The sequence below is a fragment of the Daucus carota genome, chromosome 4 (assembly GCF_001625215.2).
Source record: "Daucus carota subsp. sativus chromosome 4, DH1 v3.0, whole genome shotgun sequence".
In the NCBI taxonomy this organism is placed as follows: domain Eukaryota; kingdom Viridiplantae; phylum Streptophyta; class Magnoliopsida; order Apiales; family Apiaceae; genus Daucus; species Daucus carota.
Window position 1 is genome coordinate 26,962,933 of NC_030384.2, and position 72,089 is coordinate 27,035,021.

The following is a 72,089-nucleotide window of genomic DNA, read 5'->3' on the forward strand; positions in this document are numbered from 1 at the left end:
TGCTAGACCCGACAATTTCGGGTAACAGGTCGTGTTCGTGTCAGTAATCGGGTCGATTTCGGGTTAAGCTAAAATCACTTAAAATTAGATAAAACTAAAAATTGAAATTTTTAGAAATTAAATTCTAATTTCGGGTCATTTCGGGTCCATTTCGTGTCAATTGGGTGATTTTCGGGTCAGTTTCGGGTTTTATCTCAGTAAATCGAGTTGCGGGTTCGGGTCGGGTTCGGTCGGGTTCGGTAGGGTTCGGGTTGTGTCTGATATTGCCATCCATGTGGCTATGCATTTGTATTACCCATGATGTCCCTGTGAGAGTTAACGTTAACGGTAGTTTTTAACGAAAATGTAAGTAAGGGTAGTCTTTAACGAAAATGTAAGTAAGGGTTACAATCTGCAAGCGAATGTTAAGTGTAGAGTGCATATTGTCACGTTTCAAAGTCCAGATATTAAATTGTGTTTGGAGCAAACCCACGCTGACAAAGTGTAATTAACTCTTATTTAGAAGATCTAACTTTAGTCAAACCCCTAAAATTTGGCAAACACAAAATCCCAAACACTACTGCATACATAGAGACTAGAGTAGTAGTCTCTCTGTTTTCAACGCTGCTTCTCCTTATCCAAACCCAAAGCAGCAACCATTATACCCTCTTCACATTTCATTCTAAAATGGCTTCTTCTAATGCCATTTCCACTGCTTCTATTCTCTCCTCTCCTACCCAAGTATGTTTATATCTGTGTGTGTGTTTATATGTTTGTGTTTGTGTTTATGTGTGTGTGTAAAGATTGTGTTTTGATTGGTTGTTTTGTTTCAGGGTAATTTGAGGAGAAGTGAAGTGAGTCAACTGCAAGGGCAGAAGGTGAATTTTAGGCCATCAAATGGTGGGAAAAGAATTGGGAGAAGACTAAGTGTTAAAGCTGCTGCTAAAGATATTGAGTTTGATCAGAAATCAAGAGCTGCTCTTCAGAGAGGGATTGATAAGCTTGCTGATGCTGTTGGGCTTACTCTTGGTCCTAGAGGTAGTTTAAAGTTTTGACCTTTTTTTGATTATGAGATTGACTTGATTGATTTTGTCGATTTTCTGGGTTTTTTTGGTGTTGTGTTGTTGAATTTTGGTGATTGTTGTGAGAAGTGATTGTTATACGGTGGGTCTGGAGGATTATTTACATTTTGCTTGTGTGATACTTATGAGATGAGGTAATATAATTGGGTGATGTGAATTTTGAAATGTATAAAAATGGAGATTGAGGTTGTATGAACTTTAATCTTGCTTTGATTTTAATATATAACTTGTTTGATTTCGTTGTCTATTTTGGAATATTTGATGATTGGGTAATACAATTGGATGATATGAAATTTGAATTGTAAGAAATTGTATATGTGATTTCTATTACTACCCAGGTTTTTGAGAGATGGTTAACTTGTTTGTTTTTAAATGGACTAAAATTGTTATTATTGAGTTGTCAAGTCATTTTTATAACATTTGTGATTTTAACACATAAATAAATATCTTATATGGTTATGGTCTATGTATACATCTACGAAACATACATATCTTACTTTTTATAGGTTGAAATGGATATGAATTGGTAACAACTACTTAAGTTAAGCTTGTTTCTTATTATTATGTATTACTAGTTATGAGGTGGCAGTATGGTATATATTCAGAGTTTGTTTTTTCAACTACCAGCATGTTAAATCTTTCCTATCAATTTTTCAGTACAATGTAATGGCTATGATTGTATAATGACTTGCAATATAATAACTTTGAGCTGTCCAAACTAAAATTGCTTTATGTTGCTCCCTACTTAGCTTTGTGAATAGGAGGTTATAGTACTCCATATTCACTGTCAACTAGTTATGATGTAGAAATGAATCAACTGATGAATTATTTTATGTCCTCAAGGACGGAATGTTGTTTTGGATGAATTTGGGACTCCTAAAGTGGTTAATGATGGTGTTACAATTGCTCGAGCTATAGAACTTCCCGATGCCATGGAAAACGCTGGTGCTGCTCTTATTCGAGAGGTTAGACAACCTAAATTTTATCTTACAAATTTTCGTTTAATTTCTCTATTCAAGTGCTAGTAATTACTGATTCTCACCTCTTTCTGATTTTCCCTTCACAATGGCTTTCAATTTTATTTGTCAATTATGTGAAGGTTGCTAGTAAAACCAATGATTCAGCTGGTGATGGAACAACTACTGCGTCTATTCTTGCACGTGAAATAATCAAACTTGGTCTCTTGAGTGTAACCTCTGGTGCCAATCCAGTATCAGTTAAGAAAGGGATTGATAAAACAATTCTTGCTCTGATCGAAGAGCTAGAGAATAAGTCTAGGCCCGTTAAAGGTCGAGAAGAAATTAAAGGTAGGAAGTGGCATGTGTTGCTACTAGTCAAGTATCTTTCTAGTTGAAATCTCAGTGTTAGCTTGTTATGTATAATCCTACTTTGACTAATATATTTTTGATTTTGTTTTTAGCTATTGCATCTATTTCTGCTGGAAATGATGAGACTATTGGTACAATGGTTGCTGATGCCATTGACAAAGTTGGTCCTGACGGAGTTCTTTCCATTGAGTCTTCGTCTTCTTTTGAAACAACTGTTGAAGTGGAGGAGGGGATGGAGGTTTGTATATATCTTGGAATTTAAAGTGAATTTGAATACAGATTTTAGTTCTAATGTAAATACTAATTTGTCTCTTTAGTATGAATGGAGCTGGTAATTTTTTTTCTTTTTTACATACTGCTGATTTGTTCAGTTTTAACTTTCTTTTGACTTTGCAGATTGATAGAGGATACATCTCCCCACAATTTGTTACCAACCCTGAGAAAATGGTTGTTGAATTTGAGAATGCTAGAGTATTAGTCACTGACCAAAAGATCTCTGCAATAAAAGACATAATTCCGCTGCTAGAGAAGACAACCCAATTGCGAGTTCCCTTGGTTATTGTCGCTGAAGATATTACAGGAGAAGCTTTGGCTACTCTTGTCGTGAACAAACTGAGGGGAATTATCAGTGTTGCTGCTATCAAAGCACCTGGTTTTGGAGAGAGGAGAAAAGCTCTCCTTCAAGACATTGCAATTATGACAGGTGAGCAGTCTGTGAGTTAATTATAATCTTTAACAATTGAAGGTATTAAATTATCAGCAAGAATTAGAGTCTGAGATATTTTCTTGTTTAATGTAACTTAATGGTAAGCTGTTATTTTAAGTATGTGCTAAGTTAGGTATTTTTACTTTACAGGAGCTGAATTCCAAGCCAGTGATTTGAGCTTACTCATTGAGAACACGTCTGTTGAACAGCTGGGTGTAGCAAGAAAGGTCACCATCACCAAGGATTCTACAACCATTATCGCTGATGCCGCATCGAAGGATGAAATCCAAGCTAGAATTGCACAGATAAAGAAGGAGTTGTCTGAAACCGACTCTGTTTATGACTCTGAGAAACTTGCTGAGAGAATTGCCAAATTATCTGGTGGGGTTGCTGTTATAAAGGTAGGAGCTGCGACTGAGACCGAGCTTGAGGATCGTAAGCTTCGTATTGAGGATGCAAAGAACGCAACTTTTGCTGCCATTGAGGAAGGTATTGTGCCTGGTGGTGGTGCCGCCTTGGTTCATTTGTCAGAATATGTTCCTGCCATCAAAGCCAAGCTGGAGGACCCGGAGGAGCGTCTAGGAGCTGACATTGTGCAGAAGGTAATGAATGTGCTTTCTGCTAACAATTCTGTCACTATGCCTAACAGTAATGGATCCCTTTTTTGGGTTGTTAAAAGAACCTTTGGTTCTTTTGATGTCAAGAATCATTAAGTTGCTTTTTGGGTGTGTAAATCTTTTTGTTTGTGAAATCATGAAAGCATAGATGTCTATTCTAGATGGCTAAGGGTAGTGAGCATCTCGAGACAACTCGTCCTTGAAAACCTATCAGTATCACTCTTGACTATATTCTCGAGAGTCGAGACTAAAACTTATGCTGTTTATCTCTGTGCTCATTAATTATGTAATGTTATTTTATTGTGGATAGTAGATATTTTGTATTGACATTTTCCATTTGTAGGCATTGGTTGCACCTGCGTCTCTAATAGCTCAAAATGCTGGGGTTGAGGGGGAGGTAGTTGTGGAGAAGGTCAAGGCCAGTGAATGGGAGGTTGGTTATAATGCAATGGCCGACAAGTACGAGAACCTAGTTGATGCTGGTGTCATTGATCCTGCCAAGGTAACAAGGTGTGCGTTGCAAAATGCAGCATCAGTTGCAGGTATGGTCCTTACTACACAAGCTATTGTCGTTGAAAAGGCAAAGCCTAAGACACCTGCACCAGGGGCGCCACAAGGCATGTCTATATGATGACCAGAATATGGTAGTCTGTTAGTATCCTAACGTGAGAGAGTCTGAGGTTGTGTATGAAGCCCAAGATTGTGTGAGTTGCCAGATTTTGCACCTGGGGAGGTCACTAGTGTTTGGGTTATTTCATCGTTAAATTTTGACGGATAATTTCTGAATTCTTATTTTTTATGATCTGTAAAATAATTAAAGGATATCTGCATCAGTGTTTTTCACTTGACGCAAATTAGCTTAATGTGGTTTTTAAATTAAAATAAGTATTTGGTGAGGCATATTTTATTATATCATATTCGGAAGCTGTATCAGCCTATCAGGGTGCTACTGCTTAAACCGTGATGATGTTGTATTCTAGTCCTTAGAAATAAAAGTATACATCTAAGTTAGGCCGTAAATATGGATCGGATATCCGATCCGATCCATGGTTAATAAATAGATATGGATCCTTATTAAAAAAATCCGACCCGATAACAATCCGGTCTGGTAAAAAATGGATATGGATATCGTCACATCCGATCTGTTTATGATCCGATCCATGCTTATATTATATATTTTATATTAATATATAATACATACAAAATAAAAATTTCTAAAAATACAAGATAGGACCCTAAATCATATTTTCTTATAACCGAGCATTCGCTCCTAAGTCTTGACCCGGTTCTCACTCTTATTATTCTTTTTCTGTGTAGAGTGAGTATAAACATAGGGGAGCTAAACTCTTTCACTTAACACCTCCTCAATCACCTAATGGTGCTGTATTTAAGACATATTTATTGATTTTAATCCTTATTAATAATAGAGGAGCACACTACAATTTGCTTCCTCCAAAAGTATTAAGCAACTTATTTATTATTTTTTTATTTACTTGAATCTTGATACATTCTTTGTTGAAGGTTTTATAGTAACAACCAACAAAAAAATTTAGTTGCAGTTTTATTAATAACATGAAGCTGAAGACTTTACTTTACTGCTTTATTAGTTTTTTTGTGCTTATTATGTTAAAATTCATAAATTAATATAGCTAGAAAAAAATCACTTTTTTCTGTAGAAGGTTAAAACATTGTCTACGGTGAAAAAATATATTTCGTAATTTCTAGTGGATCAGGTCTCCGATCCAATTATCCACGATCCGAATGGACCGGATATAGATTGACTTATAAAATATCTGACTCCTGATCCGATCTGAATCCGATAAAATTAAATGGATTAGGATATGAATTTAGTTAGATCCGATTCAAATCCAATCCGTTTACAGACCTACATCAAGTGAACATACCAGTAATGTTCATTTCAAAATAAGTAAGGAAAATTGTGTCATTGGCTTCGAGCATAATTTAATTGCATACAGTTTTTATCAAGTGAACATACCCAGTAATGTTCATTTCAAAATAAATAAGAAAAATTATGTCATTGGCTTCGAGCATAAATAAGTTGCATACAGTTTTTACCTTTAATAAAGGCAGGTGGCTGAGATATATCATAATAATAATCAGATTTGTATCCAAAATCCTTCCTCTTACGTGCCTAAAAACAGGATGGATTACTGGGTAAAAGTTATCAAATGAGAATATCGAATAAGCACAAAAATTAAAATTAAATTAAGAGCTGAAACAATTCTCATTTTCAAAAAAAAAAAAATGAAACAATCTTGATTATTCTATTAACCAAATTCAACATTTCAATTGAAACTGAATAAATTAATAAATAATCGAATTTATAAAATAATAGAGACAATTATTTCAAATAAAAAAATTATGGAAAAGATTGATCAGTTTTTGCCAAATTGATCGGTCTCATCTACAATCATAAAGGAACCAATATGACTTGATAATAAACTCGGTATAGCTCAACTCAGACTTGTTTTGCTAACAAACTCAAATTCGAATATCACAAATTGTTTCACCAATTTATTGAGCCGAACTGAATTTTATAGTTGTTCGACTCGATTATCAACTCAAACTCATTTCGGCTCCCTAAAATCGCACTCGGCTCGATAAGTTTTATATGTGTGTATCAATATTTATAGTACTTTTAAAAAAAGAAGAAGCAACCTTACAAAAATGATCTCTTATAATATATATCACATAGCACAACAACCCATTGTTTGTATCTAAAATTACACTCTTGAACATATATAAGCAACAAAAAAATGCACAGTCGCACATTCAAAATATATGAATAATACATATATAAATTAGTGATAGATGTAGTTAAAATGATTTTGCGATAGTCAAAGTGGATTGACCAAAGATTATACATATAATATAAATAAGGAGTTCTCTATCATTAAGTTGCAAATCATAGATTTATATATCTAATTGTTTTTAATTCACAGTTTTATTGTATATTAAAAATATTTAGGTTGAGTTTTGAAATCCAATATATAATATTCTGTCAAATATATTTTGAACTTTTGATTTGGACCCAATCTATTCCATCAAAAAGAAGTTGAAGATGAAAAAAAAAAAATTTAATCGGCTCAACTTGACTCAAACTCAATATTAACTTGATTCGGTTTAGTAACAACTTGAACTCAACTCGACTCGGTGGTTAATGAATCAAGTTTGAATAGAAAAAATTGATCAACAAGCTAATCGAGTTTGATTCGATTCGATAAGAAAAAACTCAACTTGTACTCAAACTCTATAAAACTCGACTCGATTTGATTCGTTTACAACCCTAGTCGCACCAAGTTACTAACACTTAGTTTAAACCACGAACCATGTTATTGAAAAGGCACCACATGACAAATCATTGACGCATTCGGTCCAGAAAGATAAATACTTAATTGATTAGTCATGGGTTATTAAATAAACTGAATTAGAATTTTTACAATTATATGATTTACATATTCATTTTAATATATGTATATGTGTGTGTGTATAATATATATATATATATATATATATATATATATATATATATATATATATGCCAACATTCCAAAGAGTGACTCCTTATATGGAGTTACATAGTGCGCCACTATAAATCATCAATTTTATTATAAATTTTGTTATAGAATACATATAAAACGTGATTCTAATATAGAATACTATAAAATAAATCTATTTTAAGTAATTTAACACTTAAAATTTGATTAAAAAAATATATTTTCGAAACTGAATCTACAACAGAATAATTCTGGATGATTATTATTCTGTTATAGAATCATGTTGAGATATTGCATAATTTTAGATGATCTTTGAAATAAAAATATTGTATAACTTCGTTTTCGGTTTATTAATCAAAATTTGCAATTATATTTTATAAAAAATATAATAGAATATATATTACGTATATATTTATAATGGTGTGCTACGTAACTCCATATAAGGAGGTATGTTATGGAGTGCTACCCTATATATATATATATATATATATATATATATATATATATATATATATATATATATAAACACACACACACACACACACACAAGTATATACGATGGGCTTCTCGATTAATTTGCTAAAGAATCGAAAAATTGAAATACATTTAAAATCATAACCGAATTAAAATTGAATGATCAAATGAATATTATTTTTTATTATTTCGATACGATATTCGGTTAATCGATCTGAAAGATCAGCCTTACCTAAAATCCTAAGCTCCACCATTGTCAATAATCTCATCCATCTATAATGGCAATTCAATGGTTAACCGTACCACCACCGAGACCATCTTGTCCTGTATCCTTCCCAGAATGTGAAGACATGAATTATTTCACCTGCAAAAGATTCAGATTACACAAAATGGTACACCTATCATTGAGAGGATTATCACTATGCACTGGTTTTAAATTTCCAAAAAAAATAAAAAAACCCTAACATTTACTTCTTGGCAAAGAGTGAATATCAAATTTTCTCTGGTGAAACCCAATACAAGTGTGAGGAAACTTATTTTTCTACTAATAAATCAAATAAATAATTTATTTTTACATTTGCTACTTAACTATGGTTTTATTATACACGACTCAAAGCAGCTGAAGTCTTACATGTATTCGTATGATGAGGGAGCGCTGAAAAAAAACACGAGTGGTAACAATAAAATGTAAAGTGTACATTTTATTTGAACAAGTCATGATTTTAAAATCATTAAATTTTTTAATGTCTATGAAATCGAATTGAGTTATGTTTTGAATGATAAATTGTATTTATTACTCCAACTGAGCTTTCTGGAAACATGTGTCATTTATAAATTGTGTTAGTTGCATAGATAAAAGGCTAATGACATGGCTTTAATGATGTTCTTTTCTCAAAACTCGTGTAATGTATATTTGATGATATTGAAGCTAATGAGAGAAATGAACTCCTTCATTCTTTATGTGTAGACATCATGAGGTGTAATAGTGACAGGTTCCTAATCAAATTCTTTGGTTCGAATTAGGGTGCTTGATTCCTTAACCAACATTTAATCCTTAAGAAAAATAATAATAATTACGGACTTGAAAGATTGTATCAACGTATTTGATTCCATTTTAAATTTGGTGTTTGGTTCAACTTTAAATAAGTGTTTGATGAACAATTTTTAATCTATAAATTGTTTGATTCATTGGGGTCAAATCGTTTTCAAATATATATTAAAATTTTATATTGTGTGAAATATTGGAAATACAACTCATAAAGATATTTCGCAAATAAAGTCATGTAAGAGATGTTAGTAGACTTTTAATTTACCAAATGAAAAGAAAAGAAAATAACTGATGTTTATAAGTTATAAATATATATAAAGAGTTTTAGAGTAACATAACATGTGATTTTTTTGACTGGATAACATGTTTTCATTGCGATCAATATCATTAAGCAATATTGATAAGAATTCAATGAAAAACACTTCGTGAATATATGATTTCTATAAAAATAAACAGTTTCTCCAAGTTGTGAGTAAAACTGCTACAGAGCTATATACACAAATAAAAGAATAACATCTATAAGACTAGATATCAAAATTTTAGACTCATTTAAACCGTAATGGCACTCATTATCATGAGAGTAGTTCAAAAACCATAATAAACCGTAATGGCACTCATTATCATGAGAGTAGTTCAAAAACCATAATGAATCTGCTTTCGGATTATTTTGTCAAAGTATTCATATTAATTTTGGTTGAGACTAAACCCATCACCATAATTATTTTTACAAAATTGTAAATAATCACAACTTATAAATATAATTTAATTGCAAACCTCGAAGTCACAAATTCCGCTCCCTTTGGGAGTCGAACCTGTAACCAAGAGGATACAAGTCTCTGCTTAACCAGCTGAACTAACCCTTGTGGGCTAACTTATAACATATTTCGAGGATAATTAGGTTTAGAGATGAGTTCAAATTAGATTATATATAATTTTAGTTATATTATTTTGTTAATATAACTAATCATTACATATTTTTTGAATTAAGACAAAGATAGAAATATTTAATTAAATAGCAAGTCAGAATCACAAGTCACTGATTTTTGAAATTCTGAATTTAATATTATAAATATACATATATTATCATAGAAAATATGATAAGAGAATGAATATTATTTATCAATAATTATGATAGGTAACAAAAAGATATTTTAAATTATTTGATCTATTAACATATATTTAATTTTTACAGGATGTGAGAGTTCGAACTTTGTCAAAAATAAATATGCCTTGAATGTTAAAATATATTATGAATAAATATTTAGATTTTTTCCTCCAAATATAAATTTTTAGCTTTTAAGTATGTTAATAATTAATTATTGAAGCACTTATTCACCTTGAGCTTACTATTAAAAAACCCATTAACCTTTTCACTATTTTGCCAATCAACCAACAACGTTTTTACTAACAAGTTTAACCAACAATCTTTTCAAAATCATAAAAAAGCGGTTAATGGACTAATCATGATTAATGACAACTGATGTGGCAAACCAAGATAGTCCATACGGCACGGAAGATTAATTAGACTAGTTAGTTTGCCAAAATAATCGACAAACAACCTGATATTGCCAAAAAAAATTCTATTCAATTTTTTTCATTCAAAGTAATTGAGTACGAGCATAATTACAGTACAACAAATTCTATTGCATGCTATAAATTCATAAAATAAAATTAATAACAAAATTCATAAATTTTTCGAATCATCCGGACATAAAAAATCATAAATTCCTTTCAATCATTTGAACATAAAATTCACAAATTCCTTCAAATCATTCAGATTTGAACCAAGAACTTATCATTAGGGTAAAATTTTACATTCAGATAAAAAGATAAAAATGTGATGTTTCCGCTGATAATCAACAAATCAAAAATTCTACTAATCTTCCGATGGAATAACAATGGCAGGGTTCGAAATTTGAGCTTGAGCTTCTCCGACATTAGTTTATCCACTTAGTATCAAATAGCCATGTTAGAATAACATGTGAAAGAATACATTACATATCTAAAAACTATGCAAGACACATATACACAAATAAAGGCAGATTGTAGACAAAAAAAAAAAGCATATAATACACATATGAAAACACTGGGTATTTGTAATTAAACACAGCGCCAGACTTCTTACCTTCATGTTCGAAGTCGATCACCAAATCTAGCATATTACATTTATCTAGGTTTACTTAAATAATGACCGTATATTGCCTCCAGTTAAACCTTAAACACTTGCAATACTCCTCCATACTTGATATCTATGACCATATAATACAAACCCAAATTCACCCAAATCATAAGAACACTAATCGAATTCAGAATCCCTAATTACAAGATGAGTATATAAATCAAATGAAAGGAAGAATCGAAGATGTTACTGCATCAATCGAAGAGCAACGATTAAAATGAGTACAACAAGGTGGTCGTTGGATAGGGTTTCAACAGTGGAATAAGAGAGTAGCTGTAGAATGAGAGGGCAACAGAGGTTTTGGATTTTCTTTTTATATTTTAGATTTTGGTTTTAATGAATTATTGATTTTATTATTATTTTTTAAAATTTACATGTGGCAAGTAGGTGGAGTAGTGATGTGGCAAACATCATCTATGCGAGATTTTAAATTAATCATGGTTAAAATTTACTTAATTTTGAAAGGATTATTGGTTAAACTAGTTAGTAAAAAACATTGTTGGTTAATTAGCAAAATAGTGAAAAGATTAATGGATTTTTTTGACAGTAAATTATTATAAATATCTACTTATCTACTTATATATACTAGCCTTTAACCCGTGCGAAGCACGGACGGGTATATAATTCGTAATTTATTATTTATAATTTAAATTTTAACATCATTTTATTAGTATTTTAATATTAATGGATTGAATTTTAATTGAATTATATTATTCAACTGACTATATTTTCTTCCGATTACTTAAAAATGGACAAACCCTAATATATATATATATATATATATATATATATATATATATAGGGGAGGGTTCTGGTACAAACTTACAAACTTTTTTTGTTCAACACATATATAACATGAGTTCAACATTTTTTTAACATAATTTGTTGAACATCGATTAAAATAGTGGTGGAGAAGTACGTAAACCAATTTTTAAATGTAAGAACTAAGGTAAACATGTTATATAACTAATATTTATGTTTCTAGACCCTACCCAAACCCCAGAGGTATAGTTTAAACATCTTTTTAGATATATTCAACACAATGATAATTAGTGTTCAACATCCGATGTTGAACCCCAGTTATAAATGTGTTGAAAACGCGATTTATTTATGCGTTATTTTTAAAAATTGTGATTTTTTTTGAAGAATTTTCAACATAGATACTTTATATAACTAAGGATTAACACGATGGGAGAATAAAAAAAAGTTTATAAGTTTGTAACTTAAAAAAGTTTTTATTTGATCCTATCCCTATATATATATATATATATATATATATATATATATATATATATATATATATATATATATTTATTAGGATTTTATTACATTTAATCCGAATTTAGTACACGTAGATTTAAAAATAAAAAAATCAGAAAATTCTAATCTTTTCCAAATGTAGCCGATCGTGTAATACCTTTGAAAGATTCAGTAATCTGATAATCGAATTTCAACATAATATTGTAATCTTGATTTTTTTGACAACAATAACTTCTAAGATTAGAGTTAGAAAGAGTTATATAATGGTTATATTGAAATACAACACGTTAAAGTTAAAAAGAGTTATATGAATGTTCTTGTTAAAAAAAAGATATTCAAAATAACTTCTAAGATTAGAGTTAGAAAGAGTTATATAATGGTTATATTGAAATACAACACGTTAAAGTTAAAAAGAGTTATATGAATGTTCTTGTTAAAAAAAAGATATTCAAAATTGTATATTTATAATTTTATTTATAATATCATTATAATTTTTTTAATAAAATATTATATGATAATGTATTGTTATGAGTGTTTTTAGTATTTGAAACTATTTATAATACTAATAGACTCCACATTTGTAGACTTGCAGTACCAAAAGGAGAGTACCAAACCAAAAAATATAACTAAAACCTAGGACTACAAATTATACCCATGTTGGCTTATTATAGTATAGTATAGATAGTAGCCCAACAGTTCGTGTCAAGCCTCCCTCCTGAGCAAATAAATTAACTAGCTCCGAACCTGAGGCTAACTCCGAACATAACCTCTTCTCATATATATAAAAAAAGAGATGTTATCCATGAGACTCGAACTCAAGATATCTCCAATACAAATACATCACTCAAACCACTTGAGCTACACAAACAATTAGTTTGTTATTCAAAAGCATTAATTACATACTTTAAAACTTTTGTATTTATATTCGTTTCAATATCTTATTTATTTGGGATGAGTTATTATTTCAGTTTAGTCTCATATATTGTTTACATGATAGATTAATATCTATAAATTAATTATTTACATAAATAAATTTAAAATTGAAAAAGAATATGAATAATCGGGTTCGTGGCATGATTCAGATTTCAAAAAATAGATATAATTCGTATTCGAATAGAAATGAACGAATTCAAATCTAACTTAATAGTTTAAACGAGCACCAATACAATATTATAGAAATTTTAAGTCATGAATGTGAGAAATAAGCACAAAAACTGAGGTTTAAGCGAGCATCTTTGAAAAGAAAAATTGATGGGCTTTCGCCTTTCAACATGGGCTATGTCATATTAATTTCTTTTATTATAAAAGGATTTTGAACATTGATAATATGATAATGGTCTCTATATCCTAACGAATTTGAATATAGAAATATCAGTTCAAATGTAGTTTTTAATCTATAATTTTTTTAAAAAATATACTCCCTTCGTCCTATTTTAAGTAACCTTATTTGACTTTCACGGAGATTAAGAAAAATGTAGTAAAAAAGAGTAAATTTAGTTGGAAAGTGGGTAAAGTGGTGGAATATATCAAAATTTAATAATAGATTTGAGATAGTGGTGGTAAATTGTGAGTGTAATAGTGTTTATTTAATATAAAAGAGTATATAATAGAGAAGTAGTGGGTGTAATAGTGAAAAATAGTGTTTAAAAATAGTAAGTATAATAAGTTCATTATTTTAGAGATGTCTCAAAAAAAAATAAGGGTCATATAAAATGGGATGGAGGGAATAGTACTTATTATTACTATTAATGCTATTAGGTTGCATATATTACATTTTTCATGTTTACATATTTTGTCAAAAAGTAAAACATAATAGTTACGCTCGAAACAATATGATGACACACGGATATTATTTAAAACATAATACAAATTCAAGGTCCGTACGAGAATAATATAATGATATATGAATATTATTTAAAATACAGCAAAAACTAGAGCCCCGTGCCTCGCATGGGCTTTTATGCTAGTTTTATAATTTAAATTTAAATAATGGGCTTCATTCAGCTCCCTGTACGTACATTATAAACCAGCCTTTATAGTCCATTTCCGAAGCCCAATATCTGTTAAGCCCAAGTGTATCTTTTCCTTCACAAATTAAGAGGAGAATTTAGACGAATAATTTGAAGATTCTTGCGTGTTTCTGCAAGAAAACTAGTCTGATTCTATTAAGGTAAGTGATTTTGTAAGGAGAAATAATATACGGGTTTTTAATTTTATTGCATTTTATATGAGATATAGATACATATGTTCTTTTGTATTCGATTCTTTGACGGATAATTCTAGGGGAATTTGTCTCTTTCGTTTTTGTGTATCTATATGTTTTGTGAATTTGTAGCTCTTTCTCTCTTTCAGGTATGATTTTTTTCTTAAATCCCACATGGGTTTTCTCAGTTTAGCTTAATTTAATTTAATTTTTGATTAAATTATGTTTTTATGCTTTGTTTTTGTGGTCTTTTGGGTTTTTAAAATGAATTGTTTTGATTTTGAAGAGTTGGGTTTGTGTTAATTGTGGATTTTTGTAAAGGGTTTGTGTGGAAATTGATTTTAATGTTGTTTGGTGATTTTGCAGGTAAGCTTCTGGCCTTGTGGATAATTTTATTCAATTATCAGTGTTGTGTTAGTGTATTCTTGAAGGGCCAGAGCTCCAGTGAATCAGGTTTTTCTTTATCTGTATTTTAGGTTCATCTTGCATTTAGTGGTTTCTTTCGGTTTTATGTTTTCTATAAATTGGAATATTTGTGCATATGTTTGAAAGTGTCACTGCAATGAATGTGTGAGCTCTTTGAGTTTTGCTTAGTAGTTAAAAGTCTTTGATAGAAAATGATTTACGAATGGAGTTGCATGAAATTTTCTACTGGTTATCATGGCTCTTTATCAGCAATGAACTTGTCAGTGTAGCAGTGATTCATGGAGGCACTGAGAATTGACTTGATCAGGAGATGTTGTATTATTAGTTACATTTAAGTGATGGCATGATATTCCTTTACTCGTGAGTTGTGACTTATTAACAAAATGTGTTATGGTTTACACCGCCAACATATAAATGTTCATAGTGGTCAAGGTGTTAGGGTGACTTCAGAGTAACCATCTTTAGAACTGAGCATTGGTACTCTTGTACTGAACATGATACACAATCTTAGAAGTATTCTAAATCTAGCATACTGAGACATTTATGGGTTTCCTCGAACATTATAGGTTTATATATACTTTGATAGACTATAAAGGAAGAGAACTAGTTGGAATTAATCATCCTTTCCTTAGAGAGAAAGGACTGATTAACACCCTCCAAAATCAATTCCTCCACAAGAAAAATCTCTAAAGTTGGTTATCGGACTGCCCATTCGCAAATGGTGGACCATCCTTATAAGTTATGCCTTAATCACCCGTGGAAGATACCTGTACTTCATTAGTTCTTAAAGTCTATGGAGATTAAAATCTTTTATATTATGGCCAATTCGGATTTCAGCTCAGCTGTAGTCTAGGCTTTATTGTTTGAAATTAGTTTTAGGTTATTCATTGCAAGGACTGTGGATCTTATATAGGAAAGTTGTTTACTGTTAGCTATCTTATCTCCTTTGAAAGGTTTGGAGAAGGCATTGTTTCCGGAATATAGTGATTATCATTAAGGCACTTCTCACTTTTCTTGCGGATACATATGTCAAGCAGTTATGGCTCTCATATATTTTTTTTGGTCAATGGAAATTAACCATTTCATTTGAAGTACGTCACTTCACTAGTATGAAACATCACATCCTTCGACTTTACTATATTATAGTTTTCTTTAATCCTTCCTAATCAAAGAATTACTTTATAAGGTTACACATTTTATATGATATAATGGTAGGGGGATACGATACAGATAGTCAATACGAGTTTGATAGATTTTACGTAGTTACTAGCACTCTGAGTCCGTTTGATTGAAATCTCCACTACTATCTTGCAATGCCTATGGGGATTTACATTTTCCTGGACTAAAATGCTATACATAGCAGTTTTCTCTGGACATACCATGCAAATTGTTCATCACATCTCAGGAATCTTCAGTTCGCAACCCTAAGATTACTTTAACAAAGTTATTTTTAACCCATGGAACTTTTGAAGTTCACTTAAATTTGCAAATTTCGACTTAAGAGTTTCACAAGTTTGCACTAGGCATGGTTTTTTTCTATTATTACATACCACCTGCTGAGTTTCTTCTTTTATAATCTCAACCCTAATAGCACAATGAATGTTTTCAATCCTAATTATAAAACCGTCATATTTATACATTCTTATTAGAAGTAGTCTCCTTATTGAGGAATTTATTAATACTATAAATAATCATTGTATCTGTAGAGTTTTTAGTCAGATGTTCTAGAAAAGATTCCTGTCACCAGCCTTTTCTTTTACATGCTGGAAACCTAAACATCAACTTTAAGTAGGTACAAAGTTGTGGGTGCTGCATATAGAATATGTCACTTTGCAAACAAATATTGTCAATTGTTAGATGAATCCATATGCGGATTTGGATACCTTGGGAGTTGGCTTAAAAAATAAAATGGTACAGTTACAGGCTTACAGCTCTTTATGGTTGATGGCGGTAGGATTGTTTGGCTAGAAGTAAATTAAAACCTCAGCTTATGATTGTTTTAAAGCCTTACTGTGCCATTAAGGAAGAAATCTAGGCGCCAATATTTCTTCTTTATTCCAATACTTCCTGATTTTCTGTCACTGAAAGCTTTCCTTGTCCATAATAATTCCACTCTATTGTTCATTCTTAAAATAGAAAAATAAATTTTATATAGAAGAAAGAAGATATGTAGTTGGGAAGACTGGAAGTTGGTAATAACAAGCAGTGTACAAGTAATCACACCAACACCTTAGTAAAAGACTACATCTGAGTGCAGTGCGCTGATGAAAAAACCAACTTCCCCTGTTGCTCAAGTTAAAGAACAAAATGTCAAATGTGCACTCTCTTGCAACCGCACAATATTTTGGTTCTGGACAAAAATTCTTCTAATGGTGCAAACCTGAACCTGGTTTAGATACTAAAGATTTAATTCACATAGGCACCAGGAAATTTATAGCTTTCTATGTCGGGTTTATATCAAAGTGGTCACTAAGTTCACTAATATATCTCACCTGAATCACTATTCTCAACGGAAGGTTATTTAAATCACTTAAGTCACCTAAGATAACAGAATGGTGGTTATTTTTTGTGGTCAATTCTCTTTTTCAACCCAAAAATGCGAGAAAGAAGCACCTCAACTTGAACCAGTTAATCGATATTCTTGTGTTTGCAATTGGAGTATTTAAATATATACATTTTTTATATAAAATTTTGACACATATCTTGTTTATAGATCACCAAGTGTATTTTTGCAAATTTTGTCTTCTTGTTGAAGTCATGTGACGGACAGACACACACACATATATAAGTGGCTTAAATGAGCTCCCGTTGAGAACAGTGAGTCATGTGAGATATTTGAGTGTAATGAGTGGCTACTATGATAAAAATCCATTTCTCTTATCAGATTATCATGAGTTCAACCACCTCATTTACTAATGTAGAGTGATGCCACTAGACAGGATGATCCACATTTTTACTCGCTAATGAATACCTGAGGATAATCTCTCTAGTGCGTTCAAACTAAAATACCTGATGGTATCCTGAGATTATAATACCAGTCGATTGCATATTGGTTACCAACTGTCTGTAATCCTTAGATTGAACATTCTTAGTGCGTTCTAAGGTGATGAAAATTTGTTGATGCTCATATTTGACCATACTTGACTGAATGAGAAGTTCAATTGATCATCTTCGACAATATCCCATTGGCGATGAAAGTTTAAAATCGTGATTCATGAATCTTTATTACCAATTATGTTGGTCAATAGTTCTTAAGCTAGCTCTGCGAAGAGTTATCCTATACAGGGTTAAAAGTTAGAGTTCCTTGCACGAATTTCCTAGAAATCGGTGACAATAATATTACGTACTTCCCTGAATCCCAAATCCAGTCACTGACTCTTCTGTCTGACTGCCTCCCAGTACCATTTGCAGTCTTGTTGGACTACTTAGAATCTTTATATATATTTTCACAGATCAGAATATCTATACCCTGCAAATTTCTTCCTTGTGCATGTATGTTTAGAACTCATTATGAAGCAACACACTGCTAGAACGGAAACAGAACTAAAGTCAGAAACTTTGTCCTAGACCTTAGAAGTTATAATCATCTCTTAGAAGCTGATTGTTTTCGAGCTGGCAGCATGAAGAATCTCTTTCATATAAAATATAGGTGCGAAAGACTAGAGAAGAAGAGAGTGATAAAACAGATAATACATATCATTTGAGGTGGACTATCGGCCAGCGCTTTTCCTTCCCTTCTGTCTTTAGGCTTGATTGTACTAGGTGCAGTCAGGTGATCCAGTAGCTTTTATTAATATATTAGCATGATGGTACTCGTAGTTTAGAGAGAAGTGGAGCCTTTGAATTGTTATTAGTTGTCTGCTAAAAACCACCTTTTATATACTAAACGGGAAAGAGATACTGGACAAAGGGTTTTTCTTTAACAAGTTGATACGTTTATGTGTCCATAATTATTAATTGCCAACTCATTGGTAGGATCTTTTTCTCTTTCTTTTTGCTTTATAAGTTACATTAAGCAGGGGATCCTTAAATCTCTTAAACAGGTAAATTATTAATAATTTCATCTTAAATATAAGTTTGCAATTTATATGAACAGCCCCCTACCTTTTTTTTTTCCTTTTTTGGATGTGTAGCTGCTTTGCGGAATTGCTCTTTAAAAATAATTTGTCCCTTCAATTTTCCCAGCTTACCAATTAGTTTTACGCCCGTATTTGGGTCACAAAAATGATCACATATGTGTTAAGTGTTAATTATAATTTTAAATGTAAGACTGCTACTCATATTCATTCACGTTTGGACCACACTCCTGTTTATCTTAGGATGGCAATTTAAAGAGTTACATTGAACTGGGGAATTTTGCTATTGGTTGTGCATTCTTTCATTGACAAGTATCATGAATGGGGTGTGACGAAGTAGTGTTTCATGGAACACGGGTGGTTCGTCTACGGGTACGGGTACCTGCGTCGCTTTTTTCCATTAATCAAATGCGAGGACCCGTGAACAAAGATGATGTAATTTACATATGGAATAAGTATTATTTAGTAAATGATCTGCTCGTTATATGCGCTATCACTGTGTCACCGTGCCTGATGATTTTACAATATGACCACAAAAAAGATTAATCATGCATGTTACAGAAAAGTTTAAAAACAACTGCACACATTGACAAAAAGAGATATGTTTCGTTTTTAACACTTGAAGCTGGTTACTGTCTATTATGAATAGAGGAATTAAATGGCTTCTATAGTGTTGTTAAATTTTATCCTGTCAGTACTAGTTGCCTTTCAGACTTTTTAAGTTGAATACTTGTCATCCTTTAACTAGCCAAATCAACAGGCGCAATGAAGGTTATTGTTTGCAGTGTGTTTCTGTTCTACGTACTCTCCTGATATCGGTATTAGTCGCAGTAAGAGCATGGGCTGAAAGTTAGTAGAATAATTTGCAACTGAAATTTTTTGCTCTTGTTCATGATTGCTTCAGGGATATTGTTTATGCCAATATCAATAAGTGACTAGATTCGGTCAGTCCAATTGTATAATTTTCTTGTTGTGGCGGTATATACTGTGTTGGCAGCTCATGCTATGCTTATGCGATTCTGGCTCTAGTTATAACAAAATTGATTAATATTACCATCAAACTGTTATCCTATTCTACCTTTTTAATATGAAGATTATGAATCAGAATGTAAATGAATCTGCATTCGGGAAACAGTTCTAAATTTGTTCAATTTATGCCAGGCAATATTTTTACTCCAGGCATGTATCTGTTGTATTCATTTGTTTTACAAGTAACTTATCAGCAGTTTACTGCCATGATATTTAATCTTAAAGATGTATTGCTTTTAGTTATGGTTACTGATAAACTTGTCCTCTTTTTTCCTCTCAGAATCATAGGTGCAATTAGAGATTGATTTGGATGGTTTTGCTCTGATAGCTAGTTGTCGCTTCTCCAAAAATGAACAACAATTACGGGGGAAATCAAGTAAGATGCGAAGAATAGTGACTATTATTTATTATTACAGCTTAAAATAGTTGTTAACAATCAAACATTTTTACAGGAAGAACCAACTGTAGCAGGATTTGAAGTTCCAAGATCTCCTGATGCTAGTTACAATAATGTATACCCTGGCAATGCAGATGAAGGACCAGAACCTCCTGTGGTCCCCCCGCACCTGCAACACACCTTGCTAAACCATCCATCAGGTAGAGGAGGAGATGCTCCCACATCGGTTCCATTGCCACAGAATGTTGTCCTCAATCATCTTTACCTTGAAAACAGAGAGGCTCCGCGATCAGTTGTGGCACTCGGAATCACCCATCGCTTTCGCGCAAAATATGTTACGGTTGTGCTTTATAAACCAGTTCAGAGAAATGGCAGTACCAGTACTTGAACCGTGACTCATGTGCTTATGTTTCTGCATTTCATTGAAGTATCTATGATAACTAGTGCTGTCAAATGTAGAATGTTTGCCTTCTAACTTGCTATGGATTTGAATCAGGAATTATTAGAGTTTCGTGGATGGGTGTCCCTTATATATTTTCCTTCTAAATATTTTAGTATGCTGATGGCTTATATTGTAGCAGATTGATTTATTTAATTATATTTTGAATGTCACAATTCACAAGTTTATTGTACATTTTCTTTGGATTACTGTCCAGATCCCCTCTTGTGTATTTTTTTATTAAAATATATGAGGTTTTTGTGTATGGGGTTGGAATTCTACTTAAATTCGTACAGGGTTAAAGGTCATGTGTTTGGATGAGTCAATATTAGGGATGGCAATCGGGTCGCTATGGTATAGTTCAAATTCAAATCCAAACTTTTTAACTATAGATCCGAATCTCAAAATACTGAACCTGATCCGACGTATTTTGGATCTAATTTGGATATATTTAAAATCCAAAACTTTTGAATTGAAAATCCGAAATATAAGAGAATTGATATATGAGGTCTAAAATCTAAAACCTGAAATTCAAAAATCAAAATTTAATACACTAATAACATTGTAGTAGTAAACAACATAAATTTGAAATCCAGAAATTAAAATTTAATACACTAATAACATTGTAATAGTAAACAACAATGTAAATTTTGCCTATCAAGGATAAACTCGTCTGTTTGTAAATTTTAGGATTTTTTTGTCAGCTTGTAAATTATAGGAGCCTTTTTGTCAGTTTGTAAACTACAGGCGTTGTTTGTCATTTTACAAACATCAAGGGTCTTATTATGAATATATTAACTGCGGGGTTTCAGTCATAAATTGTGCATAATTTGGATGACCATTTTGCACTTTGGCTACCCAAATTTCAATTCGGGGGTTTACTTGGTTTTTTCTTCAAATTACTTGACAATAATCATTTGTAGTTAAAAATTATTATTGTTTAATAATTATTTTCCAAAAAATTTATCCAAATTTTGATTTTTCTTTTAAAGGTGTCCCACTTTGATAAAATTTTAATTTTACTTAAAAATTCTAACAGGGATCTTATTACTATATAATAATAATTTTTTCAATTTCATTTAAACTTCAGTTGTAATTGAATTATGCACCAAAATTCCTCCCAGATCGACGGACTGGGGGCTCAACTAAGCTCATTTTGAGCTCACTTTGTTATGATTTATTTTTAAAAATAGTTTTATTAGTTATTTTTTGGTTTTCAAAAATTTTTGTGTCCCTTTCATTACGAATCCGGGTCTATTTACGAACCTCTTTTAAAGTCTAAGTTGAAGCAACTGGTAATGCATTGAGGTCCAATAAATTTGGACTCCTACATCAATATTCTTGGATTCTCGATGTTGAGGTCGAATAAATATGGATTCATGCATCATGTTCCAGATTATTCAGCGTTCACGCTGAGGGCGAATAAATATGGATTCCTGCATCCTCGTTTATGGACTCTCGTTGAGGTCAAATAAACCTCATTATGTTTGTCCAGGTCGAAAGAATTCAGTCTCGGCTCATTTTTCGACGTGAATTGAGGTCGAATAAATCTCAAAACATACACCCAAGTCGACGAACTTCAGTCTTGATCTTTACGGCCACGTGCTTGAATTTATGATGTTGAGTTTTATAAATCTTATTTTCTCTTTCATAAATCATATCATTCATGAAAATATGATCCCCTTATCACCAAACATGAAAGTATTAGCTGAATTGATTCTCTGCTCATACATTATTCCTGATATTACCTGTTATGGAACAAAATTGAGAGATGAACTTTGTACTAGTTTAATGACTACTCTCGGTCTTGGGACCGAACCGCATACTTACGAGATGTCTATGTACATTTGCACTTGTAAATGATCAAGTCAAGAAATATAGTTTTAGTTGTGAGGTCACAACCTCTCTATATGGATATATCAAGTATTTGCAAATAAAGTGGAACTAGGTGTTACAATTTGAGATAAAATAGAATTATTCTTTTATCATTATATTAAGTCATTAGTGATTATCTAGTATTATTGGTAATCATCTTTAAGTAGTTAGAAGCAATCTAGAACTCTTAGAAATAAAGTTCTAGATCCTTCCGGTAGTTCCTCGTTGGACTAAAAATTTCAGATACGGGCTGACAAGACTGGGATGTACGGATCTTTAAATTTGACAACCCACGTAACTTAATAATGAATGTCAACTAGGTTTTTTTTATTAAATCTGATTAATTAATCATAAGAATAATTAATAAATTATAAATGGACCTTAATACGTGAGAATTTGTTTTTTGTTTTTATTGCTCATAATATTTTAAAATCTTGTTTTAGCCCATGTCACTGTACACCGAAATGACTTCTCAACGAGTGATTTATGTTTGATTATAATTTGAATTTCGTAAGTTTATTGCAAATTTGCATGGTAGGAATTATGATTGGACACTGATAAAATAAACGTATCTTTTAGGACATGAGAAATATGCATATTATTGATGAGAATACAAATCAAGAATGACTTGAAAAGATGGGAGTAATATAGAATTTCAAAACACATTTAGAATGAAATTAATACAGACTGTGGAAGTAATCTCAACAAGAAACGAAAATCGAGAATGTAATTGAAAATAGCTACTCCATCAACAAAAACGGGTGTAGAATAAAATCTCCATTAAATGGGAATAAGAATGATCAGCAAGGCTCTATTTCAAGTAATTTTCCAACCAAAAATTTATGAAAACAGAAATAAATAAATCACAATATTCATGAAAAAAATAGGTAGAAGAACATCAAACAAAACGTGGAAAATGTGGAGAACAAGGTGAACCAGTAAAACCCAGACTCTGAATTACCAGACCATTTTTACCGTCCAAGTAAAACACTTTCCCATCGGCGGGACCAAAACGAGGTTTCAAATTTCAAACCCCACCAAAACAATTCACATCTCCCGCTGTTCCACAACACACACCTCGTACCCATATAAACTCACACGAACTCATCTCAACTCACTACACAGTTCTTGTAATAACAGCAGCCAACACTTTATTAGTTCAGACAGACTCGTAGTAACCTAGTTCAATGGCTAGAAAATCAACTTCCACAGCTGCTGTATCAGAGGAGAACAAACTGCAGGAGAAAACAAAACAGAGAACAACAAACCCCGGTGTTCGAGTCATTCATAACAAGATTTATGATTCCGAAAGGGGCAAAACTTGTCACCAGGTATATATATGATAAACCCTAATTTATTTTACTTTATCAATTTATATTTTGCACTGTTTTTTTTTTTTTTTTGTATGTAGTTTGATGCTTGACATACATTTATATGGTTTGGTGCTTGTATTGTTGTTACTTACTTGGTTTGAGGCTTGACATTTTAGTGAATCATCGGATATTTGTAAAGCTTTATTTGATATTTGGTGTAATTGGACAAATATGTTTTCTTTAGTAGTGGTCGAATTTAGGAATTTATATAGTTATGAATATTTGCTTTAGTTGAGGCCTAGACCCTTTTGTTTCTTTCGTTAGGTCAAGGTGCTAGGGAGGTGGGATATGTTTTTTTCGTAACTAGCCAAATTTGTGGTACTTGGTATGGTAGCTTGAAAGTATAATTATTATGTCAAACATATAAACGGTGTAATGAATGAGTGATGGGTAATTTTAATCTTAGGTTGCGTTCACTTGGACGGAATGCAATGAGGGGAGTATTATGCTAGGTTTCAGTATTGTGTGAATATAACTTCTGAATTTTGAATGTCATAACTTTAGATAATGTGTTCATAAGTGTACATGTGTTTCATTTTTAGATTTATATATGTATGGTTGATTTCTAATATGTTTTATGTCAATGTTGAAGTGTCGTCAGAAAACTATGAGCTTTGCTGCTGGCTGCAAAAACCAGAACAACAACAAGCCTTGCACGATGGTGTTTTGTCATAAATGTCTGTTGAATAGGTTCGATATTAAGAAAATATTATAAGTTGGACTTAGTTCTTATCAGGGAATTGAAAACACTTTGTTTAGTGCTCATAGTTACTTGATCTGAACAGATACGGAGAAAATGCGGAAGAAGTTGAAGGGTTGGAGGAATGGAGCTGCCCAAAGTGCAGAGGCATCTGCAATTGCAGTTTTTGCAGGTTTGTTTTCTAATTATAAATATAATAATCTGGCTTTGTGAGTATTCCCTGTTAATTCTGACAATACCCTCAATTTCTCTCCATAGGAAAAAACAAGGTCAACTACCGACAGGTATACTGTGCCATGTAGCCAAGGCAACTGGATATTCCTCTGTTTCTGATCTTCTCCATGCCAAAAGTCCTGAAAACTCTGCTCTTTCAAAGAATGTAAGTGATACTGGCGCTTCACCAAAAAATCAGAGTGCTTCAAAAAAAGTATGATAATTTTGATATTATAATGGAAATGATGTACTTATATTCTTAAATATATTTATTTGATGGAATATATAATGCTTATACTTTAAATTTATGTATAATTCTTGACAGGAGATTTCTTCACCAAGAAAGAAAGAAAAGGAAAATCTATTTGATGGAAGGTTAGATATCAATTTGGAATCTCCGACTTCCTCTGTGGGTGTGTCCAGAATTACTAGGTCAAAAAAGTCAGGAATGATGCAAGGCGAAAGTCTTGAAAATGATAGCTTGTCAGAATGTTATTCTTGTCCTGATAAGGAACCTAAGAAAACAAAGCAGAAAACATCGAAGATGTTGTATGCTGGTCAAAAAGATTCTGCTGCTCTGAGAGGATGTGTTTCTAGTACCCCACTGAAAAACAGTCCTAGTAAACTCCGGGTTCCCGATGTAAGCAAGCATTATGAAGTAAAACCAGATGAAATGGTTGATGTTTTTGAAGTGGGAGATAGTTGTATGACAAAAGTTTCTGCAGACGTCCCTGCTGATTCTTATAAAAGCAAAAAGAGAAATGCGGATATTGACTCTGAAAAACCAGATAATAAGAAAGTTAAAAAAGAACTAAAGCCTGAAATAGTTAAGGGAAGCATGAATTGGTTGCAGTTTCAAAGCCAAGATCTAGGTGCTGACTTGCCGGTTGGAACGGAATTAACAACTGTTGGTGATGTCAAATTGCCACTAAAAGATGTTGGTAATGCCTTGCAGTTCTTAGAATTCTGTGCAGCATTTGGACAGGTACCAGAAACTTTTTTTTTTTTTTTTAAATATTACTTTTTTGTTTTATCACCTTTTTTGGGATAATGTTTCCAACTTAGAACACATGATGTCATATATCAAGAAATTTTTTCATGCTATCAGTTGTCTTAGCTTAGCTAATTTAGTTACTGTTATTCTTATTATTCTTTGTACCCATTTGCATTTAATTCAATAATTTTTCAATGACACTGCTTAACTTTAACCTTCAGTTTATTTTTGTCTTTCTTTGGATTCCAAAGGAAGTACAAGTCAGTGGATGTGCCACCTGACATTTTGCTGGTACTTGACATTTGTATCTGTTTCTGCTGATTTTATTTATGTTTCTTTAGACTTTGGATATGAAGAAAGGGCAATCAATTAGCATACTTCAAGAGTTGATGAATGCAGAGAGTAGGAAACATCGGAAATTAGAGCACCACTCGGCTGTTGTCCGTTTCCACATTCAATTGTTGTCATTGTTGCAGGAGGAGTCTGAGTCAAGGTACAAATATATATTTTTGGACATCTGTTTGCATTAATAACTGTTAATTGATGAGATGTATTACCGTTTAAATATCATTTTTTTACAGGCCTAAAAAACTTAGTACTTCCAATGGAAAAAATTCTTGGTTGCTTGCTTTGAAGAAATGTTTATCTGAATCCACGCATGCAATAGAATCACTTAATATTGATTGTCTAGATAGAGAAGCTGGTGGATACTATTCTCTAGACTCCTCCACAAAGCTCAGAGTACTAATTTTTTTATGTGATGAAGTCCTTGAAACTGTGTAAGCATAGTCTTTTATTCCTTTAACTATATATAAGTTTATCTTCTTCGTTTCTTTTTTTTTTCTTTACATGGAATTTTGGTTTTACTTTCTTTCAGAAGAATAAGGGATTGGATTAATGATCAGGAATCAAAGTTTTCTAAAACAGCAAAACCAGTAAAGGCAAAAATTATTGCTGAAAAAGACAAGGTAACCACTAACTAGTACATTACATATCACCTGTCTTTTGGTCATGTGGACTGGATATAGCTTTCAAGTACTTCTGTACTTGCAGGACAAGAGCTTGAAGCAGAAAATTATGAATGAACTTGCCCAAGCAATCATTGCTAAAGATGGTGCTTCGCTTTCAATCTCTGAGCATGATGAGATTGTCCGTCGAATTAAAAGTGAAGCAGCTCAAGCTCACAAAGAAATGCGAGGATCAATGAGTGTGGGGCCAAAAAGTATGTTTATTATTTCAAGAAACTATTCACTACTAAAATATTACTATATATCAGCATTGATATGGGTAAATGATGCTGTTAAGTTGGCTTATATAGTATATTCTGTTTTTGATGAAGCTGAATAGTTATAAATCAGATTCGAGCATCATGGATCCTATATTGTTGTTTTAACGTCTGTCCATTTCTTAAACCAGTAATCCTTATTTGTGTGTTTGGAGGAAATCCTTAATAGGAAAAAATTGGTTATTATTTTTTTTATCCATTTGCTCGTTGTAGGTAAAACAGTTACAATGCCAGGCACCTAATTGTGCTTATTCTGTTTAAGCTATAATTATCGGATTGTATAGAAGTTGAAGCAAAAAGTGTTCCATTAGGATGTACCAATAATCCTAAAACTTTAAGGGGTTAGGAATGAGTTTAATCAGAGAAGTTTTATGGATACTTTTGTATATCTTTAAACAATTATTTAGGATACGTGTAAAAATTGAAGTTGTTAAACAGTCTCTCTCCATTGTCCTGTTTTCTTAGCCAAAAAAAAGGTTTTAAATAAGGGAGCGTACATTGTGAAAAGGATGACAAAATGTAGGATCACTTGGAGATTTAATGTAGCTTTTAAATTAAGTTAGTAATAAGGTATTTTTTTAGTTTTGAAGTATGTCTGACTGTACATGCTGTGTGTGTGTGTAGCCAAAGAAAGAGCGAAAGCTGTTAGAACAGAGCCAATGTTTCTGGATGTTGATGGTCATGCCTTCTGGAGGCTAGATGGTTATTCTGAAGAATCTAACATCCTTGTTCAAGGTAAATTTCAATTAACATTATTTCTAAGGTGTCAGGAATTATGTTTTAGACTGTGATATTAAAATTCCTTACAATGATAGATATTGGAAATGGGGATGATTCAGTTGTCTTTGGTGAAAAATGGACTACCTTTAATGATGAGCAGGAGAAGATGGTTGAAAAATATATTTCTTTCAGGTGAGTTCAGAATTGGTCAATGAATTGGTGGTAGACTGTTAGTGTCATGAACTCTTTGCACTGATTAACTCGCATAATCTGTGGTCTAAATTTTTTAAATTAACCAGTCTTGGATGATGCCTTGTAGTTTTGCCATAAATAACTTCTTTTTCTCCTTTATGAAGGGAAAAAATGGTAAGAGATCAACCAGTTGCTGAGGTACCTCCATCTGACTAATGTTTACGGCTCACCCTTTGTATGCATTGCCATCGATTCCAGTAAAGTTAAGGTAATATATAAATAAATATACATACTACATTTATGAACTGTATTTAGTAATGGTTGTGAGCTTGTGGTTATGTATATTATGAACTGTATTTGTTTTTGTAAGGGTGACTTCAGATAAAGTTCACTGTTTCTGATTTTTGCAGAGGGGAGATATGGAAAGTTTTTGTGGATTTGTGACAACTTAAGATTAAGATGGCTATATTTATCTTGGCTCTTTCGGAGGCTTATATGTGCTAGTGTAATCTAGCTTGTTTGCAGCTATTTTGTGTTTTCTATTTCCCTTCATTTATTTTAAATAGTGCTGGTTTTGAGGGGAAATAGCTGCTGCACTAATTATATGTATGAAACCTAAATTATTTATTCTGAAATGAGAATTGCAACTCTTTTGATGATATAGAAGTTTTTTGTAGATACAAACTGTTGGAGAAAATCTCTTTTGGTTACAAGAAAATTGTGATCAAGTATTTTGTTGAATCACTGTTAAGTTCCTACTGACTCGATTTTTTTATGGTTGAAATGCGGGGTTAAAACTAGTGATTGCTCTTATCAGAGCTTGCACTGAACGAAAAATTAAATTAGATCTTGTACTCAATGAAAAATTAAAATTTTATATAAAAATATCATTAATTTATCTAAATATTTTATTTAAAATATTCTTTTTGAGGCGATCTCATTTTAAAGATTAAAAAGATAATGTATATCTAATAGTTTATAGTTTTGATACCGATTAAAAATTGGTTTTAATCTGCATAGTCAAATTGATGAAAAAGCATATATATTATTTTAAAAATAAAATTTTCAATCTTCTGTTTTGTAATAGTAGTTTTTTAAAATTTTTTACTATATTATTGAGGTCCACTAGAAGTGTAAATTAGTCAAATTGTTTGTAAATTACTTGAACTCGACTCTTAAAATATTCATGTTTGGCTTGGTAATAATCGAGCCGAGCTTTAGCTATTGGAATGTTTTCCGAACTCAGCTCGAGCTTCAAATTACTCTGCTAGTAAGGTACGCGAGCCTTATCGAGCGTCTATTATTTTTAATTTTTTTATTATAAATATATCTTTATTAAAAATATTTATTTTTTTATTTATATTTTATATATTTAATTAAATCGAACTCAAGTCGAACCAATCATATTTCGAGTATTTGTCAATATTTGGTGATTGGATTCGAGCTTATCAAATTGTTTTCGAGTCGAGTTTCGAACTTGAAATTAAAGGCTTTGTCGAACTTGAGCTCGAGCCCCGAATTTTTTAATCGAGCTCGATCCGAGCCTGATAGTGTTCGTCTCGGCTTGATTACACCCCTAAGATCCACAAAAAATTGTGACATGAATTAGAAAGCATTTATAATTCACTTTATGATGTAACTAGTGGAAAAAACAAGCGCTGAGTAAGAAAAATATAGAATGTAAAATATTTTAAAAGATCTTTATCATCTACAATTTCTGGATCCTTTCATTTTATAAGAAAATATGATTTATTTTAAAACTCTAACCTTCAACACTTATTAAAGCAAACACAGGAAACACATAGCATCATGCACTCTACTAGTGTGACATCCTCTGCATATATATTATGGTGTGCAATTTGTAACTGATAATAACTAATAAGCTGGAAAAATAAAAAGTGGATGAAGAGTCTTGAGAGATGCATAGGACAGTAAAACTCATATTTGTAGGAATTAATAAACACAACTACCTCATGTATGTGTGGATCTGCACTGTAAGAAGAAGATATTAAAAAGAGGTTGAGAGCCCACCACTTGGTCTTTTAGTGCAATTAGACCCTCATGATCAATAGAACTAAGAATAGACAGGAAGAACCAAAGTGCAGATCATCTGAACAGATTAGTCTCAAAATTTCTACAAACAAAGTGGGCTGTAAATTATTGTACAAACAAAGTGGGCTAACTCAAAACCAGCTCTTGATGTTATATGCAAATAGCACTCTAGAAATTTATAGAACCTTCGAAATGTTTTCAAAGAATGAAATGAAATGATCATATTGCAGTCATCTGTTGTTCGGACCAAAACCCCCCTCAAAATCACGTTAGCTGCATCTTCAAATTTTACAGAAGTGGACAAACCAGACGCCCTTGAGAAGTTATCAGCCACCGTCTTTTATTATGCAATTCCCTGGAAAACGGAACTTGTATTTGTCGGCATTCTCTAAAAGATACGCTGGAAGATAGAGGGAGTAGGAATGTGGTATAGGACCCATTTTCCGATGTTGTATACTGCTTAGGAAGCATATCAAATAGGTCGGCACCTTTGCATATTACTTCCTGAACTCTTTTAGGGTTCAAGAATTTAGTGAACCTCACTCTATCAAAATGACTGTATGCTTGCATCTTAAATATAAACTCACTGATGCGGCGAAAGCAAAAGCTACATTAATGCCACCCAGCATCTGCCAAGATGTCATCAGACTGGCAAGAATGTGCATATCTTGTCTTTCCGGTCTGATGTCTATGAATTGAAGCTGTCCAGCTGTTATTATCCATCAGTAACTCAAAAAGATACAGGTAGTTTTTAACCAAAGATGAAGTACTGGTGGTATGTTCTCACACCACCTCGGTAAATTGATAGTGTGCCTACTTGGTATCTCATCAACATCAGACATTATTAAAAAGTAACAAGTCATCATTTTGAACACCAGCTTTCCCAAGAAGATAATCGAGTGCTAGTCGTTGATATGCTTCCTCGACAATGGATTTTCTCCTTTTTTACTTCTGCCAGGAATTTGGCCATAAGTCAACCGTGACTCAACAAACTAAAACTCATCTCTATGGCTGGCAAAGACCAGGGGCTTTGCTAATCCAGTAAAAGCTGAATTTGACTCAAGAAGCACAAACTCTGTTACATAAGGATGCAATTCTTTCCACCACACAGTAAGCAAATCTACCTCATTACTGAACAACACTGCATCAAACACTCGCCTTGGGTACTCCCGGGTACCCCATCCATGAAGTTTGCACAAATTATTCATCGACACATTCTCATGATAATAATGAGGAATCTCTGAAACGGTTTAGGAGGAGATTCCCACAATGGCTGCAAGAAGTATGTAACTTTTTGAGCGTGCACACATAAACCAAAGGCACATGTAGGAATCAATATCAGTAGCAAGAGATACATTTTCAATCTAGACCATGCATTATACAACGTGATCTTGTCATGCTTAAAACACGTAGAGGGTCCTGCCATTAAGAGAACACATTTCCTTTAGTACACATGGTAAAGAAAACGAAACAAAAAAGCACAATCAAATTTACAAGCATGTAGTTTAGCTTGTTAAAAGCCAGCCTTTGCCTAGAGAAAAGAGACAGAACATCTCGCAAAACCTAAATACAGTATGCAAATACGGCAAGTTCATCACATATGCACACCTTTGGCAAATGCCAAAGTTTTACAAATTAAACTCAACGACTCTAAAAGAACAACGCATCTTATAAGCCTTTTCTTGGGATAATTTAACTAAAAGGCGCACTTATTCGAGGTAACATAATTCACACAAGGCATCACAACTACTAATTACGAAAAGACACAGCAGATGTTTCACACAGCACATAAATATAAAATATAGGTGTGTTATAGATGATGAAAATCAACTTGTTTAGGATATAAACTCCAGTTTATATGACACCGAAACCAAAAGTTTGAGCAATTATTTCAGATTTCAAATATTTTGACTTAAACTTGGAAAATCAACATACATAACCATAAGCCATGGATTTTACACACTCAAATTTCACGCGGTTTCACAGAAATTTAACATATGACAAAAGAAAACCAGATGGTATAATGAAACATCGCAAACAAACAAGTCTCAGCAATGTAATTCCAGAACGATCAGATCTATACGCAAAGAAACTTCCTAAAGATTGAATTGGTATCGTAAGAGAATGAATCTTTACCTCACCAGAAGCATTTCCACAGAAATCATCAGATTTTTCGGAACAATAATCAGATCCTCCTTCTGCCATTTTATATCTCTTCTCACAAAATCTGGTAAAGCTCTACATGTCTGTTATCCGCTTCTATGCGTGCGTGCTTATATATGTATATCAAATGTTGTGCCAGGGATCAAACCACTAAACCATGAATTAAACACGAACATGCAGAAGATATTCAAGTTCAGCAATCGGGTTAGCGGATATTCTTGAGAAGATATCATTTTAAACAAAACCCTCAAACATCAAGATTAAAAAAGATAATTTTCACACACCCTGCATCAAATTACAAGGCAAACGCAAAAGATATTCAAAATCCTAAAAATAATAAACACAGTTGACCAAATAATGAGGAAAAAAGGATTAGACCTTGGAAGTGTATGTTAATATTTGATTAATATTTTCAAAATTATAAAAGATTAACAAAATTATAATGACCAAAATTTTCAAAATTATAAAAGATTAACTTTGAAGTGTATGTTAATATTTGATTAATTTGACACTAAAGAAGCCCTGTTTATTTTGAAATGGAAATATGTCATTCTTAGAAGCAGAGTCCGAATGTGAAGAAAATCTTTTTGTATAATCAAACACCTAACATGCCTAATCAGAGTTAAAAAAAAAAACCCAGAGCTGTTGCAGTGGCTAAGAGTATAAAACTCATATCCTAAAAACATTATCAGAAATTTCGCAACTTAAATCTAACCAAAATGTCACCATATATAATAATCAGATTCTACTTGGACGACTTTCTCGGGCGAGTGGACGGTGTGCACCCATAGCACCACCAAGGCACATCATCAGCATATTCTGATCTTTGCACTAGCCATTGCAATTGTGAACCCACAACAACGCCACAAAGCCCGCTAATAGCCAACATAGCAGGGAAAGCATATAATAACTGTTCTGGTTCGTCTCTAAGTACAAGATAGAAAGTACTTATGTTCATATAGACTACCAAACAAATTTGTAAAACCATAAGAAGCCACAAGCCAACTATCCAGTTTTTATCAATTGATTCAACAGGCCTGCAAAGCATGAAAAGTCGAAAGTAAATGAGACAACTGAAATTAATTATTAAAAAAACTTACAACTCAAATTAATTATTTTAAGAACTATAAAAGATATGACAAAGAAAATTACCTATCTGGCATATTTGGATTTACTGATCTGTTGGCAACATCATATTGTTTATTCCCATCCATCATACCATTCTGTTCCCAGTTCTTCCTTGGCTCTTCTTGTCTTACACAGCCCTTGTAATATCATTGTAAAAAACCTAAGTATCCACATATTCTACTATTTTTCAACATCAATCTATAAATAACACCTAGTTAGTTACCGAACTATTCCCTCTGTCCCTCGTTTCTTTATGTTACTTTTTGGCAAGTTTTTTCAAAGTATAGTATAGTTCCGTGATATATGTCTTAATTTTTTAAACTATACTTCATCGAAATCTCAAAATGCATGCAAACAGTGAAGGTAAACAATCACGATGCACGACATACCTTGTCCTCATTCAAAGGTGGGACCCACACACCCTTAACTCGCTCTCTCTGAAGCCTCAACCCATCTCCTTGGAAATCAAACTCCTCTTTCTCAGTCATCATCAGTGTTTTGTATTCGACAAATATGTTGGTTCTTGATCGACTAAGGACTGGTCCGGTGTACCATGATCGATCAATGTCTGCTTCGCTTATCTCCATTTCTTCACCTCTCTTTATGTATGACTTAAGATCAGCCATCATACAAATATGTTTTCCGCTGAGCGCGCCAGATTCAGGGATTCTAGGGTTTTGGAGAGAATTGTAAGAGTGCAAGAATGAAAAAACTACTAATATACAGAGTTAGCTTGCATCCAGGAGTTTTGCAAGAATTATAACTTTTTTTTTAATGAATATTTGTTCTAGGAAATTCTCGGGGTGAGAATAAGCTCTTTACCACTGAGCTATCCAAATCTAATCATAAATATATTTTTGATTATATTAAAATTAATATATAATTTATTTTACATATGGGAAAGCTGTGCAAACTAAATTAATTGTCTGTAATCCTGTCCCTAAATTGCAAGTTATTGACTTGCATATTTTCTTTCAGGTCGAATGTGAGAGTTGTTGCTGATTGTCTTTGATTCATTGCAGAATGTAAAATAAAATGTCACAGTTATATTTAGCTATCTGTAGTGAATCTAAGCTGATCCGAATTAAATTGAAGCTCTTATGTGATTTCTTCCAAGCGAGGGGTATATCCAATGTCACCTTCTACAATCTGTACTATACCAAAACATGGATACAGAATATTCGCATAATGCATTTCTGAGTGTTGGTTTCAGAATTTTCTCAAATTAGGTACACGTGGAATCGTGCTATTGTTGCAAACCAGTGTCCGATACTAGATTAACAGGGTGTATTCGATTGAGATTTTAATGGATTGTTTTTAGTCTATGGATTTTAATGGATTGTATGAGATTTTCATTTTTTGCGGATTCTTGATAAAATGTCGCAGAGTTGATAGGATTTAGGTACAATGCTTCAAAATCCCATTGATTTTGGTGGGATTTCAAAAAACTTAAAATACACTGAAGAATGCCACAAAATCCCATTTTATGAAATGAAAAAAAAAATCCATCAGCATTTGAATACCATCAGATTTTAATGGATTTTAAATAATCCCAATTGAATACTACCGGATTTTAAAGCATAATTTAAAATCCCAATTGAATACCACCGGATTTTGTAGCATAATTTGAAATCTCAATTGAATACCTCAAGATTTTAATGGATTTCTAACAATCCCAATCGAATACCCTCGGATTTCATGAATGCAAAAAAATGCTTTAAAATCCCAATCCAATACACCCCTCTAAATTTTGATAGAAAAACACAACAGTAAAATTTAGTTCAACATGGTTTTGCAGAGGACTTCCAGTTAAAAGAGCTGGCAATTAATAATTTAGGTTTTGCTTTCAGCATTAATCTTCTCATGTATATTTGACAATTATGCAGGGGAACAGCGAATGGAGTGATTGGCAGTCTACAGCTTTGCAGGAGCTTAATGTGGTCGAGAATGTTAACAATTGGGCTTGTCGGTATGCTTCTTTTGACCATCAATATGGCTGTAAGCCTGTAACTGTATTTGTCCCATGGCTTTGCCTTTTGCATAGGATCTTTACTTCGGTAATTTGGTTTGACTTGTTTACTCCGTTCATCAGACAGCAGTATGGGTTTTAGGGTGTCTCTGGTATTCTTCCTGGATTATAATTTTGATTTGATTCCATGTAGATTGCCTAGATTGTTGGTAGATATATTGCATGTACTCTTTACTTCTGTTTACTTGAATTGCCTTGTGTCACTTGCAGAAGGACACTACTTTGGGGCATTTCATTTTTTACTGTAAATTATGAAAATGTTTAAGTCTAGGTTCTTTCTCCCCCAGCCCCCCTCCCTTGTTTATGAATCTATTTAACAACTTGGTAACTGCCCCCAAAATCAATGTGATAATTCGGAATAAGATATAGAGCCAATTATTGGAGACATAATTTTATTTTAACGCCAAAAATTATTTTTAATACTAAATTAGAGGAATAATCCCTCTATTTTAGCCCGATGAATCATTGGACTTGCTTTTGCATAACATATGTTCTATTTCTAAAGGAAGATCGAACACACTTGATCACTTGGGAAGGATCATCTTCATGTGGATTATCATATAGAAAATGTCAAACATGAATACTTTTAGATTATTCAAAATATCAGTTACACCTCATACCTAACATGTCAAGACAAATTAAATGGCTTTGAAAAAAAAAACAATGTTCATGGGTTGACCCCATACCAAGTCTTTCTTCACCTTCCGGTCTTTTTGCTCAAATCCAATTTTTGATCATTTTCCTCTTCATCTTTTTTGTTGATAGTTTGTTTTTCTTTTCACTAAGTCTTCCTATTTTTATTGTGTATCCGCCTTGTTAAATTTGTAAAATTTACTGTGAATAAATGGCTACTGTGATTTCTCAAACTTCCCAGACTTCTGTTTCATATTCAGTGGCTTCTAATAGTTCTCAGATACAATCCTCTGTTACTAGCTGGGATGTTTTTTTGAGCTTCCGGGGTGAAGACACGCGATTTAAGTTTACCAGTCATTTGTATGCTGCCCTACAGGGTCATGGAATCCGAACATTTATGGATGATCCTGAGCTACGTACAGGAGAAGTAATATCAGCAGGGTTGCTCCAAGCTATTCAAGAATCCAAGACATATATTATTGTCCTCTCTGAAAATTATGCTTCTTCACCGTGGTGCCTGGATGAGCTCGTAGAGATCTACAAGTGTTATGAAAGAATGAAAAGATTGGTAATTGTTGTGTTTTACAATGTTGATCCATCTGCCGTAAGGCAACAAACCGGGAGTTTTAAAAAGGCTTTTAAGAAACATGAAACCTGTTCTAAACCTGGTTGTTTTAGAAAAGCTTCAAAAGAGCGTCGAATCCGCTCTGCTGCTAAGATGGACAAAGTAAAACAATGGCGCCTTGCACTGACAAATGTTGCTGGCTTTTCAGGAAAATCTATATCTGCAAAAAGGTAATTCAGACTGCAGACACTCCATATAATAGTTTTTCTACATAGTGGTTAAAGTCTGAGATTCAGACTTCTGTAAATACACAACCCACGTTGTTTTAACAATACACTCTTGTAACTTTAGTATTGATAAAACACTCATTGCAGGTCTGAAAATGCAAATCTAATGTATAATAGAGTTAATTACAAAACGCATCCTCTCAGTTTAGGTCAATTACAATTATTACCTAAATTTTAGATAATTGTAAAATGCATTCTTTAACATAATTTAACGTTATATGTTGACCCTTTTGGCCCATTTTTGTTTGTTTTTACCTATCACTATCTTAAATTAGAAGGGTAAAATAAACTTAAGAGCCTATAACATTAAATTTTAGTTAATTCTTATTTCACCCTTTTTAATTTCTGTGAATGGTCAAAATAGACAAAAATGGCCAAAAGGGTTCAAGGTGAGGCGTCAAAGAGATTCATTATACAATTATCTAAAGTTTAGGTGATAAGTGCGCGCTATTGGTCTGAACTAATTACTAACGATATGCGTTTTGCAATTAACTCAATAGAAGAATCGCATTGCAGGTCTGAAGCTGATATTATCAACGAAATTATTGATGTGATTCTACGCCACGTAAATCTAAGAACTTTGGATGTAGCCAAATATCCCATTGGGTTGGATTCTCGTGTTAAAGGCATAGCAGAATCGTTGAACACCAGCAGAAAAGGTGTCATTAAGATCGGTATATATGGTATGGGTGGAGTGGGCAAAACAACTCTTGCTAAAGCTCTTTATAATCAACTCTTGCTAGGAAGCTTTCAGGGCAGCTGTTTCCTAGCAAATGTCAGCGAGGTTCTGGAGACGGCAAAAGGCCTAGTGTCTTTACAAGAACAACTTATTAATGATGTTCTTAAAAATAATAAAAAAATCGAGGTACACAATGTTGAAGAAGGAACTATGTTTATAAGAGAGAGAATTTGTTCCGCAAAAGTTCTGATTATTATTGATGATATAGACAACCTTAAACAGTACGAATCTCTGGCCGGAGTACCATTTGCTTCTGGGAGTGTAGTTATAATAACTACGAGGGATGAAGAGATACTAGATAAGATTGAAGTGGAACCCAGACATCGATACAGGGTGAATGAATTGGATGATGCTCAGTCACTTGCATTATTTACCAAACATGCATTTGGCAATGCTAAGCCAAATACCAGTTTGATGGTATATTTTGAAGACATTTTACGTCATGCTGGTGGGCTTCCACTAGCTCTTGAGGTTTTCGGCTCCAACTTGTTTAACCAGTCTGAGGATGGATGGAGATGGTTCAGGGACAGACTGAAACGAGTTCCCATTGATGATGTTGCGAAAAAACTTATGATTAGCTTTGATGCTCTGAAACTAATTGATCCTCTGTTGCAGGATATTTTTGTGGACATCGCTTGTTTTTTTGTAGGATGCAAGAAAAAAGATGTTGTTGGAATACTGGAAACTTGTTATACGTTCGTGAATCATAATATCGACGTTTTAAAGAAGAAGTGTTTGCTAACAATTAATAATGAAGATGAGTTGGGGATGCATGATCTGCTTCAGGATATGGGACAGGAAGTTGCTCGTAACGGCTCTTTTAATGAGCCTGGAAAACATAGCAGATTGTGGGAATTAGAAAATATATATGATGTGTTGAAGAAGGACAAGGTAATCTAGATATTCTTTCAGATGACTTCAGATAGTACTAAATCACTCTATATGCATGTAAAATGAAATTTGCTCACAACATGTAACATTTTTGTCACCCTGTTTTTAGAATACCAATGATCATCAACTTTTCTTATTTTCACATGTCCGCGTGTCAGGGAACAGAAGCAATCAAAGGTATCATACATACTGATATTCAATATCAGGATACGCTTGAGGAAGTATCAATCACTACAAAAGCATTTAAAAGGATGAGTAAATTGAGATTGCTTTATCTCAACAATGTAAATCTGACTGGAAGCTTTGAACAAGTATTTGAAGATCTGAGGTGGTTCTTTTGGGGGTTTTGTCCTTTAAAGCATTTACCTCTTGAATTTCATCCGCAAAAACTTGCTGTTCTTTTGTTGCCTTATAGTGGAATTCGAACCTGGGAGCTTGATACGGTAGATGCCATGTGTATATTTCTTTCCTAAATGACAATATATTTGATAGGCCTCATTAACTTCACCCAATTGCATCTATTTTACAGGTTTTTGAAAAGTTAATGACTCTAGACATGTCGTATTCTCTGCATTTAAGTGCGACTCCAGACTTTACCAGGACGCCATATCTTGAAACCTTAATTCTTGAGGGATGTGAAAACCTGGTGGAGGTTCACATATCAATCGGAAGTCTGGTTAGACTTGTTTCATTGAATTTGTATGACTGTAAGAAGCTAAGAAGTCTTCCGGACACCATTTGCAACTTAAGAGCGTTGGAAGTTCTTAGTATTGGTTACTGCAGTAGTCTCGAAGCATTACCTACAGAATTAGGTAACATTAAATCTCTAAAAGAGCTCAACGCAAAGGGACTGACTATTTGTAAGTTGCCAGATTCAATTGGACATCTAAGGAAGCTTGTTAAGCTGGTATTGAATTATACTGAGAACCTTGAAACTCTTCCAGACAGCATTTGCAACTTGAGATCATTGGAAGTTCTACGCGTTTCAATTTGCAGTAGAAGGGAAGCATTGCCTACAGAATTAGGGAACATTGAAACCCTAAAACAGCTCGATGCCAGGGGACTAAACGTTTCAAATTTACCAGATTCAATCGGACGTCTTAGTAACCTTGTCAAACTAAATTTGAGTTCCAACCTGTACATTGAAACTCTCCCGGACACCTTTTGCAACTTGAGAGCATTGGAGGTTCTAAGTATTGACAATTGCAGATTTCTGGAAGCACTGCCTATAGATTTTGGAAATGTCGAATCCCTGACAAAGCTAAACGCGGAGAGACTAACTATCTTGAAATTGCCAGACTCAATAGGAAATCTTGGTAAGCTTGTCGAACTGAGATTAAGTTATAACTTCAACCTTGAAACTCTTCCCGACACCATTTGCAACCTGAGATCACTGGAGATCCTGGACATTACTAGATGTGAAAAGCTAACAACATTACCAGATCAGCTGTGGCAGCTGTCGAGTTTAAGGGAGCTAGAAGCACGAGGAGCAATTATGTTAAAAAACCTCCCGGTTATAGAATCAAGCCAAACGGCCTTATCATTGCAAATGCTGAATTTATCCGAGACTCCCGTCACTGCCCTGCCATCTGGTATTAGTCAGCTATCGAAACTGGATTATATCGATCTTACGAATTGTCGTCAGCTGTGGTCCATTCCAAGATTTCCTGCAAATGTTAAACAGATATGGGCAGCTGGTTGCACATCTCTGAAAAGACTACCAAATCTATCCAATTTGAAACAGCTGGAGATTTTAGAACTAAGGCATTGTACTGGTTTGACAGAGATTCAAGGCTTAAAGGAACTCCATTCTATAAAAAGACTTGATTTGCCGGGCTCCAACTCATTTCTTCTCACATAAACTTGTTCTTTTTAATTTCAAATACTTATGACTATTCGTTCATGTGTTTGATCTGTAACAGTCTAACAGATATTATTTTTTGAACAATTGTCACGAATGAGCCAAATGCTATTGGGTCCGAGTTTGTTATTGAGCCTGATTACAAAGTGGATTAAGAGTAAAAAGCTAGGCCCAAGAATAGTCACCTTCTTGCCGTAGTCTTGTACTATATATTGCACATCGTGTCATTTTTATGATTATGAAATGGAATGAATGCTTTTATCTTTTATTTTCTCTGCAACTTTTCCTTTTCAGTACTCTTCTTTTATGTTCAGTAGCTTAAGTTGCTAGTTCAAGTTGTCAAGATCATGACAACAATCTATCAGTTCTTATATGTTGGGTTTGGTTGAGGAGAATGGAATGGAATGAGTAAAAATACTTGAAATTAATAGAGATAGGAAGAAAGTTTTGAAAAAAATTGAGGAAGTGCAAAATTGCTATGATGAGATTTGAGAAGAAATTGAGAATGAGAGAGAATGGAGCATTCCATCTCAAATTGAAGGTGTGATATCTAGCACATGAGGTAAGGAATGGATGGGAGGAAGGAATGAAATTTCTTAAAAATTTTCCATAAGATAGTTCATTTTTCATTTCATTCCTTCCGGAATCATTCACCCCAACCAAACACAACAATATTGTTCATCTTAATATATAGGTCGGAATCAATACAAACAACACATTAGAGTATTTTTTTTCTTCTTGACAAATTTGGCTTATAGCCTTATAAATTAGTATGTGTGGGACAACAGAGGATAAATTCTTGACCACTTGAGATATCCAACCTTGCTCACACAACAGAGTATTTTGTTGAAAATCAAATCAAGAGACAATACGGCCTTCAAAGCCACGGTTGCGTAAAAAGATCATTTCAAAACGCAAGTTTCGCTTGCGTTTAGAGTAAAACGCAACTTCGATTGTCATTTACCTCAATTTTATATAAAAATTCAAAACGGAAGTTTAAATTTGTGAAAATTTTAGAAGTTACTACATTTGTCACTATTTATTTCTGTACAGTTAAAAAACACGCATTTCAATTTTTTTAAAAAAATTCTTGTTAATGTACAAAAATTTAAATATTAATTAATCAAACTATATGTAAACAATTGAGCAATTGAGCAGGACATAGAAGCATATATCAATAATCTCGGGGATGGAGCCTGAAAAATGGAAGGGATCAAGTTAGTTTCGATCTGAAAACATTTTTTCTATACGGAGTATTATTTTCCGAAAGGTATACAAAATGATACTTGAGTTTAATACAGATCTGAAAACCTTTATTCTATATTGTTTTTGTTTCCGATAAAAATACAAAATTATACTTTGATGGAGATGATAGTAGGTTTTTAACAGTGGCAAACATACTAGCGGGGCACTAATCGGTTCACTTATTTTAACAAAAAATGAAAACCTGGTTGCTTATATATTGGGGAAAGAGCTTTGTAGTTCCCAGTCAAATGATTTTAAACAGGTTTTTCTTCAAGTCTCTCTTCACACCATGGCTTGGACCTTCTGGCTGAAGGAGCATCTCGATTTGATTAGGTATATTGAGGGACAAAACGAAGTATGTTCTTCATAGTAAAAACGACAACTGCCATATAGTTGAGGCTTTATACTAGGATATATGTATGTCAATATATATACACAATCTGATAATCTTTAACTTAGCGTATTGCATCACCTGAGCACACCTCTGATCTGAAACTCAGCAGAATATGTGGGCTAGTGTAAAATATTACGTCAGCGACAACCATATTTTCATGAGCATGAGCTCATTACATCATAATTTGACCCCTCGTCTCATCGGAGAGAAAGAGGTGTTACTGCACAAATCTCACTCAATTACCATAACTACTGACCTTGACCTTCCTTCCGACGTCAATATGAGAACTATGCTTCATGACCTAACTTTGGCAAGACGAGCCCTTATTGCCTCTAGTTCTTCCTCATCATCAGCACCTTCTTCCTACATATTCGAAACACAAGACCCCATGAAAAATCAGTTCTTTGATATGGTCAAGAAAAACAGTTTGTCTAAGTGATTTTCGTGATGAGAATGATATTCCCATTTTGCAGATTGTATAAATGTTTTTCCGGTAAAGTAACAAGTACCTCTGCATCTTCAACAGACTGAGCAGGTTGCTTTAGTCTCTCTCTTCTGGCTGCTTCTGGAAGTTGTGCAGCAGTTTCGCCAGCTATTGCTGTCAAGACCTTGTCAATTTCTTCTTCAGTCTCCTCTTCAATATCCTCTGAATCAAGTGCAGAATCGAGAGAATCATTCACCATTTCTTCTATTACGCCAGCCTGCGAAAATGTAACCGGATCAATCATAGACTCAAAAGCAATAGTAGAAAACGAAAAAGATAAAGACAATTTGTTGACAACGAGACTTACATCTGAATTCCAAACTACTACAAGTGTGATACCACAATTACACATAGTAACGACTAACGAGCATCAAAATTAATAAAGCTGATAATTGCATTATATCAGGTAGCTTTAAATGGTCAAGCAGAAAAAACTAGGATATACAAAAAGTTGAGGAAAAACAAACAGATAAAGAGGAAAATAAAGCTGTTCAGTTATTATCCAAGGCGTTGAATTTTTTGAAAGGGATTAAAAAACAAAACCTCGATAATATATCCAAAAATCCATATCATCGTGGAAAAAGAAACTAAATCAAGCACAAACTATTGAATTTGAATGATATGAATCAACAATCGAGAACATGATCCCCACACATAAATTTTATAGAAATTCCAATACGAGTATTACATAAAAAATACGTATAATACAGTTCCTAGCTTCACACACATGTGTATCTGTGACATACCACGTACACGTGGATGTGTGAGCATATAGTAGGCCACGAGTTTGCAAGTGATGAGGCAAGTGAAGGGTGCAACAAAGTATTGTAATTATCAAACCACTCATAATAACATCAATGTGGATACCACCTCCACGTAATTAGTGCAACACTGTCCCACATCAAACATGTGGGACCTGATCAGAATATTAGACTTCTCAAGCAAACCACATAAAAGAATAATTAATAGGGAGGATGCTGTCATTTGGGGGCTTATGGTTAACCCGAATCTGTTGCACTTTGGACAGTATAGCAAGCTTAATTTGGATTAGTATTTGTAGTTCAACCCAGTTTTTTAATTTAAAGTTGCTATGTAATAATTTAACCAGTGTTTCACAACTAGGAATGCAACTATGTGAGGCATGTACAGAGAGAGGTAGTGCGAATATAATCTATTTATAGAAATAATATAACAAACCTTTGTCATTTCTTTGCTAAATTCTTGCATAGTGACAGCCACTTCAGGGGCCTTCATGAGGTTATTGACAATTTTCATAACTTCAGCGCTCTTGGACAAATGTCCCACTGTACGTGCAATGGCTGCAGAACAATGGAAGTGTAAACTGTAATCAACTTTAAGAGCTCACATATATGTTCGATAAGTGATTTCTTTGTAAATACAGCAACATCTAGCACAATCAAAAAGATAGAAATCATTTTCGTAAACTAGTACATTACAGAAACAATTCATCATATAATCTTACACATCTTGGTAGGGAAGGGCCAAGTGATGAGATTATAGTACTCTTGCTAACTCCGAGCTTTATAAAACCCCTTTTTGAGGTAGAAAGTATCAATAAATATAATAATCAAACAATAACGTTCACAGTCACACAATATCGTACTGACACCTTCTGTAAGAGCCAAAAGATGTTTTTTCCAAGTCAGGCTCGGAATCAGAATCCAGTAATGAACTGCTTAGATCTTTTCGTCCACAAGTCAAAAAATGTTACAGTCCATGTGTGTGTGTGGCTACATAATCTATGAGGTAACGGCCATTATATGCTAGATAATAAGATACCAATATATAAGCTATCAACAGACTTTTATCATAGGCAATTTATTTAATCACTTTATTTACAAAATGAATGATAGGTCTTACACGTACACACATGACAAATATAAAATGCACATAAATAAACAAAAACAGGGATGAAGACGAATCTAATAAATTAAATTAGTTATGCAATTAATGTACTTATTAAATTACTTAATTATTAGTTAATTATTTAACTAGTGGAGAATGCTTACATTATTTAACTAGTGGAAATAAAATCAGTGTTGCAAAAAGCGCAAATCAGTTCTAAGCGGCATGAGGACCTTCTAGCGCTTAAGCGGTAAAGCGGACGCTTAAGCAGAATTTTAAGCGGGTCAATAAGCGGATTAATTAAATATAATTAAATATTTAGTTATGATATTAAATATTTAAAAATAATATTATAATGTGTTAAGAATATGCATTTGTATTATTTTTGATAAAATATATTTTTTAATTTTATAATATAATTATGATTTAAGTTATATTATTGAAAAATTAATATTTCAGAATTATTTTTTAAAAAAAATTAGCAAGTCAACATCATTTTGACCGCTTAATTACCGCTTAATCCGCTTAATTATCCGCTTAATTGTCCGCTTAATTTTCAAAAACGCTTAATCTCCCGCTTAGTACAAAATCGAAGCGCTTTAGGGCCGATTCCGCTTAGGCGGCCGCTTAATTGGCCGCTTAATGCGCTTTTTACAACATCGAATAAAATATCAGTGTTGTAGGAATGCTTGGATTTTTTTAACATTAGTCCTGACAAGTGCAGAATACTAAAACGTTGTCTTCAAGTAAGCTATATAATATTTATGTGAAGGCCACTTAGATATATATATATATATATACACACATGAATGTTTGAATATATATATGTGGTGATCACCATAGAACATCGTATGAACATGGCAGTGCCTGGCAACATTTATATGCAGGAAAAAAGAAGAGAAAGAATCAAGTAACGCGTCACTATGTTCTAAGAAAACATTTGACCAAAATCAAATGCAAAAGTGTGAAGACAAACATACCAACACTTTCTCCAAGGTGCATTGATATTGAATTTAGTTGAGCCTTGTTTTCATAAAGGCGATTCACAGTTTTTCTAGATCGAATAATCTCTTTCGCAAGTGACTGGAAATTTGACAAGAAGAAACATATAAAGTAAGATAACCAAGAAGATAAACAAACATTAACTGCAATAGCAACCACATATAAAAATAAAATAAAAACACTAGTTTTCCTGGAGATCCGGATATCAAAATTTAGCATTAAATTCACTATTTGTGTGGGTGCGGGTGTGTGGCATGAGGTAATGACCTAGTCTTAGATATCATAAGGGAGCTGCCATCCCAAGGTCCTGAACTCATGACATATATATTTTGCTTGGGGAGAATACTCTGTAGTGAGATGTTTACAAAAGCTTTTAAAGCAAGGATTGTAAAAAAACACTGAATATTCAATCACTTGCGGCAAATCTCTGATGTAGAACAATACTATGACGATTTCGAAAGGGCACAGTACGTCAGTTTTAAGTAACATTCGAAGTATTGCAAAGATATATATTGTTGAGAACTTTGTGAACGATAGCAAGTTGACACTAGGAGGTCAGTCGGGTGATCAACGTACGGATGCCTATCAAGACTAGCCAGACACTATGAACAGCCAATTTAAAATTTTTACCGGAATATATTTAGATGGCACAGGGGTGAACTTAGAAATCTCGCCACATAGTTGCTCAGACTAGTACCTTCATATCCAATTTCCTTGCTATACCTAACTATCACAGGCTCAAAGCACTAAACCAGTCTTTCCGACTGACCCTACTACTTGGGTGGTGACTGCCGCTACGCCTAGATCACTCACACGGGAGAGAGAGAGAGAGAGGCGGGGGGGGGGGGGGGGGGGGGGGGGGACTCAGTAGTTAGATTTTGAGTAGCGACAGGAATTTTCCAATAAATGAATGTAGAAAATCTCAAAATTCCAAAACCAAAACTACAAAGCAAATGTGAAAGATACTTGTAAGCATTCAGAGTCTTTCTCTCCCTATGTTTTACTCGGACTCGGGTACGGAGTGTCGGACACGACACATATCCGAGTGTCGGACTTGGGAACTTTGAAAATTGGGAACACGGGGACACTGTCCTATTTTTAGACATGGGTACGAGGGCACATCGTAGTATACTAATAAACAAGTATAGTAAGTTAGACATCTTAACAAAAAGTAACAATACAACTGAACTTAGACATGATTTTTTAGGGGATTTTGCAAATTAGGTGTCTTTTGTACTTTAATCTCATTCTTTCTTCTTTCTTTTTTCTCACATATTTCTTTTGACTTGTAGGTTTTACTCATATTTGATTTTTAAATTGGTCAAAGTATCCACATTTTAGTCGAAGGATCCTACACGAAATAAGAGTCATGTCCGAGTGTCCGACACGGGTACTGCAACCTAAATAGAAGAGTCGGAGTAACATAACTCTCTACTTTTCTTTCCCCTACACTTCATCCAAACCACTCTCCAAACTACTTCATTTCCTGCTGCAAGTGTCTTCACTGCTCTAGGAATCACCTCACATATTCAGAATCTCCTTAATTTTTACAGGGATCTACTAATATTTCTATGGTTTATTAGCCTGTTCGTGACTGAAACACTAATACCAAGTAACAGTATTAACAGCTGAAAAACTGGTTAAGAGACAATTATCAAGAAACTAAGAGAACGGGGATGAGATAATTAATTCTACCACATAAATTTCGTGCTTTCTCAGACATTTCATTCGATTCCTCAGGAACATAATACAATATAAGCATCATTCAAAAGAAACTGGATGGTACCAAAGTAATCTATATGACACAACTCTAAAGTTCAAAGACTACAGTATAATGCATTCACATCATCTCAGGGAACTACTTATTGTATCACTATTGTCCCCATACCATGGACTCTAATATTACCATAACTAATATCAATCTGTCCCTCTTTCTTCCACAAATAATGCTAATCTATTATTCAATAAATTCTTCCAGAACTATTATAGAGTAAACACCTTGATATCCTTTTCTACTATATATATATATAAACAACTTCAATAACAAACTATCAAAAGAACCCACAAAATACATTGTCCACAGAGTACAAGCAAACCATGACACTTGATTGGCTCCAATCTTTCCTAAACCGACTATTTCATCTTAAAAGACCCTTCCTTGAACCTCACACATTCATTTTCAACAAATTTGAAGCAACCAGACATTAACACAAATCACAAACACAAACACGACCCGAAACCCGAAATTAACACCTTCAACAATAATGTACAAAAACACCACCAATACCTTAGCAGACCCCATATCATTTCTCTTCGCAGCTTCCTTAATCGCTTTCTGCACATTTTTCTCTTCTCTCTGAATATCTAAACCAACCCATTTCCCATCAAAAACACAAAAAATCAAATTGGGGATCTAAAAAACACACACAAAATCAAAACCCATACCTCGAATTTGGCGATCAACATTAAGACACTCTCTACGGAGCCGCCGCTGCCACTCTCTCAACTGCTTTTGTGGCTCTACTTTCGGCTTCAACATGCTTCTCACTTTCTCCATCTGTACCAACACTATCAAATTCGCAAAAAAGATTGTTGTGGGTCGAGATTATTTTGTGAAAGGAACCTCGTAGATTAAAAATCTTGATGTTTGAGTGGTAAAGATCTGATCTTTATATTTGTATGAATATTGTACGTGAAGATCGAAAATGGAAGAAGATGAGCAACTAAAATGTTGTTACCGAACTTTGACTTAAAAGCCAAGTCTCTGCTTTCTTTTCTTTATTCTGTTTTTGTGTTTCATCCCACAATCCAACAATTTAGATTTCTTATCCTCCCTCAACTTCTTTATAAATTATCGAATTTAAAGTTTTTGTTAAATGACTTTACTTTTTTTAATTATATAACTATATTTACCTTTTTTTGGTAAAGATAGTTAATTATAGTATTAAATATATATTTACTTAAAAATCTTAAATATTTTTAAATAATAAAAGAAATTTAGAGTAGGTGACCTAAAAAATAGAATTTTATGTTAATTTTTGTAGCATATACAAAATATGTGAGTTTTATTTTTAAGTTAATTTTTGTGTTTTAATAGTTTAATTATAAGTTCATCGTAGTATTTCATGATTTTGGTCGGGTGGTTATTTAAATTTCTCTTAAAATTATAAAAAGAAAATATGATTTGAGTTAAGAAAATGTTTGACTAATATATCGATTCTTAATAAAAGAAAAATCAAAATCTAGAAATAAAAAACTAAAAGTGTTAACGGAGAAAACTGGTAGGTTAACAAAGATGAGGTTCACGGCGTGATCAAGATTCTTGTTGGCGAGAATGTAGGAAGTGGTTGGTTGTTTGTTATGAATACGGCTGCAATTGTAAGCAAAGGGTTCTAGATTGCTAACTGGAATAGCTCTCAAGAATGGTCGATGCCTACAATCTGCCTACGTACCCCTATTTATAGGGGATCAAGCCGGCACGTAGTTCTTTATCCTAAGAGACCCATGTGGGCTGGGCCTCCCCTTCTAGAATCTTCCTCCCGAAAGGGGCCCAATACGATGAGGCCTAGCCCTAGAGCTTACCCCAAATGCATGGACACTACCCTACTCCTCGACAGGGACAACCCGTCAGACTACAGAGATAGGACCTTCCAGGGTGTGTATTCTCTTCTATCCTCTACCTCCCAAGGAGGATAACCCCTCAGACTACAAGGTAGGGCCTTCAACGACTTAACAGTAGGATCTACTTATGTTCAAGGGCGTCCCCCTAAACAAGAAGCATCTCCTTCTGCCCTTCTAAATTATAGTGGACCAAACTATCCTCAGCAAGTGGGCGCGCCCAGAAGATAGAGCGCGCCCTATCTTTTGACAGGGTCACTTCGAAATCGTGTTGATCTTGACTCTCCTGGCCCAAATTGCTCACAAACTGTGCGATTCACTAGATATGGCATACTGATCCGTAGAATGTGTACTTGCACAAAGCTCGCAAACAGTATGTGGCTGATGAACTCCCAAGTTAGCCAAAGAATCCACCTTCATAGTCAGAGCCTTAAGCTGAGCAGCTATAGCTGTAGCTATATCTACATTCAGAATTCTTACTACCTTGCCTTGTGGTAGTCACTGAGTTGGGTTTTGATAATCATTAGCAGACATCATCACGATCAACTCATAATCTTCATCATAGCTTTTAGCCCATAAAGCTCCACCTGATGCTGCATCTAGCATTGGTCTGGACTGAGCTCCCAACCCATTGTAGAAGCAATTGATAACCATCCAATCAGGCATTCCATGATGACACTTCCGAAGCATCTCCTTGTAGCGTTCTCAAACTTCACATAAAGATTCGTCAAACTGCTGAGAAAATTGAATAAGAGCATTCCTGATTGCAGCTGTTTTGGCCATATGAAAGAACTTGGTGAGAAATTTCTGAGCCAGATCCTCCCATGTCGTAATGGAACCTCCTGGTAGAGAATGCAGCCATCCTTTAGCTTTATCCCTCAGAGAGAATGGGAAAAGCCTAAATTTCACAGCATCAGAAACACCATTGAACTTGAAAGTATCACAGATCTCGATGAAATCCCTAATGTGTATGTTAGGATCTTCCTTTAGAGCACCCCCAAACTGGACTGAATTCTGAACCATCTGGATAGTGCCCGGTTTTATTTCAAAAGTGTTAGCCGCGATGGCTGGCCTGACAATGCTAGATTGGATGTCATTGATTTTCGGCTGAGAGAAATCTTTCAATGCCTGAAACACACAAAAATGAAATAAAATAGTGAGAAAAGAACCGAGTCAGTGAACTTTAACGACCACTGATGACAAGCACATAAACTAAAATTAACATCGAGTCCCCGGCAGCGGCGCCAAAAACTTGTTCGCACAAGTTATCTATTGAGATTACATAGGACACTGTGAGATGGTTAAAATTACACCACGAATCATGTATGTCACATGTATAAACCTATGCTCGCATGGCAAGTTCTAAATCCCTATATCCACTTTCGCATTCAATAGAGATTAACAAACAACATAGATGTTAGCTACGCATTAAAGAAGAATAAGCACAACCATACGAGGAAATCAAATATTCATCACACAAATAGTTTAGGGAAAATCAACTACTGAAATCCATAGATGAATCCGTTAGAATCCCATGACAACGATTAGTTCATAATCAAACGACTAGTCATCATGGGTTCGAATGTATACATGATAGGAATAAGTCTAAAACAATACAAAAGAAACGAGATCAAGGTTTAGAAAACAAATCCGAAACAAGCATCCAAAAGTATCGCCTAATTAGAAGAAGACAAAGAATAATATGTAGAACTAGGTCTTCTCCTCCGTAGCCGTCTTGTGCTCTCCAGACTTCTTCTCCCACTTGTTCGGGCTTTTTCTTTTGAGAATATTTCATATTTAAGTGTCCTACTTTGACCGGGTCAGCCGCTAATCCAAATTGGGGTCGAAAAAAGAATTTCCCACCAGAGGGGCACGCTACAAGGGCAGGCCCTGGGCGCGCTCCCAGGCTCCCCCAAGACGCGGGCGCGCCGCCCAGGGCGCGGGCGCGTTGCCCCCTTCCCTACCGTCAACTCTGTCGTCGGCGTGGTTTCTGTCGCCTTCCAACCACCGTATAAGTCCGGAATAGTCCATCTTTCCTCCGTCTAGCTGTTCTACACACATAATCACATCAAATATACCAAATACTTGAGGTCAAATCATCAATTTAAGTCGAAACGAAGGCATTAACCGCACCCCGCTCGACCCCGATCCGATCCCCGCTCCGTTCGGATCCGGGAATCTGGGAATTTCTCGGGATTGCGACCGGCCGACAAAGTTTTATAAAAATTTCGGGGATCGGATCGGGGCGCGGAGACGGCACTAATCCCCGACCCCGATTATATATATGTGTAAATAATAATATATTTATATATATTATACTAAATAAATTGTTTAAAATAGATATCTTTAGTAATATTATTAAATTAATAAATAACTTTTATATTTATTGATCGATTATTATTATATTATAATGGAATATATTTTATAATTTTAAAATTATACTTTATTCTTATTATAAACCAATTTTAATATGATTTGATCTTAAAAATATGAGATAATATATTTTTTTAGTATATCATGAGTTAGTAGTGTGTTGTTTTCTTAGAGAGTATATTATATATTTTATTTTTGTTTATTAAAAACTAAATTTACTCGAATTCTCGCAGATTCCCATCCCGGTTCGGGCAGGGATCATGGAGGAAAAATATCCCCATTCATGATTAGGGCAGGATTGGAAATATATATCAAAATCGGGATTAGAGATGGGAATAGCACCCCGACCCCGAAGTGCCTCCGTGCACATAAAAAAAAAAAAAAAAGCAAGCCACAACTTGCCACCATCCCAGCATTTGTTTGTAGGGAAAATAGATTTTTTTTTTTACCATCCAACTTATTATTTATTTAGAAACCTACCACTGAAGTATAACTTTTTTCTTTTTTGTCACTAATGTTAGGTTCGGATTTTTTTTTTGTCACTAACGTTAAGTTCGGATATGATTATTAACACTATGTTATTCTTTTTAGTATTATTAAAATATAGTGGTAGTCTGCAATATAATGCAATACAATGGTGATCTGATATGTGTCTGTATCTTTATATGTAGTACTTCATATGTGTCCCAGGTAGTTTGTGAAAGTTTGAATTTTTTTTACTCAGAAAGGAAATCCCAAAATTAAGTTATGGAACTATATTTTATAAAAAGTGGGAACCTTAAAATACGTGCCAAGTAGTGTTAAAGAACTATAAATAAATGAGATGGACGGAGGGAATAATAATGACATAAATGAGTGGTAAAATCAGGAAAATTATAATTGGAATTCTAAAAATTCATTAAATTATCAATATGTAATCAATGATTTCAAACAATTTATCATCTACAATCAATTCTCAAGTAAAATTGAGTCAAATGATACTATATTTTTACGGAGTCTTAAAATAATTTATAAAACTAAATTTTTTAGCTTCTTAAAATGCGTGTTAAACTCTCGTACTTCAAGGTAAACTACCCATGGGACATATAGATGACTATATATAATGTTATAGACACAGATCATATCATCGTAATATTGCAGACTACCACAATATTTTTTTTAAATATAACATATTGTTAATAATCAAATCAAAACCTAACGTTAGTGACCAAAAAATCCGACCTTTTTTTGAAGGAAAAAAACAACGTTAAATTCAAACATTAAATTTTATTCAGAAAAAATAAAATAAAATAATTTTTGAAACTATATTTTTTAGGAGTCTCAAAATGTGTATACAACTCTCGTCCTCCAAGATAAACTATCTATGATACATATGTAATAATACATATAAAGATATAGACACATATCAGATCACCATAATATTGCAGACTAACACTATATTTTAATAATACTAAAAATAATAATATAGTGTTAATAATCAAATCCGAACCTAACATTAGTGATAAAAAAAAATCCGAACTTAACATTAGTGACAAAAAAGAAAAAAATTTAGTTTAATGATAGGTTTCTAAATAAATAATAAGTTGGGTGACAAAAATATCTATTTTCTCTTGTTTGTAAATGGGTTTTTTTTTAGCAGTAAGAAATCAGTTTTTATCCGCATTCGTGTAACTAAGCATAAATATCTTTAAAATGATTCGAGTAGAAAGTTGATAAAGGTAGAGCATTTTACTTGCGTGACTTCTGTTCGGGTTTACTTGCGTAACTTTACTTCTGTTCGGGTAACACTTTAATTTTTTAATTACTAATTTTTTGAACGGAAATTATCCAGATACTAATATAATTATAAATATAAATTATAAATCACCTTATTCAAACGAAATAAACTTACAAATGCTTTATAAATCTTGCTTCAAAATAAGGTTTTTTTAAAATCAAACGGCTCTATAATAACGGGTTGATTATCAAGTTGGTCACTGTGAAGTGGGCTTAATGTATCAAGTTGGTCACTGAACTCGAAACGGTATCAAAATGGTCACTAAAATCACCATAAATATCAAACAAGTACCTTGAAATATGAGTTCAAGTAGTAAAAATATTATTTATAACGATTCACATTATTTTTAAATGTTACCACAACTAACTAAAAGGTTATGACTTCTAGTATTTAAAATCATAATCTTTTACTTTGTTTTGATAACATTCAAAAATAATGTGTAAAACTTTATAAATAATATTTTTAGTGCTTGAACTTATATTTCAAGGTACTTGTATGATATTTATGGCCACTTCAGTGACCATCTTGATACCGTTTTGAATTCAGTGACCAATTTGATACATTAAGCCCACTTCAATGACCAATTTGATAATTAACCCCTATAATAACGCGATGTGCTTTATTGGGGATGTTTGGCTGGGCTTAAAAACCCGGCTTCTGAGTTTATAAATTAGAAGTATTTATTTGTATTGTTTGGGTGAATAGTCAGGAAGCACTTATAAAAAGTTAGGAATGCAAACTTTTGTTTCATGACTTCTACTTATTTCCCAAACACTTTAATCATTTATAAGTCTTAACTTGGTTCTCACTTCTACTTCATTTTTTTTATTTTAAGCAATAAACACTTATTTTAAGCTCAGCCAAGCGGCCCCAATTTTTCTTATTATTTTGATATAACTCTTATCATAGTGTAAATTCTTGATCCCGGCGAAAAAGAGTGAAGTGAGTGGAGACTGATTTTTCATAACAAAAAAGATAGAAGTCGATTGCTCTCACAAACTGGGAATAGTTTATTTATATAATTTTTTCTATATACATAATATTAAAGTAAATGGAATATGACAGTTTAGTTTAATAATTTATGAAATGTAGGAGTAATCTAATAATCTAGAGATATCGTATGTCAATTATAAGCAGCATTATTATTTTTCAGCAGAGAGTTGCTTTAATCCATCTCAAATTCTACTCATATGATTAATTTGTCGGCAAGGAACCTCGTAATTGTTAGACAATTCTTCAAGGTCATTTTACGAAGGTTGGTCTTATCGTTAATTCAGTCAGCTAAAAATTTAAATTTTAATTTCAAATACAGTGTTTGACTGATATTTATATTTGATTAAAACTAATATTCAAGATATCATTATTTAATATTATTGTTATAGAAATTCATAAGATTTTTAATTTTCATTAGTTATTCGTGACCAATATTTTTTGGGTTATTTTAATTTGTTAGAACGGGTGTGAATTCGGTTGCAGAAAAGATTTACTAATTTAAGGTATAATGAAAGTCATCCATATGATAATGGAGGTGGGGCGTAACTTGTAATTACGTAGGAAATCATAGGATTTGTATCATATTTGGAGATAATAATATACTCCCTCCGTCCCACCAGATTCTTTACGGTTTCCTTTTTGGGATGTCCCATCCAATTCTTTACATTTCAAAACTTACCAAAAATAGTAAATGGGTCCCACCACTTCCCAACTTTTCCTTCCCTTTCACACTACTTTTACTCCCTTTCAGACTACTTTTACTCCACTATCTCTCTTTTATACATTAAAAATTGATGGGTCCCGCCACTTTACTCACTTTTCTTTCTTTTTTCCACTATTTTATACATATTTCTTAACCTCCGTGCCCAAACCAAACGTAAAGAATTGGCTGGGACGGAGGGAGTAATTTGTATATATCCTAATCAAGCAGCAGCGACAATATCTTTTAGTGCGGGAAAGCAATGTGTACTTTGGGCACATCATCAATCACTCAATCCTCCGTTTAGCAAATTAAATATTAATATTGGATTTGGATTTTAGCTTTTTTTTTTTCATTCATGAAATTCGAGAGTATTCGATTGAGATTGTTGAAATCTATTAAAATCTTGAGGTATTCAATTGAGATTTTACATTATGCTACAAAATCTGATGATATTCAATTGGGATTGTTTAAAATCCATTGAAATCTGATGATATTCAATTGAAATATTGTTTAAAATCTATTCAAATGTTGATAGAATTTTGGATTTCAAAAAATGATGGATTTTGTAACATTTCACCGTGTGTTTTAAATTGTTTGAAATCCCACCAAAATTCCATGGATTTTTAAGCATTGTGGTTAAATCCTATCAACTCTGCGACATTTTATTAAAAATTCGCACAAAATCAGAATCACATACAGTCCATTAAAATTCATAGACTAAAAACAATACATTAAAATATCAATCGAATACACACGTAAGTTAGGAAATTGCTAAGAATTACTTTATCTCTCCACAAATACAAAAATAAACTAAATATATATGTTTGTAAATATGTCAGTGGGCGCATTGTAAAAATGTTATGTTTTATTATTTCAAGTTACTTCATTGAACACAAATAATACGCATATATTAAATTTCATCCAGAAATATTTAAATTATAAATTTTTCTTTAAAAATACGGTTCAATCATATATACAATCTCAATTATACGATTTGTAATAACATGAAAGAAAACTGCTTTCAACTAGCTTAGAATCTCATATATATTTTTCATCATATTTTAAAAACAAAATTCAAAAATATAAATATTTGTATAAATTCTCCTTTTTGTTATTAAAAACAACAGATACTGTGATTGAAAATAACCAAAGCGAATAAGTGAAATCGAAATGAGTCTGGTGATTGACTTATGACGGAAAGCAAACCCTATTTCTCGATAATAACATACTTGTCATGTAACAACATGTTAAGATTATTGTCCAAATTAAATTATTGACAACAAGAGTTTCTTATGTAAGAGCGAGTGACATCTTGTGATATAACGAAGATCCCCATTATGTATTTATATATCCTATTTTTGACGCTGGCGTATACATTAATTATTTAAAATGATTAATATTCAAAGAAATAATTTCCAATTCTAGAAATATATATAGAATATAAGTAAGGATGCTTGCTGTTATGAAAGAGTTAGATAAAAATTAAGATAATCCTACATAAACAAAGAAGTAGTTTCCAATAATGGAAGGATTGATGATTTAATTGGGAAGATAGCAAGTAGAGGCTACAATTATTGAGTGGTTTAAATTAAATTAAAATTATGGAGAATTATCATCAAATAACTCGGTCACTTGATATTAAATCGAAGTTAATCAAGTGGATATATATATATAGAGTCATACTCAACTACAAACCATTTTAAAATAAAAACTAAAAACCACCGGCCCAGCCCACATGAAGAACATCCCAGCCCATCCAATGAAACCCAACCCATTATTTTACATCAAAACTGCAACCTGTTGCGCGCTCAATTAAAACAACTCCGATACATACGCCTATACATACAGTTAACACTAAACACAAACCCACTTTCTCTTAATTCTTCATCTTCTTCGATTTCAAGATGTAACTACAGCGTGTTATTTGTGTTTCAAGCAAAAAATTTCTGTTTTAAAGTCTGATATTCTCGTTTACAGGTGATTTTGGTTTTAAAACACAACAAATCTGAGAATCTGCTCTGGAGTTCACGAATATCACTAATTAATAAAGCGAAAATCACTAATTTGTAAAGCGAATATCACTAATTTGCACAACATAAATCATCGATTTCTATAACTATATCAACAACCACCCCACCTTTATCTCTTCCACCAGCTTCATCTCGACCTCTGCCACCACCACCTCCACCTCGACTTCTACCACCACCACCTTCACCTCCGCGCGCTATCTCAGCCCCTACTTTTGCCATACATCCACCTCGACTTCCACCTACGCCATCTCAACCCCACCCCCACATCCCCCATGCCCCCGCCCCCTCCATATCCACCACCTCCAGCTTCACCATCGTCACCACCACCAGAATCAACAAACAAGAACAGATCTGGAAGTTTTCATCAAGTTCTTGAGACTATAACAAATATCACTAATTTCTCAAGCGGATATCACTAATCTCTCAAGCGCAGATCACTAAAATGTACAGTATTTGGTGATGGCGGAGAGATGGCGAGGATAATGATGACGGGGAGAGGAAGGGACAGAGTTGGTGAAGATGATGGTGAAATCGGGACGGTGAGGTAGGTGGTAGTGTTGGCCTGGGTATGACAGCAGAGATAGAACGAGTGGAGAGATCTGGGGCAGATGGGGGGATGGTTGGTTTTGCTATGCTGGGTTATAAGTGTAGGAGAGTGCCTTTAGTATTTAAAGGAGTTTCAATAGTGGTTTTTAGTTTTTATTTTAAGATTGGTTTGTATTTGATCATTAGCCTATATATATATATGCTTGATAAGGGTATGTGACAAATGTGTTATGATGAGTTATATTTATAATCTGTAACGTAAGCATGTTTAATTAATGAAAATAATATTTCTAAAGAGTATCAAAGTATACATGGCCCCTAGCTCCATGACCAAAAGGATTACATAATAGTTGCATAACAATTACGACAGTAGAACTTTCTGATATCCTTTAATTATCACTCTACTACTGAGATTATGTTTAAGTTGAGACAGCTGACGTATGGATTTATAATAAAATATTTTACTTTAAATACATTATGAATTTCTTTGGAATTTAGTATATAAAGGAGATGTGATACAGCCTTCATATATGTTAAAAATTATATTCGTGTCTCTTTTAACGGTGTGTTTTAGATAAAAATGGTATAAGAGTTGCAGAACGAAAAAGCCAAGATGCCAGCATGATCTAAAGAATGAGATCAATACGCAAAAACACTGGAAAATACTAGTTGCAAAATACAATGTACTCTTGAAATGGACTCGAAAAATGATTAAGAAGCAAATAACTTTTAAACTCAAAACGGGAAACCAACAATTTTTCACTCCGAGTTAGGTTTGTGCCGCCGTCCATTTTCTTGTGTCTTTCTTAAGCTAATTGAGGGCTTCCACCGGGTTTTTTCCGGTGAAAAACCCCAACCATTTTATTTTCTTTCATCTTCGTTCATATGCATTCAATAAATTTCATTTTTTTGAGTGTTTGTATGTCTCTTCTTTTGGAGTGTGTTTGATTTGTCTCTCCTCTTTTGGAGTGTTTTGTTATGTTTTTGTTTAGTTATGTTTCGGTTCGTTTGATGTTGGATCTATTGAGAATGATTTTATTGATGTTTTTGGAGATTTGGAAAGCCCACGTCAAATATCAGCCGGTGGTAATCATGAAAAGAGCTCACCTCTCACAACCACATATGGCTCTTGTGTTATGGGTTTACACTTTGAGCGTAACATGTGTATAGCTCATATCCAGCATGTAGATAGCGGCTATGCCGCTCCTCACATCTCAATTTATGAGATTTGGGTTTCTGAATATTGTTCTAACCATGACTTTTACGTGATAAGGTCAATTGTGATATTGCTAATTTCTGAGATGTTTGTGCAATTTAGATCACTTTCATCTAATTGTTTTTAGTATGTTATAATTTGTTTTGTAATCCGATTATATCCTCAGTTGGGGGTTTGTCCCGACTGTAATTGATTTTATTTTGTGTAAAAAATTATATAGTTGCGATAAAAGAAAATCAATAAACAAGAACTCATTTTTAACTAGATATACAATCATACTATTCAGCCTGTTTGGCTTGATCTTAAATATGTATATTTCTATATATTCAATTTAAAAATAAAAATAAAGTAGAAAATAAGTCTTTATGTAATAAGTTTAAACGATTTAAAATTAAAAATAAGACATAAAATGTTTTAAAGCTAGAAACTTTTAAGATATATCTTTTGTCAACTTATTTTATTTATGATTTATCTTGATAAAATAAATTTCAACACTAAAATAATTACATCAAATTTATTTTATTATATTGTTATTGTTATTGTTATTCAAACTACAAAATATCTAAACAAACAATTTAAGAATAAAATTATTATATTATTTTATTATAAACTATAATTATCTTTAGAGAGCAATAAAGACAATATAGTGTTTTTGTTTAGAGTCTGTTTGGTATTGTTATGTATATACAAATTTTAATTTTAAAAATTGGTAAAAGAATTGTTTGATAAATTCAGAATAGCTTCTTTGATAGGTTTTAGTTATAAAAAAAAAAAATTAATTTTGACATGTCTTCCCCTATTTTTGAAAGTTACTTTCTAAGTTTTACGTGAAAGTGTTATGGATTAACTATCAAATTTTATCAAAAATATTATCTTTTTAATTTAACTTAAAATAAATCAAATAAAAAAAATTATCAAACAGTATTTGATTTATTTAAGAGCATATTTTTAGGGCACAATAATTTTAGCAACATTCCGAATCAGATTCTTAGACACTGTTTGACAATATATTGTTGTTCACGGCAGCAACATTAATTTTTACTAACATATGAAAAATTGTTTAACAAATCTAAAATATCTTTTCTCAATAACCGTTTTTAGTTTTAAAACCAGTTCTAGAAAAATTAAGTCCAATCATACTTTTGAAAAAAGTTGGTTTCGACTTTTGAGAGAAGCTACAGTAGATTTTGTCAAATTTAACAAAAATATTAATTTTTATATTATAACTCAAAATATGACAATGTTAAAAAAACTACTACCAAATATTTATCACATTTCTGCAAAACTATTTTTTTAATAATATTTTTCTGACAAAATAACAATTTCTAGTCGCCAGTGTCCAAAATTATAGGAAAACAGGTCAAAATCGACCACAAAAAATGGTCGGTTATGAAGCTTATCGGTCGGTTATACGGTTAAAACTGACTACTGACCGTGGTCGGTTATCCAAATTGATCGTGTTTAACATTTATAACTGACTGTAGTGGTGGTGGTGGGTTATGTGATTTTGGATTCTCAAAAATATGATCCCACTTTTTGACATCTGTCGCCACATGGCAACAGGTGTCACAGCACGTCAGAACCAAACCGTAAAATCGACCACCAGCTGTGGTCCATTATATCCCTTTTATTCTCTGTTGACCAGATATAAAATCGACCGTGGTCAAACCTCCACACACGGTCGGTGTGCGCATTATACTTGCTTAACTTGCAACTAATTTATATACGTATAGGTGTAATTCGAACTTTTAACTGCGTGAAGGGTGAAGGGTTTTCCGAAGAAACTAGCTTGTGCAATTCATGATCAAAACAGCGTTGTGCAACTCATCATCAACCGGTCTTGTCGGCTTAATCGAATCCCGTCATGCATTGATAAGGTAGGCCATAAGGTTGCGACCGGCCAAAATATTAAAACCAAAGTGGAGATTTTGTAATATACGGACTCAAAATTCTAACTTGGAGCTCTATGTACTACTATGCAGTCTATGAAAGAGGCTTCATATTTATTTCTTGCAAATAAAATTATGCTTATGAAGGCTATAGCTTACCATACCAATGATTTAATTGCTAGTATATTTTTAAGTGTATGTTTCCGTACTATGCAATTACTTCTATTTCTATATTCCTTAGTTTTGTTAGTTTCAAACCCGGGTAGGGCACCCAACGTGGAGATGTGTGGTTTTTGTAGAAATCTTTATGCACCATAATAATTAGTCTCCTTGCTAATTAAAGCTATGGACTTCAGATATTAGAAAGAGACAAAATAGTGTCGTAGGAGCCATTACCTATATATACCAATATAGCTAGACGTTGCCTTGCAAGTTATCTCATGTTTCGGTACACTAGAAATTTCCTCATAAAAAATCTTATTTCGTATTTTTTATTTCGATCAAGTCCGGATAGGATAGTATATTATTAGTTAACGGTTTATTTTGATATAAAAGGAAAGGTCATGTAATTAAATAGCACAGATTCGACAAAATATCGTCATGGAGACGAAAGAAAAATCATGCGTTGGACTTGCACGCTAGATGACTTTGGAGACATTTGAGTTTAATTCACCGATGACTATATATGAATATTCTACGTGCCACTACTACTTATTTTTCATAATTATTTTGCAGCAGTTCAATTAATATGCACCTGTGGGATACAGTTTGTGTAAAAGTCTTTTTTTTAGCAAAGTTTGTGTAAAAGTCTTACTGCGAAATAAAGTATAAATAATAATGGTCAGAACAATCAATCGATTAATAACATATTTTAATTAGCTGAAAAAAGTTATTAGATGATAAAAATTTGAGGATGAGTAATTTTTCGTTCAAAAATACTATAATTGTCTTATATTGTGGAAAAAAGGTCACCGGACTTCACAAAAAACATAGATAATGTCCAAAATAACATACTTAGGAAAAAATGACCCCAAATACAAGTTATTAATTCTTGATGATCTAGCGTTTTCCACTACAAGAAAGGCGGCTTTTTTCGACCGCCAAAATCTGGTCGAAAATAGGTATTTTCGATCGTTTTTGGTCGAAATTAGTGTATTTGTGTTGAAATGTATTAAAATAAATTCAATCTATTTATTTATTGTAGATGGCATCCGATTGTAGTTGGATTACTCGTAGTCGATATAATGAGTTAAGATATTTAACGGACAAATATAAGAATGGTGTTGAGTATTTCATTAAATTTGCTTGTGAGAATCTTAGTGGTGGGGTTATTAGGTGTCCGTGTGGAAATTGTAAGTATAAGCATTATAAGACTCCTATTGCCGTTAAACTTGATTTGTATCGGTATATGGTATGATGCAATGGTATACTATATGGACTGCACACGGGTAGAAAATGCCGGGAGAAAAAATCGGGACTAGTACTAGAAATGTTGGGGATGGGGATGATGATATGTATCATGACGCCGATGATATGTTAAGAGATATTGGGGGAGGCAAATAGGTATTTTGAGAATGTGGATAATGAACCGAATCCAGCGGCAAAAGAATTTTATAAGATGTTGCACAGTGCTTCGGAACCAATTTATCCAAGTAATGTCAACTATACAACCTTTGAGTTCGTGAATGAGTTACTTCATTTCAAGAACAAGCATAATTGTAGTAATAATGGATTTGATGATTTGCTTAAGCTCATTGGATCAGTCTTGCCTGACAATCATAAACTGCCCCAAACCTACTATGCTGTGAAAAATATGCTTAAAGGATTGAATTTGGGATATGAAAAGATTGATGCTTGTGAGAATGACTGTATGTTATTTTACAAGAAAAATAGCGAGAAGACACGTTGTGATATATGCAAAGAAAGTCGATACAAAGAACCAAAAGATCTTAACAAAAAAAAGATCCCGCGGAAGATCTTGCGTTATTTTCCTCTCACCCCGAGATCACAACGTTTGTTCATGGCTGAGAAGACTGCAAAATGTATGAGATGACATCATGACAGAAATGTGGTTGAAGGTGAATTAAGTCATCCGGCAGATGGAGATGAGTGGAAACAATTTGATCGCAGGTTTCCAAAATTTTCAAAAGAGATTTGAAATGTGAGACTCGGACTTTTTACTGATGGATTTGATCTCTTTCGTGATGCACATGCGAGAGATTATACAGTATGGCCTGTGGTGGTTGTTATTTACAACCTTCCCCCATCAATGTGCACGAAGGCTCCGTACATGTTTATGCCTCTTCTTATTCCCGGACCTAAGGATCCGACAAAAGACTTGCATGTTTATCTTAGACCATCGATTGATGAAGTGAAAGACTTATGGCAAAATGGGGTGGAAACCTATGATAAGTTCTCACGTTCCAACTTTTTGATGAGGGCAACATTGATGTGGACAATCAGCGATTTTCTTGCACTTGCCATGCTTAGCGGGTGGTCAACTAAGCGGAAGTTGTCATGTCCAGTTTGCAAGGGAGAGGTAAATTTCTGGTGCGTGGTCGAATACAGGCGGTCGAAAATAAACGTATTTTTGACCGCTTTTTTTTTCGACCAAATACGATCGAATTTATTATTTTCGACCGTTTATTTTCGACCACCGTTATTTTCGACCAGAAACGGTCGAAAATAGCAGTCGAAATTAGCCTCTTTTCTTGTAGTGTTCAGTTTTGAAAGAAAACGCTAGCTTTTGTGTGGCGTTCTATTCTTTTAACTTTAGCAAAACGCTACACGAAATAACTTTTTTTTTTCTTTTAATCCTAACAGAAAGTCAGACGATGTACCCGTTCTTTTAACCCTAACAAATGTCAGACGATGTAGCGATTTTGATAAATATTTAAAACGTTGTACAATGTAGCGTTAATAAATAATATTCCAGATCATTTTACGGATGGTAATATTCTAGACATTAACAGCGCCGGTTTTGAGGGAGTGCAACAAGTGCAACAGCACAGGGCCCATGAAAATTTAGGGCCCCCAATTTATGTCTACTCTTTTCTATCTTTTGGTATACTCATGATAAAATATAATATAATATTAATATCTCTTTAATTTTTATCATTATTTTATTTAAACACTAATCAATTCTGAACTCCCAAGACCCAGCCATGCACGTCTCTTCTTATTCCTTCTCTCCCCACAAACTAGTACACTGTACAAGCAGTAAATCCCACACGGCCACACACATATTTAAGTCTAACTACTAAAAAAACAAACAATTTTTCAGTTGTAGTAGTCTAATTTTGTTTATGATATTTTGTTATTTTAAATATAACAAAATTGTCATTTGGAAGGGTCTCATTCTTAAAGTCAGCACAGGGCCTCAAAAAAGTCCCAGACAGCCCTGGACATGGACATTAATGATGGATATAGTTATCAATAACGAGGGTCAACGCCGTATTATGTTGATGTATTTTCATCATGAAAAATATTGGATATCAATGTCCTTCAGCTAAAAAAACCTGATATGCTCCACCTAAGTGTAAACGAGGGTCGTTTACATTTTTATTTGAAAGTGTCCCAACTAAGGGTGTGTGTTCTCATGTATGCATGCATGTGTGTGTGCCTGATAAGTGATACAGGTATTTAACATTCGGGAAATCCTTAACTGTACAGATGAGTTATGATCACGAGGCTACTCAGCCTGAAATTCTGCTGGAAGCTGATGATAAGAAGATGATGAGCATTAATATTGACCAGTCCAAGACAAGATCAGATCTGCTGCTTATTTTGAAATATTCACAAGTCCAACTTAACAACATGATCATTTCACAGGATCGATCACGGACCACAAAAAGTCATATCGAACATGCATGTTTTACATACTTGTTCATGTCATAAGCAAAAACTAGGATGTCCGGCTTAAATTTCAGTCCAGACTAATATTCAAATTTTAATAATTTCCTTCGTATAGAATTAGCTCAGTTAGTTGATTTTAAACACATAATTTAATGTATATTAACCGTTTAGTTTCGAAATTTATTTCTCTAATATTTTATAGATAAAAATATTCATGTTTAAATTTTTATTACAAAAATATCATTTTAAAATAAATAAGATGATTATGCGATTAATGATACTTAAGCCCCATGTTCACAGTTAACGAATTCGTCTAATTTGGACCGAGTCAGTAATAGTTTTTGTGAAATCCCGACTATTTACTAAAATTTATTTAAACAATAATATTAAATGAATAATTGGGTTAAGCCCTTTTTAGTTTAAAAACCGGGTGATTCGTCTTAGCCCTTTCTATTTCAGAATCCGGCCGGTTGGGCGGTTGTGAGTTGTGACCCGTAAAGATTTTGAAAATCGTTGAACCAAGTATATACGCTTCAAACTACGACCTGTTTATTTATTGCTTAATGTGTGGAGACATGCAGAGATTTTGTGAGAATGGAAACATGTCTGAGACGAGACTCTACCAAATGTCGGGATGCTGTTGTAGCAGAGATGGGCAAAATAAAACAACTAAGGGTGAAATATTGGACTACCTAGATTGCTGGATAATCTGCATATTTAACTTTGGACCAATGCTGAACAGATTATTTGAATGTATTTTCGACACAAGTTTATGGACTACTTGGGACTAATTTAGCAATTTCTGACAAACTTGCAAGAAAGTTAAACTTTTAACTTATATCAATAATAGAGATTAGTCGATGATTAATTAGCCTACTTTTTTGAAGGATTTAGACTAAAGCAGGCTGCCCTTTCTCGTAGTGATGATTGATGAACACACTTTATAAGCAGAAGCAAACTACGGCAAAAAAATATTATAAAGGGAATGCATATAATCATAAAGCTATTGCATCAAGAAAATTATGTGTGTGATTAGTTGTTGATAATTATCTGTCCTAAAGAACCCATTACTCCATCGTTTAAGAAAAAGAAAAATTTTTGAATTAAAGTCTGACGTTTAAACTTTTATTTTAAAAGAATTTAAAAAATATTATGAAGCTTCATAGCAGACTCAAAATGTGTGCACACGTAAATAAACGAATAACTAATAATCGTCAAAGCAAGCTGGGCCTGCCATCTTTTTATCGCTAATTATGCTAAAATGCGCCTGCATCTTTAACGACAACACTGTAGCTTAATTATTCAGATGACGATGAAGATGACAAGCTGGATAATGATATGCACTAGCTAATCAGGTTAATTGTCTAGCAAGAGTGAATTCCTGATCTACGTAACACTCTTTCCAATTCCACACAGTGTTGTAAAAAACGGGAATCGGACTTAGTCGGTGAGGGCACCGTCCAGCGATTAATCGGATAATCGGAGATTAATCGGAGTGATTAATCGGATCATTAATCGTAATCAATTTAATATTATTTTTAAATTATACATATATATTTATAAAATTATATCTAGTATAAATTTATAATCATATAAAATCAAAAGAGTAATGATTTTTTATAACCCAAAACATGCCTTTATATACATAGCCTAGTCATCTCATATATTTGATTCAATCTGCTAAGAGATATATATTGCAAATTTAAGTAATTAGAGTTTGGAAGTTAATATTAAAAGAGTGAAACGTAATAAAAACAAATTTAAAATTTATGTATTTTGTCTTTCTGTGCCTTTTATTTTATTTAAAATTAAATTTCAAATTTTAAAAATTTTTCATTTTTTTTAAATTTTTTTAAATTCACCGATTTTTGACCGATTTTTGACCGATTTTTTCCGATTAATCCCGACTTTTGACCGATTAATCCCGATTTTCAGAAAAAACGATTTTTTCACCGATTAACGCTTAATCGAGACGGTGGCCGACCGAACAGCGATTAATCGGCGATTAATCCCGATTAATCGCCGACTTTTAGAACACTGATTCCACATAATATTAAATGTTTTTACTTAATATTTTGATATGCCTGTACTTGTCAAAAATCAGAACCGAAAGAGATCTGCTGTAAACACAAGATCTCTTACGCTTGTCAGAAAATTAACAAATATTTGTCAGTAAAACCAACATGAGACTTTTGTTTATGTTTATACCAATATGGTAAGGTTTCAGCATGATAATGCGTTTACGATGAGAGTAGCTATTATGCGTATGTAGTGTTTGGCTGGGCTTAAAAGTACGGCTTCGAGATTTTTAAGTTAGAAAATATTAATTTTTCTTTCACGGCTTCTACTTTTTTCACAAACATTTTAATCAATTATAAATCTTAACTTAATTCTAACTTCTACTTCACTTATTTGTTTTGAGCAAAAAACACTTATTTTAAACTCACTGGAACCACCCATAAACTACCAACAAGTTGTCTCATGCAAGTTTATGTGAATTGTAATTTGTAGGACCACTTCCATGCATTATTACCCTATTTATACCACTCATGTACTTCCATACTCTCCCACAATTATAACATATCTTCTTTGTCCAAAACACACTGTTTATACTTAGTATTCCTTTTGCACTTTCATCTTCTTGTCATGGCTCTCCTTTGTTTTTTTCTGGTTTTCTTGTACCCATTCTCATGTTTTGCTCAGGGTCCCCCTTCACCTGGCTACTACCCCAGCTCTAGGGTTCCTACTATTGGCTTTAATCAAGGGTTTAGAACTCTCTGGGGCTCTCAGCATCAGACTCTAGACCAGAACTCCTTAACTATTTGGCTCGATAGAAGTTCAGGTGTTTATACTCTCTTTCTTTTCCACACATACTATATGCAGCACTTTTTAAAGTATGCGAACAAGACATGCGCCTAAAAATCTAAAAACTGATTTTGACTGAGGCCTAATAAAAATCAGTTCCGGACCATGACCGTCGTATATAAATTTTAATGTGTCCGAATGGAAACGTATATTTGAACTTAATGCAGCTAACTATTTCTTGTCTCTAATGTAGGAAGCGGTTTCAAATCCATAAATTCATACAAATCCGGTTACTTCGGAGCTGCTATGAAGCTCCAGCCAGGATACACAGCAGGAACTATAACATGTTTCTACGTAAGAAATGATCACATACCTTTTCTACTATTTCTGTTTGCTACTAACTAATAATGAAAGCAATTGATTGCAAATATTTGACAACCACTATTATTTATTTATTTGATTATTTGATTGATATTTATTGAAAAGTATTGGTGTGTGGTCAGCTATCAAACAATGAAGCCTACCCCGGGGATCATGATGAAATTGACATTGAGTTCCTAGGAACAATACCAGGCAAGCCTTATACACTTCAAACCAATGTCTGGATGAAGGGAAGTGGAGATGGAAGTGTTGTTACTGGAAGGGAGATGAAGTTTCACCTCTGGTTCGATCCGACGAAGGATTTTCATAACTATGCTATCCTCTGGAACCCTTCTGAGATCATGTAAATTTTATTACTTATCTTTTGTTCACATTATTCATAATCTTCGATTACATGCATCAGTTCCACTCTACTGTGCATGCAAAATGAGGTATGCATATACTATATTAATATCCAAATCTAATCATAGATTATCAAACAAAAGATTTTTCAGGTTAAAGTAGGTGAGGAATTTTTGTTTTTATGTTATATATGCAATAGTATATTGTCAAAATTATTTTAGTTTTCATGTGGAGAATTGTTTTTGTTCTAGCCCTGCAGAAAACCCCAAAAGAAATTTATACCCTTTTAGATTCTGCAGTAAAACCGAATCTTGATGACTTTATGTAATGTTGCACCATGCATCAGTCTTGCTCTCATTAAACTTATCATTCTAATATGTTTACAAATTTACATTTCAAATGTAAAATGCAGATTTTTTGTGGATGATGTGCCCATCAGAAGATATGCAAGAAAATCTGATGAAACATTTCCACTAAAGCCTATGTGGGCTTATGGTTCAATCTGGGATGCTTCATCCTGGGCAACAGAAGGAGGAAAATACAAAGCTGATTACAGTTACCAGCCATTTATAGGAAAGTACAATAACTTCAAGATTGGTGGATGCGGGGCCAACGCCCCCGCATCTTGCCAGCCCGCGACAGGGTCGCCAGCCAGAACCGGCGGCCTTAGCCGCCAGCAATATGCCGCAATGGCATGGGTGCATAACAATTATAAGGTGTATGATTATTGTCAGGACTCCAGCAGAGACCATACACATACACCTGAGTGTTAAGCAGGGGACTCTGTCTTTGTGTCAAATGTGTGATATTTGTGACATACCATAAAACAATTTGATTGGAGTGGTTTGAGATGGGCCCACTTGCAAAATACAGATGCAAGTTAGTTGATCGTCCAAGCCTCCAAGTTTGTGGAAATTGATGTTCGTTTGTCTGTTTTATACACTATTCAAGCATGTGGAAATAAGTTGGTAAATTGAAATTTTAGTTATCTTTTCATAAACTATTTAAAGTTGACAGAGAAAGTTCTGTTAAGTGTTTCTATTCCTGCATTTGTTTGCTGATGGATTTTGTACCAGATACTTGTATAAAAGATACTTGTATATAATCACAATTTCATCCCTTTTTTGTTTTTACTGTTTAATTTAAGGTATAATTTAAGAAAAGGATCTTTTTTATTTGACTTTTGAGTACTTTTTTTTAAAATCATTACGACTAACATGCACCTTGATTATTCACTTGATTTTAGTTAGTGAATTTCTTATCCTTTGCGTGAAGCAACTAATTGGAAGTACTATTGATTATAACATTTATAATATAATATGATGGAAAAAATACACCTTATTTAGTTTAGTTTAATTTTGTTTAAGTGCTAATGATCTGTTAGGTTCAAATTTGGAACCTGTCATGGAATATCGTATCTATTTAATTTAGTTTAATTTTCGTATTGAAGGCTGATGGTCCGTTTGGTTAATATTTAGATCCATGCCCCGAACGGAGAACGGGGATCCTCGCGGGGATTCGGGAAATTTCATTTTTAATAAAAAAATAATGATTTTATAATATATAATATATTTTTTAATAAAAAAACAAAATACTAATTCCTAATATACTAATAAAATGATATTATCTCATATTTTCAACATCAAATCATATGAAAATTGATTTATAATATAAATCAAAAATAATTATAAAATTATAAAATATATTATATTACAATATAATTATAATCGACCAATAAAAATAAAGAATATTTTTTAAGTTTAATAATATTATAAAAAGCATATGTTTATAATAATTTTATTTAGTATAATATATATATATATATATATATATATATATATATATATATATAGGGGAGGGTTCTGGTACAAACTTACAAACTTACAAACTTTTTTTGTTCAACACATATATAAATTGAGTTCAACATTTTTTTAACATATTTTGTTGAACATCGATTAAAATAGTGGTGGAGAAGTACGTAAACCAATTTTGAAATGTAAGAACTAAGGTAAACATGTTTTATAACTAATATTTATGTTTCTAGACCCTACCCAAACCCTAGAGGTATAGTTTAAACATCTTTTTAGATATATTCAACACAATGATAATTAGTGTTCAACACCCGATGTTGAACCCGAGTTATAAATGTGTTGAAAACGCGATTTATTTATGCGTTATTTTTAAAAATTGTGATGTTTTTTGAAGAATTTTCAACATGGATACTTTATATAACTAAGGATTAACACGATGGGAGAATAAAAAAAAGTTTGTAAGTTTGTAACTTAAAAAAGTTTTTATTTGATCTTATCCCTATATATATATATATATACATATATATATATATACATATATATATATATATATATATATATATTATACATATATATATTTATATATATATATATATATATACACAATCGGGGTCGGGGCGGGGACACAAGAATCCCCGAACCCCGAATTTTTTATTAAACTTTCCCCGATCCCCGTCCCGCCACCGAAAAATTCCCCGAATCTCCGACCCAAATAGGGCTGGGATCGGATCGGGGTCGAGCGGGGCGGGATGAATGCCCATCCCTATACGTGAAATTTTAAATGGATCATATAATAATAATTTCATGAATTTCGGAATCTAAAAGGAATCATATAATTTATTCACCGTTCAATTATTTATTAAATAAATGGGAGTGACTTGAACCAACTTCTTCCTAATATCGTGTTTATACAAGCCCTCGCTTCTGGAGTTTTAAATTAGAAGCATTTATTCGTACCGTTTGTGTAAAAATTCGAGAAGCACTTATAAAAAACTAGGATTTCTAACTTTTGTTTCTATGACTTCTATTTTTTTCCCAATCACTTTAATCACTTATAAGTTTTAACTAATTTCTAACTTATACTTCACTTTTTTTACTTCAAGTAAGAAGTACTTATTTTAAACTCATACAAACGGCCTCTTATTCTTGTCAAAATATATATACCCATATATAAATATAATCTCGAGGAAATTTCTTTCAACCAAAAATTTTTGCTTAACAGAAGGACATGCAAGATTTTTTAGATCGCGGGACTTTAGAAATATAATTTTTGAAAATATAAATTCTGGAATTGAACATCACATACACATGCACTTCATCAGCTAAAGAACACACACACATCTTTGTGATTGTTACCTGATTTATTCTGATAATATAGAACCAGAGCAACTGAAATAAAATTCTCCAATATGAAATGACCATATTGTGATTTTAAACCCTTTAATTTCTTGTAATCCAATTAATCAAGTCCCTGGTTGGATGAGTATTATTATTTACTAATTATATGTAACTAGACTTAAATGTGAAATTGGATTAGATTTACAATTAGACACTAAAAACTTAGTTGATATACGATCTAGTGTAACATATAATCAGATTTCATTACATTGATGTCATGATTGATGTCGTGCTTATTCTTCCAACTCGGCACATATATCCACCAAACAAATAAGCTTATAGCTGATTTGTTCTATTTATAGGAAGCTAACTATATTCTCAGAGTAGTGGTGTACAAATATAGAATGTAGTGAATTGTATATAACTACTAGAGGTAAAGTTAGTAAGATCAACTTGTACATTTCTCTATACCTATATTCTTGAACTCCTCTCCAATGGTGACATGATAGTGTAAATACATTTTTTTCATTTTGCTCTGCAATTTGTTCATTTCTTGTAAAGTAAGATGGTATCAGAGCAAGGTTGAATCATCTTGTCATCCTTGTTCATCGAATCGTAGTGAAGCTGCTTGATTGTTTACATTAACAAAGGTGTGATTGTTCTCATCGATTCATCAGTAATTTCTTTTATCGATATACATAGTCTCTTAATCTGATTGAAATTTTAACTTCATTTCTCTGAGCGATTGTCAATTCGATCCTACAATTTGTTCTCATCTAGCTGAATTGTCCTGATGTCTCTAAGTATAGATTTGTTTCATGCTTAATATATCTCGATTTATTTCTTGGTCTTGATTCGATATGGCTGCAAATAACATTATGGATTCCACTAGCGTATATTACATTTATCCTTCAAACGCAAGCACTGATCAATTAGTTTCGATCAAATTTAGTGGTGTTA

At 33.1% G+C, this 72,089-nt stretch overlaps 6 protein-coding genes and 1 pseudogene across 13 annotated transcripts; 5 read left to right on the forward strand and 2 right to left on the reverse strand.

Moving 5' to 3' along the window:
- Positions 1-532: 532 nt before the first annotated feature.
- On the forward strand, positions 533-4,575 carry LOC108218974 (ruBisCO large subunit-binding protein subunit alpha). Its single transcript, XM_017392175.2, has 8 exons — positions 533-720; positions 813-1,017; positions 1,905-2,026; positions 2,161-2,368; positions 2,482-2,627; positions 2,786-3,092; positions 3,246-3,697; positions 4,056-4,575. The coding sequence occupies exons 1-8, from the start codon at positions 667-669 to the stop codon at positions 4,341-4,343; spliced, it is 1,782 nt and encodes a 593-aa protein (XP_017247664.1). The 5' UTR covers positions 533-666; the 3' UTR covers positions 4,344-4,575.
- Positions 4,576-14,212: 9,637 nt separating this feature from the next.
- On the forward strand, positions 14,213-20,970 carry LOC108215706 (SNF1-related protein kinase regulatory subunit beta-3). 5 transcript variants are annotated; one of them, XM_064092239.1, is made up of 5 exons: positions 14,213-14,361; positions 14,761-14,847; positions 19,140-19,268; positions 20,206-20,301; positions 20,378-20,970. In XM_064092239.1, the coding sequence occupies exons 4-5, from the start codon at positions 20,275-20,277 to the stop codon at positions 20,708-20,710; spliced, it is 360 nt and encodes a 119-aa protein (XP_063948309.1). In that variant the 5' UTR covers positions 14,213-14,361; positions 14,761-14,847; positions 19,140-19,268; positions 20,206-20,274; the 3' UTR covers positions 20,711-20,970. The 5 variants fall into 5 exon arrangements, with proteins under 5 accessions (XP_063948309.1, XP_017243744.1, XP_017243746.1 ...); XM_064092240.1 differs by lacking the exon at positions 14,213-14,361 and adding an exon at positions 14,389-14,543; XM_017388255.2 differs by lacking the exon at positions 19,140-19,268 and having other exon boundaries at positions 14,214-14,361.
- Positions 20,971-23,675: 2,705 nt separating this feature from the next.
- LOC108216911 (uncharacterized) lies at positions 23,676-28,779 on the forward strand. Of its 3 annotated transcripts, none has more exons than XM_017389773.2 (13): positions 23,676-23,967; positions 24,602-24,699; positions 24,795-24,881; positions 24,968-25,136; positions 25,248-25,907; positions 26,258-26,409; positions 26,498-26,695; positions 26,794-26,884; positions 26,970-27,138; positions 27,826-27,936; positions 28,041-28,113; positions 28,278-28,381; positions 28,524-28,779. In XM_017389773.2, exons 1-12 carry the CDS (start codon positions 23,824-23,826, stop codon positions 28,327-28,329), a joined length of 2,004 nt encoding a protein of 667 aa, XP_017245262.1. In that variant the 5' UTR covers positions 23,676-23,823; the 3' UTR covers positions 28,330-28,381; positions 28,524-28,779. The 3 variants fall into 3 exon arrangements, with proteins under 3 accessions (XP_017245262.1, XP_017245261.1, XP_017245263.1); XM_017389772.2 differs by having other exon boundaries at positions 23,677-23,967; positions 28,017-28,113; XM_017389774.2 differs by having other exon boundaries at positions 23,678-23,967; positions 24,968-25,088; positions 28,017-28,113.
- A 1,339-nt stretch (positions 28,780-30,118) lies between these two features.
- On the reverse strand, positions 30,119-34,274 carry LOC108217968 (uncharacterized; annotated as a pseudogene).
- A 798-nt stretch (positions 34,275-35,072) lies between these two features.
- Positions 35,073-40,729, forward strand: LOC108216193 (disease resistance protein RPV1-like). 2 transcript variants are annotated; one of them, XM_017388887.2, is made up of 5 exons: positions 35,074-35,425; positions 36,495-36,913; positions 37,487-38,600; positions 38,759-39,043; positions 39,130-40,729. In XM_017388887.2, the coding sequence occupies exons 2-5, from the start codon at positions 36,516-36,518 to the stop codon at positions 40,459-40,461; spliced, it is 3,129 nt and encodes a 1,042-aa protein (XP_017244376.1). In that variant the 5' UTR covers positions 35,074-35,425; positions 36,495-36,515; the 3' UTR covers positions 40,462-40,729. The 2 variants fall into 2 exon arrangements, with proteins under 2 accessions (XP_017244375.1, XP_017244376.1); XM_017388886.2 differs by having other exon boundaries at positions 35,073-36,913.
- Positions 40,730-42,076: 1,347 nt separating this feature from the next.
- Positions 42,077-48,270, reverse strand: LOC108215822 (vacuolar protein sorting-associated protein 24 homolog 1). The gene is made up of 6 exons (XM_017388407.2): positions 47,898-48,270; positions 47,740-47,816; positions 45,431-45,533; positions 43,782-43,903; positions 42,610-42,801; positions 42,077-42,463 (listed from the first exon to the last, which is right to left on the reverse strand). The coding sequence occupies exons 1-6, from the start codon at positions 48,007-48,009 to the stop codon at positions 42,395-42,397; spliced, it is 675 nt and encodes a 224-aa protein (XP_017243896.1). The 5' UTR covers positions 48,010-48,270; the 3' UTR covers positions 42,077-42,394.
- Positions 48,271-67,026: 18,756 nt separating this feature from the next.
- On the forward strand, positions 67,027-69,155 carry LOC108217945 (xyloglucan endotransglucosylase/hydrolase protein 31). Its single transcript, XM_017390857.2, has 4 exons — positions 67,027-67,294; positions 67,511-67,611; positions 67,761-67,981; positions 68,393-69,155. Exons 1-4 carry the CDS (start codon positions 67,099-67,101, stop codon positions 68,751-68,753), a joined length of 879 nt encoding a protein of 292 aa, XP_017246346.1. The 5' UTR covers positions 67,027-67,098; the 3' UTR covers positions 68,754-69,155.
- Positions 69,156-72,089: the final 2,934 nt, after the last annotated feature.

Coding starts and splice junctions, on each gene's coding strand:
- LOC108218974 (XM_017392175.2), top strand. CDS start 667: ATGGCTTCTTCTAATGCCATTTCCACTGCTTCTATTCTCTCCTCTCCT. Junction 721..812: donor TTCTCTCCTCTCCTACCCAA/GTATGTTTATAT, acceptor GTTTTGTTTCAG/GGTAATTTGAGGAGAAGTGA. Junction 1,018..1,904: donor GCTTACTCTTGGTCCTAGAG/GTAGTTTAAAGT, acceptor TATGTCCTCAAG/GACGGAATGTTGTTTTGGAT.
- LOC108216911 (XM_017389772.2), top strand. CDS start 23,824: ATGGCTAGAAAATCAACTTCCACAGCTGCTGTATCAGAGGAGAACAAA. Junction 24,700..24,794: donor CATAAATGTCTGTTGAATAG/GTTCGATATTAA, acceptor TGATCTGAACAG/ATACGGAGAAAATGCGGAAG. Junction 27,139..27,825: donor AATGAGTGTGGGGCCAAAAA/GTATGTTTATTA, acceptor GTGTGTGTGTAG/CCAAAGAAAGAGCGAAAGCT.
- LOC108215706 (XM_064092239.1), top strand. CDS start 20,275: ATGAACAACAATTACGGGGGAAATCAA. Junction 20,302..20,377: donor ACAATTACGGGGGAAATCAA/GTAAGATGCGAA, acceptor ACATTTTTACAG/GAAGAACCAACTGTAGCAGG.
- LOC108216193 (XM_017388886.2), top strand. CDS start 36,330: ATGGCTACTGTGATTTCTCAAACTTCCCAGACTTCTGTTTCATATTCA. Junction 36,914..37,486: donor AAATCTATATCTGCAAAAAG/GTAATTCAGACT, acceptor ATCGCATTGCAG/GTCTGAAGCTGATATTATCA. Junction 38,601..38,758: donor ATGTGTTGAAGAAGGACAAG/GTAATCTAGATA, acceptor TCCGCGTGTCAG/GGAACAGAAGCAATCAAAGG.
- LOC108217945 (XM_017390857.2), top strand. CDS start 67,099: ATGGCTCTCCTTTGTTTTTTTCTGGTTTTCTTGTACCCATTCTCATGT. Junction 67,295..67,510: donor TTGGCTCGATAGAAGTTCAG/GTGTTTATACTC, acceptor TCTCTAATGTAG/GAAGCGGTTTCAAATCCATA. Junction 67,612..67,760: donor GAACTATAACATGTTTCTAC/GTAAGAAATGAT, acceptor GTGTGTGGTCAG/CTATCAAACAATGAAGCCTA.
- LOC108215822 (XM_017388407.2), bottom strand. CDS start 48,009: ATGGAGAAAGTGAGAAGCATGTTGAAGCCGAAAGTAGAGCCACAAAAG. Junction 47,817..47,897: donor TGTTGATCGCCAAATTCGAG/GTATGGGTTTTG, acceptor GGGTTGGTTTAG/ATATTCAGAGAGAAGAGAAA. Junction 42,464..42,609: donor AGTCTGTTGAAGATGCAGAG/GTACTTGTTACT, acceptor TCGAATATGTAG/GAAGAAGGTGCTGATGATGA.